The 70,272-nt window shown below is 45.1% G+C and overlaps 3 protein-coding genes and 1 long non-coding RNA gene across 8 annotated transcripts; 3 read left to right on the forward strand and 1 right to left on the reverse strand.

The window, feature by feature from the left end:
* Positions 1 to 364: 364 nt before the first annotated feature.
* Positions 365 to 14,099, forward strand: TWF1 (twinfilin actin binding protein 1). 2 transcript variants are annotated; one of them, XM_081878093.1, is made up of 9 exons: positions 365 to 492; positions 3,325 to 3,402; positions 4,686 to 4,864; positions 6,450 to 6,545; positions 8,969 to 9,073; positions 9,826 to 9,951; positions 11,120 to 11,270; positions 11,818 to 11,939; positions 13,119 to 14,099. In XM_081878093.1, the coding sequence occupies exons 1-9, from the start codon at positions 468 to 470 to the stop codon at positions 13,287 to 13,289; spliced, it is 1,053 nt and encodes a 350-aa protein (XP_081734219.1). In that variant the 5' UTR covers positions 365 to 467; the 3' UTR covers positions 13,290 to 14,099. The 2 variants fall into 2 exon arrangements, with proteins under 2 accessions (XP_081734219.1, XP_081734220.1); XM_081878094.1 differs by having other exon boundaries at positions 477 to 492; positions 4,691 to 4,864.
* Positions 14,100 to 16,094: 1,995 nt separating this feature from the next.
* IRAK4 (interleukin 1 receptor associated kinase 4) lies at positions 16,095 to 30,956 on the reverse strand. Of its 2 annotated transcripts, XM_081878029.1 has the most exons (12): positions 30,874 to 30,956; positions 29,587 to 29,759; positions 28,428 to 28,573; positions 27,446 to 27,616; positions 25,172 to 25,332; positions 24,170 to 24,234; positions 23,240 to 23,354; positions 21,712 to 21,821; positions 21,107 to 21,290; positions 20,762 to 20,824; positions 19,656 to 19,814; positions 16,095 to 19,559 (listed from the first exon to the last, which is right to left on the reverse strand). In XM_081878029.1, exons 2-12 carry the CDS (start codon positions 29,748 to 29,750, stop codon positions 19,524 to 19,526), a joined length of 1,374 nt encoding a protein of 457 aa, XP_081734155.1. In that variant the 5' UTR covers positions 29,751 to 29,759; positions 30,874 to 30,956; the 3' UTR covers positions 16,095 to 19,523. The 2 variants fall into 2 exon arrangements, with proteins under 2 accessions (XP_081734155.1, XP_081734154.1); XM_081878028.1 differs by having other exon boundaries at positions 16,095 to 19,814.
* Positions 30,957 to 31,001: 45 nt separating this feature from the next.
* PUS7L (pseudouridine synthase 7 like) lies at positions 31,002 to 49,612 on the forward strand. Of its 3 annotated transcripts, none has more exons than XM_081877932.1 (9): positions 31,002 to 31,079; positions 34,399 to 35,321; positions 37,417 to 37,576; positions 39,385 to 39,580; positions 41,247 to 41,345; positions 41,849 to 41,930; positions 45,332 to 45,609; positions 47,842 to 47,895; positions 48,681 to 49,612. In XM_081877932.1, exons 2-9 carry the CDS (start codon positions 34,415 to 34,417, stop codon positions 49,005 to 49,007), a joined length of 2,103 nt encoding a protein of 700 aa, XP_081734058.1. In that variant the 5' UTR covers positions 31,002 to 31,079; positions 34,399 to 34,414; the 3' UTR covers positions 49,008 to 49,612. The 3 variants fall into 3 exon arrangements, with proteins under 3 accessions (XP_081734058.1, XP_081734057.1, XP_081734059.1); XM_081877931.1 differs by lacking the exon at positions 31,002 to 31,079 and adding an exon at positions 31,375 to 31,510; XM_081877933.1 differs by lacking the exon at positions 31,002 to 31,079 and adding an exon at positions 31,631 to 31,651.
* Positions 49,613 to 49,817: 205 nt separating this feature from the next.
* LOC309350909 lies at positions 49,818 to 56,002 on the forward strand. The gene is made up of 2 exons (XR_014160588.1): positions 49,818 to 50,149; positions 53,783 to 56,002. It is a non-coding gene; the product is annotated as an uncharacterized lncRNA (long non-coding RNA).
* The last annotated feature ends 14,270 nt before the right edge of the window (positions 56,003 to 70,272 follow it).

Raw genomic sequence — 70,272 nt, forward strand, 5'->3', positions numbered from 1 at the left:
TATTTTCATCGGAGAAAAGTTGGAGGAGCTAGGGCTGCCATAATTCAAAAAGTGAAGGGGGGGCAAAGTTGTGGAGCTTGTTAATGCAAAATCTAAAGTTTTCGAGCTACTTTTAGGGAAATCCGCCAAAATCTAGACATCCGACGTGGGTTTCTATACGTCAGCTGGCGGTGCAACTTGCACAGGGAGCGGGGGCTGCCGGTTTCCAGCCGCGCCGGGGCGTAGGAAGAGCACATGGCGGCGGCGGCGACTCCGCCGCTTCCCCGGCGCCTCCAGCCCGAGTCCCGGCGCTGCCGCCTCGCCGGAAGGAGCCTCCGTCGGGGCCCAGGCGAGCTGGGCGCTGAGTGGCGGCGGCGCGTCACGTGCGCGTCCCGGGCCGGTCTGCTGGCTCTCTTTCCCCGGCGCCGCCTCCTGCCTTTGCCCCCGGCCCGAGAGGCGGCGGTTCCCGGCGGCGGCTGCTCGGCGTCATGTCCCACCAGACCGGCATCCAAGGTACCGACCCCCTTCTCGGGCAGCAGCCCCCGCGGCTTCCCCCGGCGCCCCTCCCTTGGCGCTGGATCCTTCCCAATGAATGGCTCCCCGCCTCTCCCTCTCCCCTGCGCGGAGATCGGGCCAAACTTCCGGCGTCTGAATGCAAAAGTAACTTGGAAGGAGCCGGTTCTCCCTTTCCACTCTCAGCTTCATGGCATCCTAAAGCCGGTTCCGAAAGGGGAAGGGCGGCGGCGACTCAGCCTCTGAGCGCGCGCAGAGTGCCTTTCACCGTCTCCAGAATTGTAGTGCGGCAAGAGGGTCCGAGGGTCATCTAGCCCAACCCCCAGCACTGCAGGAATCTTGTTCAACGTGGGATTCGAACCCGCGACCCTGAGACTACAGACTGAGCCACAGCCGTGATTCACCCTCCACCCACCCACTAGGGGAAGAGGGTCCAAGTCAGTGGGTGTGGATTTCAGACAGTCAAATTTGAACCCCGGCTTGTGCATGCGCACGTTCCCTCTTTTAAGATACTCACCGTATGGGAGCAACTCCTGGGGCCGGTGTCGCTTTGCCTGCCCCCCCCATAAAATATTTGAAGGGGCTGCCCCCCCCCCAAGTGCATGGGCATTGCCATTCAAATGCGCCGCGTCTTGTGATGCATTACGCAGCCCACCCAATTTATCAGATTTAAGTTGGCATCCCTGATTCACCTTAGATATTTTTTTTTTTAAATTGTTTGTTTGCTGCGGACTCAAGTCCAAGGTCCGGGCGACTGAGTCTGATAGTTTGATCCAAATCAACACACACAAGCCATTCTGCAAAGCGGAGTTTTTGCCCAGTGCAACGTGCTCAGTTGCCCCCGGGGCGATGCTGGGGCGAGGGCGCGCGGGCGACGTGAGCAGATGTCCTCTTCCCGTTAAAGCCGGAGGGGGCGGAGCAGGCTGCCGCTGGCCTCCTCCGACCTGCACCTGCCCGCACAGTTAGCGACTGGCGTTGCAAGAGCCTGTGCTGCAAAGCGAGGAGCGACGGGGCTGCAAAGTTCTTCAACTCTCGCCTGCTTGCTTTGCGCTCCATAATACCATATACAGAATAGGAATATATAACAGCCTGGTCCAGCGCACAGTATATGCATGTGTCAAACTGGAAGGAAAACCCACTGTGGGACTTAACTTCCCCCTAAGAGGAGCCTGATGCAAATCCCCTTGAAATCCCGTAATTCCTAACAGGATCAGGGTGTTCCCAGGTGGTGGTGGTGAGATCAAAGCATAGCTGGGTGAGGTGGAGTTTGGATGCACAGGCAGAAAAATTCAGCAACTGCTGGTTGTTAATTGCTGTGTATTGTCTTGCATCGTGGAGAGAAGCTTTGCCAGTTAAATTGCTCCTTTTTTAGATAGGAAAATTAAATAGTGCCGGGGAAAATTAATGCCGTATAAACGTGCAAAAGAGACTAGTTGCATCTTTTGAAAGGCTATTGTGTATCGGTGTTCAGATTAAGACGTGTCATTTGGGCTGCGTGATTAGGATTAGGCATGGTTTTTAATGGGTCTTCTGAAAAATTCCTTTTTCTTCTTAGAATTTTCCTGAAAACATTCAAAAGGGGAGGACTTATCCCTGCCCAAAGTGGCTTTGTGGAGCTGACACAATTCAGTGCTTTTGCTTTCCTTAGCCTAAGGAGGCAAAAAATCAATTTACAGTGGTTGTAGCTCAGGTTCACGTGACTCTTTTTGTATGTTAGTTCCTGTAGGAAAATGTTTTTACGTTGCTATGCATGACTCATCTATTGATTGTCATAGCTGGGCAGTTAAAGACACACACACACACAAAAACCCCTAGGAAATTTGAAGTGATGGGTTGTGGCATCAGTAATTGAGACTGTAATCCTAACCCTATTTATCTGGGAATTTACTTCTGAATAGACATGGTTAAGATAGTGTTCGTCAGCTGCAATTCTGTGCTTGCTTACCTGGACACAATCCACAGCACACTAGAGAATAGAAGATAGTAGGGTTTACTTCTGAGTAAGCATGCAAAGGATTGTACTGTAAGTATAATGTTGCATTGTTCGAAGTTCAGATGAACACTTTAAGGCAGATACCACTTAGTTTGTTGATCAAAAGCATGCTTATTTTAAAAAATGCACAATATATTTTATTGGTTAAACCACTTGGTGTTAAAAATAAATGCAACCTTTTAATTACATGGAGCTTTTCATCAGGAAAGTTAGTTTACTTGCAGGGATCTCTGTCACAAAACCATCCTGGGGATATCGGTAAAAATTGCTCATATTTGTGCAGGTCCCCTTGTGACCTTTGTTGATTTGTCTGTTTGATAGAAAGCATTCACCTGTCACCAATCTGCTGTGAATTGTAGATTTACCAGTGTCCACAGCCAATACGCTAAAAAAAAATCCTCCAGAAAAACATCGTCCAAACACATCAGATATTGTGGTTAAAGCTTTAGGCTGAGAGTAACATCATATGAAACAATGTAACTTTGTTGCATGGCAGCAAAATAAATTTAGTAACACCAAAGGTAATTTAGGTGGCACAATTCCTTGCCTGAACCACTATCTTGATGAACACCTAATGAAGTCTACATTTCTTTGACTTGTATACCACTTTATCTCCTCCTAAGAGGTTTACATATCTCGAGAAAAAAGTCAATATTTATGATAACCCCCTCTTCTGTACATAGAACAGCTGAGAGCATTTCCTTTCAAACGTCTGCCAAAAAAAGAGTAATATAGATGATGCCCTTACTTTAACATTTCATAATGTTCAACTGTGCTCTATTGTACCACTTTGTACAAAGCGAATGGGGTCAATCTTCTTTCCTTTTGTATTTTTGCAGCTAGCGGCGAAGTCCAAGAAACCTTTGCTAGAGCCAGAAACGGACAATACAGGTTTTTGAAAATAGTTATCGAAAATGGTAAGTGGTTACTTTCCTTAACTTCGGTTTCCATTTACAAAGAAGCATCGCTTCCCATCTTGAATATACCATTTCTTGAACCAAGGGCTGCTTGTCAATAAGATTTGCTTAAATGTTCGCCACCTTAATATTAATTTTGTGGTTAAATAAAATCATAAACATAATTAACAGTGTAAACCAATACATGTCTACTCGGAAGCAATTCCTCCTGCGTTCAGTACGGCTTACTCCAAAGTAAGCGAGCATCAGACTTCAGGCTTAGAGTACTTTTTTACAATGGTTCACGTAAGATTCATTGTTCTCTAGTAGGACCTTCCCGCCAGAGTCAAGGAAAACCAGCATTGACCAATATCTCCCGGTATACTGGTTGCTTTGGGTTGTATCCAGTGCAGGTTCTACTCAGAGTAGATCCACTGAAATTAAGGACCACTTACTCCTCTAACTGAAAGAGGAGGGTCTGTAGCTTAGTGGTAGTCATCTGCTCTGCATGAAGAAGATCTCAAGTTCAGGCCCCCCCCCCCAAATATCTCTAGGTCCAAGGCAGGGAAAGAACCCTACCTGAAATTCTGCAGAGCTGCTCAGGTCAATACCACATAATAAATAATCTATAGCCATATTAATAATAATAATAATAATAATAATAATAATAATAATAATAATAATAATTCATTTATACCCCACCCTCCCCGGCCAGAGCCGGGCTCAGGGCAGCTAACACCAGTAAGATTACAGTAAAAACATAATAGGAAAAAAACAACCAATTTAAAATACAGGTTAAAATGCAATTTAAAATATTATTGAGACCTTATAGGCATGTGTTTTCCTCAGCTGTCAATCTGAAGTTTGTTTCTTTGATGGGTAACCCTGGTTCAGAATTTAAATTATGATTATTATTTAAAAGTTTTATAATGTATCTCCAAGGATAAATGCTCAATTTCTTCTTCAATCCCTTGTATCAGTTCTCAATTTCTAGATGCAAAATTGCATTTCAAATACCCCCTTTTTAAAAAAATGCTGAATATTCATATCTATTAGAGAAATATACAATCCTGGCCTTCTGTCTTTAGACACCTAACATTCCAGAGCAAAACGAGCCCTAGTAATTTTTTTATGAAAAGATTAAACGTCTGCCTCCCTACCATTCTGTTAATCAAGTGAATTACTCCTTGTACTACTTCTTTACCCTCTTGTACTTAAGCATTTACTTAGTGTACATTCAGCAGATTTCAAAACAAAGTACAGTATCCGTTTTTGCCTGCCATGTACCAACTCTGTCTTCACAGAACAGCTGACTGTGGGATCAGCAAGACAAGCTGTTGGATCCTGGGAAGCGGATTACGATTCCTTTGTTCTCCCACTCCTTGAAGAAAAGCAGCCATGTTATATTCTTTATAGATTAGATTCTCAAAATGCACAAGGATATGAGTGGATCTTTATTGCATGGTCACCAGACCATTCTCCTGTAAGTAATGGAATGAAATATCAAGTGACTTATGAACACAAGTTGAACTTCCAAGCCATGATTGACTGGTTTTGTGTTTTGTTTTTAAAGCGAACTATTGACTTCCTTTTAGTCCAGGGGTGGGCAACTTTAAAAATCCAACTGGTATCAAAGGTCAGCCAGCAATGTTGACCAAACTCTGTACAGCTGTACCTTGGTTCGCGAACAGCCTAGTTCCCGAACAAATCGGCTCCTGAACGTCGCAAACCTGGAAGTGACTGTTCCAGTTTGTGAACTATTTTTGGAATGTCTGACGGGGCTTCCGCAGCTTCTGATTGGCTGCAGGAGCTTCCTGCAGCCAATCAGAAGCCACAATTTGGTTTTCAAACATTTTGTAAGTCGAATGGACTTCCAGAACAGATTCTGTTCAACTTCCAAGGTATGACTATATTATATTAATAGAGAGCTGGGCAATGTGTGCCCCTCCAGATATTGTTAGACTTCCATCTCCCATCAGCCCCAGCCATTATGATAAATGGTTAGGGATGGTGGGAGTTGTATCCTGGCAACATCTGTAACAGTTATTTGCTGTCACAACAAGTGTTTGAACCTTTCCTTCCCCTACACACCCATGTAGCCCCATAGTGCTCTCTCACATGGCTGTGGCCAGTATGGAAATATTTTAACCATATGGATGAAGCCAGACTTAGGAGTCCTGGCTAAGAGACAACCAATTAGGTTGGAGAACACAGTTGATCTCTTGAATGTGATTGTGGCAGCCACAACTCTTGCATGGAATAACATCCCGGTACCAAGCTACAGGGAACCAGGCAGAGGGCCTTCTCGGTAGTGGCGCCTGCCCTGTGGAACGCCCTCCCACCAGATCTCAAAGAGAAGAACAACTACCAGACTTTTAGAAGACATCTAAAGGCAGCCCTGTTTAGGGAAGCTTTTAATGTTTGATGCACTACTGTATTTTAATATTTTGTTGGAAGCCGCCCAGATTGGCTGGGGAAGCCCAGCCAGATGGGCGGGGTATAAATAATACATCATCATTATTATTATTATTATTATTATTATTATTATTATTATTATTACCACCATGACTTCTTCTATGCCACTATGTGGGGCTGCTGTATTGAGCTAGTGGTTGATGGAATGAGATCTTAAAGCACAACAAATACATTTAGGGGATGAAGCTGGTAACATTTGCTGTATGGTTCCTCCAATAATACAGGGCTCGGTGTTCGTAGAGCTTTTATGAGCAGTAAGATGGCCAGTACTTCGGTCACAAATGGTGAAGTGAGCTTGTTGGGGAAGGTTCACTGGGTTGTACCCAGAGCCAGCTTAGCAGTGTCTGCAGTGCACTGGCAGGCAGTAGTTTTCCAGGGTTTCAGGTGGAGCAGTCCCAGCTATACCTGGAGATGCCAGGGATTGAACCTGCAACCTTCTACATGCAAAGCAGATCCTCTATCTCTGAGCTGTGGCTGCAGCTTGTCATAGCAGAAAGCAAGGCCCAATGGTTTTATGCCTTTGGGGAGTCACCTTTGCCTGAAACATCCATTTATCTGGCTTCAAAGGCAAAAACTCAATCTTCTCTTGGCAGGTTCGTCAGAAAATGTTGTATGCAGCTACCCGGGCAACCCTGAAGAAAGAATTCGGAGGCGGGCATATTAAAGACGAAGTGTTTGGAACTAACAAGGTGTGTATTCTGCAGAGGGATTTGCTTCTGAGCAACACTTCGGAAGCAATATCTCTTCCATTTCTATGTGGCAACTGAAGTCCACTAAGTCCTGTGCAGGCGTTATAGGCCCCTTGTTGGTTTAACAAGGGAGTAAGAAGCAGGGCGGGACGTGGGTGCCGCTGTGGGTTAAACCACAGCGCCTAGGACTTGCTGATCAGAAGGCTGGCAGTTCAAATCCCCGCAATGGGTTCAGCTCCCTTTGCTCAGTCCCTGCTCCTGCCAACCTAGCAGTTCGAAAGCACCTCAAAGTGGTACTGCTTTGGCGGGAAGGTAAACGGTGTTTCCGTGCGCTGCTCTGGTTTGCCAGAAGCGGCTTAGTCATGCTGGCCACATGACCCGGAAGCTGTACGCCAGCTCCCTCGGCCAATAAAGCGAGATGAGCACTGCAACCCCAGAGTCGGCCACGACTGGACCTAGTGGTCAGGGGTCCTTTTACCTTTAAGAATCAGGACTGTGCTGCAGAACTCTGCTCTCAGCATCATGCGCCCCCCTGACATAGATCATAGAATTGTAGCATTGGAAGTGACCCTGAGGATCATCCAGTCCAACCCACTGCAAGGCAGGAATATGCAGCTGCCCCATACTGGGATCGAACCTGCAACCTTGGCGTTATCAGCACTATGATTTAACCAACTGAGCTATCGGTGTGTGCAGCATGGACGTCTTTGCATCTCTAGCTGTACATACAGCTGGTTGCACCAAAGCCTTCTCCTTGCAGATGTCTGTGCTGCGTGCATGGACATCAGGAAAATACAGTGGTGCCTTGCAAGACGAAATTAATCCGTTCCGTGAGGCTCTTCGTGTAGCGGTTTTTTCGTCTTGCGAAGCAAGCCCATTGACAGCTTAGCGGATTAGCGCTATTAGCGGTTTAGCGGCTTTTAGCGGATCAGCTGATAAGCGGCTTAGGGCTTAGGAAAAGGGGGGGAAAGGGAAAACCCCCACAGGAACTCGCAAGACATTTTCGTCTTGCGAAGCAAGCCCATAGGGAAATTCGTTTTGTGAAGCGCCTCCAAAACGGAAATCCCTTTCGTCTAGCGGGTTTTCCGTCTTGCGAAGCGTTCGTCTTGCGGGGCATCACTGTAGTCTGTTGTGTTGGGACTACTCCGTAGCAGTGCCACTCCTACGTTCACCACAGGATAGCTTTAAAAGAGCATTAGATAAATTCATCGAGATCAAGGTTATCAATAGCCATGATGACTATGTTCTGCCTCCACAGTCAGATGTATTATGCGTCAGAATGCCAGGTGCATTATGTGTCGGAACCGCAGGTGGGCAAAATGCTGCTCCACTCAGGTCCAGCCTTTAAGCTTCCTGCGGGCATCTGGTTGCCCATTGTGAAAACATAATAATAATAATAATAATAATAATAATAATAATAATAATAATAATATTTTATACACCGCCCTCCCAGCCAGGGCCGGGCTCAGGGCAGCTAACACCGAATATAAATTACAATAAAATGTAATAGAAAAAAAGGGGGGGGGGAACAGTTAATTAAAATACAGCTTAAAATGCAGCCTCATTTTAGTAGTAGCCCATAAATCAAGACCATAAAGGAAGGAAACATCAGATATTCACCGGGGCCAACTATCCATGCTGGTCCTACATGGGCCAGCAAAAAAAGCCAAGGGAAAATTTATATACCAAATCCCATATAAGGGGTCAGAGTGAGTCCAAGCTGAAGGCCTGGCGGAACAGCTGCGTCTTGCAGGCCCTGTGGAAAGATGTCAAATCCCGCAGGGCCCTGGTCTCCTGTGACAGAGCATTCCACCAAGTCAGGGCCAGTGCTGAAAAGGCCCTGGCCCTAGTTAAGACCAATCTAACCTCCTTGAGGCTCAGGACCTCCAAAGTGTTGTTATTTGTGGACCTTAAGGTCCTCCGCGGGGCATACAAGGAGAGGCGGTCCTGTAGGTACAAGGGTCCTAGGCCACATAGGGCTTTAAAGGTCAAAACCAGCACCTTAAACCTGACCCTGTACTCCACCGGGAGCCAGTGCAGCTGGTAAAGCACTGGATGAATGAGATCCCGCGGCAAGGACCCCATAAGGAGTCTCGCCGCAGCATTCTGCACCCGCTGGAGTGTCTGGGTCCGCTTCAAGGGCAGCCCCACGTACAGCGAGTTACAATAATCAAGCATGGAGGTGACCTTCACATGGATCACTGTGGCCAGATCAGGGCAAGAAAGGTAAGGGAGTAACTGTTGTACTCAATGGGTCCTTGGTCTGATCCAGCAGGCTTATCTCACATTCTTAACACGGGGGCCAAAAGGCCCACATAGCACTGTCATAAAGCTGTTCTTATAGCCAGAAGATCCCAAGTTGGGAAGCTTCAGAGGAGAATTTGGAAACTTGGGGGAAACGGCTGGGTGTTTTGTGTTTGCAGGACGATGTTTCGCTGAATGGTTACCGAAAGTACTTGGTAACTCAGTCCTCGCCTGCCCCTCTGACCGCAGCCGAAGAAGAACTTCGACAGATCAAGATTAACGAGGTATTGCACTTAGGCTTGGGAGCCAGGCATTTCTGCAACGCTGAAGGAAAGACAGGAGTGTATCGTAGGCCAAATTGTGAAATAGCTTCCGAGAGCCTGCCAGGGTGGGTGGGGGCTGCTTCTAGTCCTAATTACCTTGTGCATAAACATCAGCACAAAGAATGCATCTCCCAGGTTTGGTTTTGAATATCCGTGACTGCTTATGCTTTGAGGGGAAGAATTCCAAGGCCCGCTATAAAACAGCAGCCCCGAGCACTAATTTCACGAATTAAAATTTGCCACACTATCTCCTGCATACATTTGTTTAGTTGGTGAAGAAAGCAAAATGAGGATCTTACAGTAGCTCTGAAATCTCTCCTCCAAAAGTTTTTTTAAAAAAATGTTTTTCTGGTGTCTACCAGCCCATCCACTCATTATTCCACATAAATTCTTTGCATTGAAACAAATCCCCTGTTTTTCTGTCTGACTCTCACACAGAAAGAGAGACAAACTTTCCACTCTCCTGTGTGAGCCCTATTTGGCATGCTGCTGTTTCCTTTTTGTGAAGAAAACCCTCTTAAAGACTCATTAAGAAATAAAGGTTTTGATGAGTACGGAACAGTTTAAAGTTCAAGATTTGAAATTCTACCATGAGGATCCTCCTCTTTTGCATATGAATTTTCCACATGGCTCTACTTTGTGTGGAGCACAAACAGGATTCTCTAAGCCGTCACCTTTTTCAAGCTGCGTTGCTCTCTTGTTTTTCTTTTCAGGTACAAACTGACGTCAGTGTTGACACTAAGCACCAGACTCTACAAGGTGTAGCATTCCCTATAGCTAAAGAAGCCCTTCAGGCACTGGAAAAACTGAAAAACAAGCAGCTTAACTATGTGCAATTGGTGAGTACGCAGTTTCATCCTTTGAAGGTAATCCTGAACATTATGAGCGTACAGGTTTCTCGTTGTTTTTGTGGAAATAGAAAAAGGACTCTGTTCTTAAAATTCCACATCTTATTACAAACCGGATTTCTTATTACAAGTCTGGGTGGCGAACAGTTTGCCTTAATGGGCCAGATCCTTAACAGGATCAAATTTCACCAGTGAGTGTCATTTTGCCACCACATAATTGGCAGGTGGGCGGGGCTGCCCACCTGCCACAATTCCTCTTTGTGCGATTCCTGCTTGGGAATCACATCGTGAGACCTATTGTCAACTCAATGCTGGCACTTTGGGAAGATCTGAGCATCAAGCTAGCAAATTTCTTCTCTCCTCCCTCCCATGGAAATGGAGGGGGTGGGGAAACAAGGCTGGAGTTTGCAAGTGACAGCAGGGAGCTGGGCTCTTCCATTTTGCTGCTTTTGCATGCAAAATGTAGCTTTATTTCTCTCCTCTGCACCGTGTGACAGGGGTGAGAGAAAAAGCTGCGTCTTGCAAGCAAAAGCAACAAAGCAGTGAAGCCCCACTACAGTGGTACCTCAGGTTAAGTACTTAATTCGTTCCAGAGGTCCGTACTTAACCTGAAACTGTTCTTAACCTGAGGTACCACTTTAGCTAATGGGGCCTCCTGCTGCTGCCGCGTCGCCGGAGCACGATTTCTGTTCTCATCCTGAAGCAAAGTTCTTAACCTGAAGCACTATTTCTGGGTTAGCGGAGGCTGTAACCTGAAGCGTATGTAACCTGAAGCGTATGTAACCTGAGGTACCACTGTATTGCTGTCACTTGTAAACAGCCACACCAAGCAGGTTCAGCCTCTCTTTTCATCAGCTGATTGTGGGGTGGAGGAAGGTGGGCAATCCTGCTTAGTGCTGACTTCAGTTGTGCAAGAAAGCTCTCCCTTCTTATCTGCTGAAGCCGGGGGTAGAATCCCGCCTAGCTGTGGATTCCAAAAGCGCTATTTAAGGCATTCCCCTTACTTCTTTCAGTGAAAGAGGTGGGTTGCTTCAGAGAATCGTTGGGCCAAGATCGGCCCACAAGATTTCCCCCGCTCCTGCTCTAGTAGTATTTTGCGCGAATCAGAACGGCTTTTGCTACGCATCTTAATTCCAACCAATATTATGTGTGCTAACAGCAAATTGATATGAAAAATGAAACGATCGAACTGGCTAGTACACTCCCAACGGAGCTGAAGGACTTGCCGAAAAGAATTCCAAAGGACTCGGCACGGTACCATTTTTTCCTCTACAAACATTCCCACGAAGGAGACTACTTGGAATCAATAGGTATGCAAGTATTTCTGTGTATGAACTTGAGAAGGTCTTTATAGCAGCAAGATTGATTTAGGGTTTTTTTCCAGCTTAGTATCCCATACACACACACACACATATTTTATATATATATATATATATATATATATATATATATATATATATATAAACATACATACACATACACACATACACACAGTGGTACCTACTTACGGTAATTCGTTCCGGAGGTCCGTTCTTTACCTGAAACTGTCCTTAACCTGAAGCACCACTTTAGCTAATGGGGCCTCCTGCTGCCGCCACGCCGCTGCATGATTTCTGATCTCATCCTGAAGCAAAGTTCTTAACCCAAGGTACTATTTCTGGGTTAGCAGAGTCTGTAACCTGAAGCGTATGTAACCCAAGGTACCATTGTGTGTGTGTGTGTGTGTGTGTGTGTATGTGTGTATGTGTATGGTCTTCCAGTCTTAGAAAGGAAGTGCTTAATCATTCAACCTTTGCAACAAGTCATATTAAAGGATTATATTTGGAATAATCTCTCACCGCTTGAAACATTCTGCAGTTTTTATCTACTCCATGCCTGGCTATATGTGCAGTATACGAGAACGGATGCTCTACTCTAGCTGCAAGAGTCCTCTTCTAGAAATTGTAGAAAGACAACTGTGGATGCAGATCATCAGAAAGGTAAGGGGGTTGCATAATTTTTGTGCTGCGCCATCCCACAGATGTAGGTCCCTGTATGCTTGTTCTTTTCATTTATTTTTACCTGAGAGATGGATGGAACAGACAGTGCTGAGCGCTGTTGCACAAAGACTGTGCACATATAGAAGTGCAGGGGTTTGGAACGCAAATTTGGATGGCCTGCCAAATCTTGGGTTCCCCCATTTTTAGCATACCATTTCACCAGCAGACTGGGCCTCCTTAGCTGCCAATGAGCTGCCATCACTATGATGCAAGGCGATCCATTTTTCCTATGGATAACTAGGTGGACCTATGTCCATTGATTTCATTATGCTTAGGTGTACCTAACCCTGCAGAGTATTGGACTGCATTTTTTTTTAATATTATCCTTTCTATTCTGTTAGCCAAGTTTAACCAATATAAAATAACCACTAGTTAACTCTGATCCACCAACAGATGGTTCTGCATGCTATATCATACAGCACCATCAGAGTGCGTGGTGCTTTATAGCCATGCAGGGGAAAAAAACGATTATATTTTATTAAATTTCAACATTTTAAACATATACAGTCAAAACACACATTTGTATTTTCTCTCATTTTTGTTGACTTCCCACCTCTTTCCCCATGGAGTTGTTGTTTCTCTACTTCTGCTGCACCCTATCTTCTATCTATCAAATAATAACCATAATACAGTGGTTCCTCAGGTTAAGTACTTAATTCGTTCCAGAGGTCCGTACTTAACCTGAAACTGTTCTTAACCTGAGGTACCACTTTAGCTAATGGGGCCTCCTGCTGCTGCTGCGCCGCCAGAGCACGATTTCTGTTCTCACCCAGAAGCAAAGTTCTTAACCTGAAGCACTATTTCTGGATTAGCAGAGTCTGTAACCTGAAACGTATGTAACCTGAAGCGTATGTAACCCGAGGTACCACTGGATTATAATCTAAGTACTTTGGTTGCTCATAGCTCAAATCTTGCTTGCCAGTTCATCATACTATAATATTTCTTTAAATAGTCTGGAAAAAGCAACCATTCTTCATAAAACACTCAGCCAAGATGTTACACTGATGCTGACTCTCATGTGTTTCTTTGGATGAGAGTCATAAGGCGTATGTAACTGTCAGCAGTGCAGGAACCATATCCTTCGCATTTATCGTTACGCTTCTTCTCCAAATCACTTAGATTGAAATTGGCGATGGGGAAGAGTTAACTGCCGACTTCCTTTATGAAGAAGTTCATCCCAAGCAACATGCACACAAACAGAGTTTTGCTAAGCCGAAAGGACCCGCAGGCAAAAGGGGAATCCGAAGGCTGATCAGGGGCCCGGCAGAAACAGAAACACCTACTGACTAAATGCAGCGCCGGGAACAGAAGCGTTACGGTGGGGGTTAGGGAACCCACCCTAGCCTTTAGAAATGAACTGAAAGCATTCCACACCCCTTTTTTTCCAGGAGAATAAGGTGACCTGTGATTTTTCGCTGCACTTGAGACGCCACCTTAGATGTTACATGGTCCACAGCCTGTGGTTGTAATGAATTGGGTTAAACTAAAACTAGAAGCTTGTATAAGGTTAATTCTAATATGAATTAATATCATAGCCTTACAGTTCAACACTACTCTATATGTAACATATATAGGTCTGAAGTCAGTTTAGTGACAACACAAAATGGATTATTAGCTAGATATTGAATTTTTCTCTCTTGCATTATCTACTTTTTAGGGGGCTGCTGCTTTAGAATAAAAATTGGCAGGACTGGGCCCTGTTTTTCTCCATTGTACTTCCCATGGCCTTCTACAAACTAACAGTGCAATATTTTATTCCACTGTTTTCATACCATGATCCTAAACATTTATTTGGAAGCAAATTCCGTGGAGATCCATGGGCCTTTATTCCAACTAGATGTTTAAGATCTGGCTGCCGCAAGACTGAAACCTGACTCATTTGATACAGGGACCCAAAATTATATTCTTTGTAGCCTTCTAACAAGACATTTCTGGTCTTCTGAGAGAATAACACTATTATTTTTTACATAAATCATGTTTGGCAATAAAGTTAAGCACTACATGTTTGAAAAATGTGATTCTGTAAGCAACACCAAGTGCTATGAAATAAGAGTTTTCACCATCCAAATCATTCTGATCTAATTAAATTATGAAAACTGCTGTGATGTGATTGACTCTCAGTTCTGGCCCGGTTCATGAGCAAACCATTAAGCGTATCCTCATGTGTTTCTTGTATCTAAGTAAAGATGTTCTCCAGGCAGCAGGTATGAAATAATAAAATGGTTGTAGTTTGAGACTTTCCCAGCTCATTTAATGCAATCGGATTAAGCAAAAACTATCTGTTTCTGTTGAACAACAGCCACAGCTGATGCAAACCATGAACAACTGCTTCCCAGTAAGTGAACAGTTAAGGTACACATATGGTCACCATCCCAGCTTTCTATGTTAAATAATCTGTGCTTCTCACTGAGGTCCCCAAATGTTTATCTCCTAGCCATTTTTAGCAGTTTGTTTTGGAAGTAAATTCTATTGAATTCACTAGGGCTTTATGTAACCGACATTCCCTGCCTTAGTTGGTCTTTCTTAACCTTCAGATCACTAAACTGCTTCCGTGGCTTTTTGTCTCTCCCTCCCAGTATAAATGGCAGGCGAGAGCTTGTTTTAAAGGAAACAATTTGTTTAAATTCAAAAGGTTGCTGAAAAGAAAGCGTTTCACCTTTCCATGGAACTTTCGCAGATCACTGTTAATCACAAACGTTTGGCTCTCTTGTAATGTCAGCATATTAATGCCGCTCTACTGTGATCATGGCTAAACACTTCATTGGAATAACAAAAGGACTGAGTTGTAAGCTAATTTGGATGGCAACCTGCCATCACTGCTGTAGATCAAGAATGGTGCTGCTGGGGTATCCCTGACCTATAGCCAAGAATGGTATCCCTGACCTATAGCCAAGCTGTATGGGGCTGAAGGGCGTTGGAATCCAATGAAATCTAGAGGACCACAGATTCCCCATCCCTGTTGTAGGTTGTTCCAGGTTCAGTGCAGGAATAGCCCACCAGATGTTGGGACTCCAACTTCTACCAGCCCCAGCCAACCTGACCAATAGTGAGAGATGATGGGAACTGTACTCCAACAACACATGGAGCATGCCATGTTGGTTACTCCCTGAAATGAAGACACTGCATTTTACTTCGGTTCTGCTAGGGGAATAGTTCCCTCTTTACAGTAGCAGCATAGCTTGCTTCTTCCAAAACGCTCCAATAAATTTGAACCCAGGGGAGCTGGTGGAAGGACTTCAGAACTTCACTTCCTGTCCTAAAATGGCATTGGCTGGAACGATGAGATTGCGGCTATGCTCTTTCGGCAACATGGAACTGCCGCAAATGAAAAACGGCATAGGCCCCTTGGTTTAAAACAGAATGGGAAAAACCCCGAAATGTGCCTTCTATTGCATATTTTAACACATGCATCACTAGACAGTTTTGCATAGTGAATTGCTGCAGATTAAGCAGACATATTTTAACTGCATAACTATTGCTAATCTTTTCCATGGAACAAATGGTGTACAAAGGAGATGATTTGTAACTGAGCGTCCCACATCGAACCCTAATACTTTTGTCTTTTGCAGCCCATGACAAATAGCACATTGTTCTTAGTTCTTATCTTCTCAAGATAAGCAGGCGTTGGCATCCGTGCACCAAGAAAACTGCTGTAGAAGGGTAATTCAAGGAATCTAAGAGGCTGTTTTAGCAGGAGCATGGAGTGCATGAAATGTGACTGCAGTTAACCATTAGGGATACATTATTCTGAAAATAGCCAAGTGTCTTATCACTGGGTTGGGCCAGACTGCAATGGGCAGGGCCAGGTGACTGCACGATATGACAGGGGTCGGGTGAGGGCCTTTCCTCTTTCCTGTCACTGTGACAGTGGAACAAAGAACTGCTTTCCAAGCACAACATTTCAGTGGATCCTGACTACTGAAAAGGATCATCTCTTTGCCCTCGCCCCAAAAATCCACACCAGCGCCACTTCATGCAGGACTTCTGCCAGGTCTAAATGGGCCCAGATTCCCCACTGCTGCGCTACCCCTTGTGACGTGTGTTCTAGGCTAGTCCAGTGATGAAAAAAAACTCACCTTCATCTCTGGCCCCAAATACATTATCATCATTTATTAAACTTGTATACCACCCTTCATCTGTAGATCCCAGGGCAGTGCACAGCACAGAAATACAAGACAAAAATACACAACAAGAATAAGAAAAAAACAAAACAATAGCTCTCCAATCTTCCCTCCCCCAAGCATATTTAAAAGGATAGAGGATGTTAGTTGGCCAAAGACCTGGATAAAAAGGAATGTTTCTGCCTGGCATCTAAAGGTGTATAACAAAGGCAACAGGCAAACCTCCTTGGGGAGATCATTCCACAAACAGGAAGCCACTGCAGAGAAGCCAGTTCTTGTGTTGCCACCCGCTGGACCTTGTGAAGGAGGCACGTGAAGAAGGGCCTCAGAAGATGATCTCAGGGTCCAGGTAGGTTCATATGGAGAGTGTCGTTCCTTGAGGTCTTGCAGTTCTGTTTATGAGGCTTCTGCTCTTCTCTGTGCTGTTTTCCACTGCCCGCATGTATTACCTGGCCGCACAAAGGCACGGTAAGTGCATCATTTCACCCACTGCAATGTTGAGTTTGTGCCCTGTAATTTCTCACCTGATGTATCTTCAGAAGTAGGGTTATAGGCAGACACATCATCATGCTATGATCAATGAGTCGCCAGACCAAAATAAAATCTATAGGAAAGCATGCCAGGGATGAAATTTATTCTACACTGATCAACCCTGAGTGTCTGTTAATTAAATATTAACATACTAGGAGATGGGCAGTGAATATCTTAGAAAATTTTTGCAAAATAATTTATGGAAAAAACTTGCTTTGAAAAACAGATATATGCAGTTAGACTAAAGGACTGAATAAACTGATTTTGATTATAGGTACTTATGTTCATCTTTTAGATGTTATCTTCTGGCTGAATAAATGAATTCTTTCATCACCTACTTTGAATTTATAAAGGCTCTCGAGTCATTGTCTCATGAATATACTGTATCTCAGAGTCATCATATGCATTAAGTAGAAACAAGAACTGAAAAAGAAGATACAACGTCCATTGTGCGTATGGTGTCTTCCATCTTAGAAAAGGGTAGCAGCACAAAATGGCTGTTTGATAGTCCAAGTTGATGTGCCATCATAAGCAGGGTTGATTCTCTAGCACTCTTCAGAAGGCACAATGATGCAGGAAAACAAAAAACGGCAATTCACATACTCTATGGTTATCTTTGTATGCCTATGTGGCTTTATGCTGACAAAAATACAATGGCGGAACAGGTTCAGAGTTTCATGGTTCCCATGAGAACTGCGAAATATACTTCTTGAAAAAGATTGGCTTTGGCTTCATGAGCAAACAGAGCCATTTAGGTCACAGCTAGAGCACATAATTTGGCACGGAGCTTAGCATTTCCTGAATATTAGCATAGCCTTTTCAAAAACATCTTTGAGACCATGAATTCGGTATAGCCTGCACACTTGCAAGCCTGGTAAAAATCCCCGAACCAAAAGCACAGGTATATACAAATCTGGATTGTATCATTGCCACTTCCTCCACTTAACAAGGTTGGCAAAGGCTCAAGCACATTTATGCAGCTGACAAAATGGATTTTTCACCTGGCACAGGATGCCAAGTGTGTTGGACCATGCAGTCCTAGCTCTCTTCTAAACTGTTGCTCTAGGCACCCCCGTTTCACTTGCTTTTACGTGGCTTGAGCTATGCGAATGGCAGCCTCATTAGCTGCTGCTTTTTTCCACAGAACAGCTTAGAGATCTACTTGCTACAGGCAGCTTTTGCTTATTCTGTTTCATCTCACCAAGTTTGCTTTGCTCCCTTTTTAAAAGTCAGACTGCAACTGATAAAAACGGCCTCATTTCTGCATCTGGCACAATTAAAACCATCAGCAATTATTTTTATATACCAGTAGTTTGAAAGTGGGGACGGGGAAGCTACAGTACCATCCCAGCATTGAGCTGTTTGACCATCCCAGCTGTTCATTTTTATTATTATTAGTTGCTTGCATGTGTTAGCTATTATTTCAGAAATCAATTACAGAAGCAGCAAGTATACCCAATTCCTCTTTGATTCCATTTACTTTTGATTAGACACATTGGCAAGTCTGGAAGATGGGCTCCAGCAGCTATAGTTTTCAAGAGGGGGGAAAAATCAAGATTGACAAGTCGGCTGCAGACAACTTTCTTAAGCAGTTTTAGTCAAATAGATCTCAACAGGAAACCAGGAAACTGCTAGCGTGGATTTGCACATAATAATGCAGCTCTTGCACCTTCTTGTTATCGGAGTGTCACACACAGGCTTAGAACAAGGTGGATCATGAAGCTGCTCAGACAGAAACATTTCAGATTTGTAGCAGAGATGCTTAAGGAATATATCAACACCTGGATTTCTGCTAAAAGGAGCCAAACCTACAGTGGTGTTCTCCAAGCTGCAGGCAGGAAGAATTGAGGGCGATAAGTTTGCAAGGACAACAGCATACGCATAAGGTTGTCAGAAAGGTGTCCCTCTTGTACAGTCCAAGATCCATGACAAAGTAACCGGGCCTCAAAATAACATTCCCTTTTTAAAGAAGTCTATGAAATTGTAAGCAACGGCACAGGAAAACAAATGTAAAATTAGCATCTAAGTCCATTTGCCCCCTTATCAGGTGGGCAGCTTTGCAGGCAGGCCCTGGAAAACTGGCCTATCGCAGGCCAGATTGTATCCCTGCCAAATGGACCAATGGCGGTAGGTGTTAATGGGCGTTCCCCTGAGCATGGGACCAACCGACCAATCGTGGCCCTTTGTGCTGTGCTCAGGGGAAGTTTAAATGTCTGGCTGGTGGGGCCTTTCAGCCTTTCTCTTGCCGTGCCAGTCCTTCCACCCACTCTCCCTCAGATTAGGGTTTTTCAGGGATGGTTTGAGCTTGCTATGGACAATATCAGTGGCCTAATTTTCAAAGGCCGGGCAGGAATTTCCCCCACTTAGCTAATTGGCACCCCCATTTGGGTTTTTGCCTACCTCATAGGAAGTGTAACAACTTCCTAAGGCAGATAGGCATTGGGTAAACCTAGTATTCGTTGGAGGGGAGGCTGTAGCCTCTACCTACCCCTCCACAGGTAAGGGTATCCTGTTACAAGGATCCAGGAAGAGTGGCTCCTGTCCAATGCCTAGGCGGGGGTGAGGGTGATACCACTCCTCCAATGGGAACTACTTGGGGGACACCCCAATTTGTCATAGGTCCTACGGCATTCCACACCCCCCCCCGGCTTCACCCTTAGAAACACTCCCAGCGAGTGGGAGTGACGTGCAGTTGCTTATCCCAATGCCTATGGACAAACCTCACATCTGTAACCAATAAAGTTGTGGCCTTATTTGATCCCAAACCAATATCCTGTGTTGCATCTAGTTTTGTACACCTTAGGGAACAGAGTGGTCACAAGGCCTCAGTACGTCAATAGACTTGCTTTTAAGTCACAGCACAGGAGAGACCTTACTCAGCCAGCATGTCTTGCAAGTGTTGTCTGACCTGCAAGGGAAGCAGAAATACAAATTCACACTCGCCAAATGTAAACACACTCTCAAAAGCCATACAAAGGACAAGAGCATAAAAATATCCTGGTACCGTCTTACTATCTGGCCTCCTGTTCTTTTTTTCGTGCAGACACTGGCATGCAACTGAATAAATCTGTTCAATTGATGCAATATTCCAGCTGCTCATCTTTTCATCAACGTAATCTTGAATAGTCTTTTCTTCATCTTCAATTTCCTCTTTGATAGACAGCTGTTTGGAAGCAGAAATAGCGTCAGAGGAAGAGCAGGACTATGAAGGCTGGGCGGGAAGATAAGCCCAAGGAGGAGGAACCATAAAGCCCCTAGCCCTGCCACATTCACACAAGCCAAGACAGAAAGAGAGAGTAGTCACTTTTTATTCCCCACCACTCCATATCAATGGTTCCTTTTTATATACTTCTCCTCCCATCAGTTTGATCTGAATGCTGCCCATACTCTGTAACCAACTCTGGCTTGTTGTCCTGTTGCTTAATCCCTCTCCTGGAAAAAACAAGTGTTTTGCCCTAGTGCAACATGACTTTAGTTAAAGAGATCCCAACGTGTAGTCCTTGGCTCTAGTTGCATGCTCATGCAGACGTTATAGTAAAGGTAAAGGGGCCCCTGACCATTAGGTCCAGTCGTGGCCGACTCTGGGGTTACGGCACTCATCTTGCTTTATTGGCCGAGGGAGCCGGCGTACAGCTTCCGGGTCATGTGGCCAGCATGACTAAGCTGCTTCTGGCAAACCAGAGCAGCACACGGAAACGCCGTTTACCTTCCCGCCAGAGCGCTACCTATTTATCTACTTGCACTTTGATGTGCTTTCGAACTGCTAGGTTGGCAGGAGCAGGGACCGAGCAACGGGAGTTCACCCTGTCACGGGAATTCAAACCGCCGACCTTCTGATCGGCAAGTCCTAGGCTCTGTGGTTTAACCCACAGCGCCACCTGTATCCCACAGACATTGTAGTAACACACTTTAATTACAACAAGACAATGATGGTAGATTCACTGACATTCTAGTCAATGTCAACTCCTGCCAGAATTCTTGTTTTAACCTAAGTCATGGTCTTTTGATGCTGTAGACTCTTCAACAGGCTTGACGCAGCAGCTAACTTTTAGTTTTCTGAAAAATGCAATGTGTATTTATTCTAAACTTATTTCTAGAAGAAGAAATTACCAATAATTGGGGGTCCCGGTTTTCGTCCACAGGAGTAAGTCCAGTTATTATTTCAAGTAACACCTAAAAGAAAGATAATCAGAATACAAGAACAAAAAAAAGTGGAATGCATGTCATGAACTACTATCAGAAACCAGTGCACAGAACCACTCAATGAAAAACCTTGTGTAAGGAAAGCTTTTAAAGAAAGGGTTGTTATGCCTTCCTTCAACAATTGATCCCAAGGCAGCTGATACTCCCTTTGCTGAACCTGCCTATTATCAGACTACTAGCCTTGAACATATTAATAGCACTACTCTCATATATATAAGCTTCCAAATAACTTTTCGGTGTTTTTCCACTCACCACACCAAAGCTGAAGATATCAGATTTCGGGGTTATCTCCCCACGCAAAGCTTCTGGTGCCATGTAGGCTGCTGTTCCCACTATTCTCTCCGTTAGGATAGTGTGAGTCAACCTTACTGAAGCCCTTGCAAGTCCGAAGTCAGACAGTTTTGCCACAAAGTTCTCAGTAAGTAAGATATTTGCACTGAAAAACATAAACCAAAAAAGGGGACTGAATTCTGTTAGGTTCTACAAAACTCCTTCTCAAGGAGATGGTGCTGAAATAATCAAATGAAAAGTAAGGTGGGAGCTGTGTTTTTAGCTAATGCTGCTGGTTTCATTGTTATTCCATGCTTGTAGTTTGTGGGATAAAAGAGAATTATGGCCACATCCAAAACTCTTTTCTCTACTAAACAATCACACACCCAGCAACAATTATCTTTACACTGTAGCCTTCTTCTATTCAGTGTCAAGAAAAACGTAGAACATAAATATTGCCCTGTCCGCAAATCACCATAAATGTATTTGTGTTTTTTTAAAATTTAAAAAGCATGTTTGAAGAATACTGACAAAACAAAGATGGAACTATCTGTCCTTAGTGCAATAATTAGTTTTTTAGATTTTACCTTTTAACATCCCGGTGAATGTGGTTATTTTCATGTAAAAAACAGATTCCATTGGATGCCCCATAAGCAATCTTACATCTTGTTTCCCAAGGAATTGGTGCCGTGTTATCCTTAAAAACAAGTGGAGAGTGGAAGTGAATCAATATTTCTAGGCAGAGAGGCCTAGAATATTGAAGTGTTGAAGCAATGATTCTTCAGCTTCACTGGACTGGTCATGTTATGTTATGTGGATTATCGCCTTCCAAAGCAACTACTCTATTCTGAACTTAAAAATGGCAAGCTTAATGCTGGTGGTCAACAAAAGAGGTTCAAAGACTCTCTCAAGGCAAATCTTTAAAAATGTAGTATAAACACCAACAATTGGGAAATGCTGGCCTACAAGTGCTCCAATTGGAGAACAGCCTTTACCAAAGGTGACATGGGTTTTGAAGACATTCAAACTCAGGCTGAAAGGGAGAAACGTGCTACGAGGAAGGCACATTGGGCAAACCCTCACCGCAAAATGACTCCCACCCAGAAACCTATGTCCCCATTGTGGAAGGACATGTGGATCCAGAATTGCCTTTCACAGTCACTTACAGACTCACTGTTAAGACTGTGTTCATGGAAGGCAATCTTACTCTGCTATGAGTGATCGACAAAGAAGGAGAATATCACATTCATCTCCAGGGCCTTTGCATTCATCTATCACATGAAAGAGCTCCCATGCCCCTCTCTCTCATCCTTGTTCAGTATTGCTAGAAGGAAATTGGACGCTTTCAAGGTTTGTGTTAAATTAACTAGAATTGTGACTAGACTAGTTAGCACTATGGTTCACTGAGCCATGGCTTTGGTCAACAAACCATGGTTTGAATTAACCAGAGCTCTCCTTAGTTTGGGCACAACCATAAATTCTGGGTTAGTTTAAAACAGGAAGTCAAAGCTTCTGACCTGCTCGCTATGGCCATCTCAGATGAAAAGGAGGTGCATAAGCCCAAGCAGGCTCATTCGCATAACCCTGAACCCAATGCAGTATAAAACTATCCAAACCAGACCAAAACACAGAAGTTTTCCTCTTTAAAACTAACACCATAGCCTTCTTAAGAAAATGAAGCTGATCGCCCCTCAAAATGGAATAAAATTGTGCCAGAGTAAACAATGAAAAGATCGATTGACATCATACCAGTGATATACACAGTGATAAGAGGAAAACCAATCAATGCCACCTAATAATATTTGCCTGATGTTCTTGTTTCAAGTAACCAGCTTTGCAAAATGTGAAATATCATGTGCTCCAGTTTATACTGTCTACAAAGCTTCTGTCTACAAAGGCTGCCCTTGCCACTGTATTAAAAGGTAGCTCTGTACACACATATCTTTGCACATTCAGAGCTATCCTACATCACAATCAATAGGAGAGGCCTGCAAGGAAAAGAGGTCCTTGTGATCAGACACTTCACATCTACAATAGATTCCAGATATTTCAGTTTTCCCCTCTCAGTTTAGCAGTTTCAAAGAGGCATCGACAATAAGCAAGTATTTCACTTACCAGGCAAGCTAGTCTGTCGAGCAATGAGCCATTAGGCATATAATCATAAACTAGGCAAGGCTGATCAGAGTCATTTGAGAATCCAAGCAATTCCACTAGGTTCTCATGCTGACATCTGTGACAAAAACAAACAAACGGCCTTGTTAGTCTGGGTTTTTCGTATTTACTGTTCTGAAAGGTTAGGAATTAGAGGGCTCCAATGAACCTAGATATAATCTTGATCAATGATCTCAGTAACACAAACTACATAAGTTTATTTGATGCCAATAGTTTGCTTTCATGCACAATTCAGTGGTAAAGCACACGCATGCAAAAGCTTCTGGGTTTGATCCTTGGAATTTCCATGCAGGGATGGGAAAAATTCCTTTCCAAAATCCTGGAGGGCCACGGCCAAGCAGTGCTCAAAATAGGGAGGATCAAAGTGCACAAGGTGCTATGCACATCTTTAACCCCAGCATGCATTATTCTTTTTCTGTAAAATAAGCAGTCGGAACTGGGGAATGGTGGGGAGCTGGATCTTGTGCTAAGATTTTGGTTGTGGTTGTATAAAGGGACCCCTGACCATTAGGTCCAGTCATGTCCGACTCTGGGGTTGTGGCGCTCATCTCGCTTTATTGGCCAAGGGAGCCGGCGTACAGCTTCTGGGTCATGTGGCCAGCATGACTAAGCTGCTTTGGCGAACCAGAGCAGCACACGGAAACGCTGTTTACCTTCTCGCCGGAGTGGTACCTATTTATCTACTTGCATTTTGACGTGCTTTCGAACTGCTAGGTTGGCAGGAGCAGGGACCGAGCAACGGGAGTTCACCCTGTCATGGAGATTTGAATCGCCGACCTTATGATCAGCAAGTCCTAGGCTCTGTGGTTTAACCCACAGCGCCACCCGCATCCCAGTGGTTGTATAGAGGGGGGGAAACTGCTCACGACTTACTCTGCCATAATGCTGATTTCTTGTTCGAACTGCTTTTTCAGGTCTTCGATACTTACATCGGTCACCTATAATGACATTTAAAATAAATAAATTAATGGGACACTCAGAAGCTGAAGGGAGGGAGGTTAATGGGAAGCAGACCGGTTCCAGGCAACCACATAATGAAAGGTTTGTATTTAACAGTAGCAAATAGGGTGGCTTCCAGAGTCAGGCCCTCAAGGTTTTCTGTATTTTCCAGGTATTGCTCAGAGATATTCAATGATGTGCATCAACAGAAACACAGCAGTAGGGAAAGCTAGCTCTGAGATTTTGAAACCCAATTGCAAGTGAACTCATTAGCATCTTTGGTAACAAGCAGCCTAGAAGCTAACTGACCGGTGGGACAATTCCACAAGCAAGGAGCCACAATGGGGGGGGGGGGAATACACAAGCAATCTCCCTACCCTCAAGGATCTAGAGTTTGCTGGAAGCTGTTCCACCATCACTTTTATGCAATATTTATATATTATTATATTTCTATTTCACACCTTCCTCCGAAATGAACCCAGGGCACCAAGGGGCCAAAAAAGAAAAGAAAAATACTCTAGGGTGCAAGGGATAACAACAAGTTTACCCAAAGGGGCATGTTTAGACTGCATATGAGTAAGCCCCACTGAATTCAATAGGGCTTGCTTGTGAGCAGGATTTCACAGTAAAATATTATTCTTTATCGGATTTATTACAAAAATGCATAATATTAGAAGCCCCAAAATTTGAAATACTTCCTCTGCTCTGCTCTTAAATGTTATATGATAGATGTGTGTCCATTCTGGCTGTCACTTGTGGCATACCATTTCCCCAAACTATAGGTTGGTACAACTGGTCATTTTCATGCCTCAACTTTGCTTACACTTTGAGAGACGGGGGGGGGGGGGGGGGAGAGAGAGAGGGAGAGAGAGAGAGAGAGAGAGAGAAGATAATTCCCGGTGCAAATGATGATATACATAGTAACAGGAAACCTACAGAAGTAAGTTTTTTCACTGCCACTGTTCTGCCATTAATGCATCCTTTGTACACCACTCCAAAACCTCCTTCGCCAATCTTGTTGCCACCAGCCGACACAGTTCGATCATCAAAGTTATTTGTAAGACTTTTCAGTTTAGCAAACGAAAAGCTCTGCAATACTGAAAGAGAAGAAGAGTGAGTGGAGACCTCAAATTCAATTTTTTATGGGGGTGGGGACCCAGCAAGGTTTTTTATTTAAAAAAAAAATCAAATCCCAGCACTACAAATCTTGCCATAATTTATTTACCTTACAGAGATTTGCCTTTCCTTTTCAGGAGATGCCAGCAAAAGGTGGAGAGAAAGCAAGATGAAGATCAGTTAGCTATTCTTATGCAAGGCTAGATAAGTCAAAGGAGAGCAATCTGTGACTCAGGGCTTTATGAAACGCTCAGCCTGGTTTCATGCAGGTAGGAACAAGGGAGAAATATGGGGCAAAGAAAGTAGCAGAGAGACCACAGGTGCCCCACTTGCTATCAGCCTGCAGCCCCAAACAGAATAGCCGCAGGGATATGTGCTCCTCAATAGAAAAACAGTTTTCCACCCCTGAAAAAGTTTGCAACTTTCTAGCTACAAGCAGTGACCAGGGTTTTCTGGAAGTTTTTTTTTTTTAAAAAATCAGAAACTCTTCTGCTCACTTGGAACAATTTCTGATGCCCCAGAGAGTGATCTAGTTTAATGTGTTTATTTTCCTTGTATTTAGTAAACAAAAGATAAACACCTGAAAACCGCCATGCTTGCCAAATACTGAATTTGCAACTCGCTTCTGCTTGCTGCTTCTAATTTGCTTCTGAAACAAAAACTTTCCATGGGGGGGGGAGGGGGGAGCGATTTGCCACCCAACCTCACTGGCCATGAGTAAAGATATCTTTAAGCAAATAGGCTGGTTAGCAAAGGAAGGTGGGGAAAAAACATCCCAACATTTTATTTCAGAACGGAAATTTGGCATATTTTGACAGCAGGTTGCTTAAAACAATGCTATAGTAGTTGTTGTAACGTTAAGATCCAGGAGGTAAAGAGACCACTTGCCCCTGCCCCCTGAAACTGCCTAGGAGGCAATTATCTTGAGTTAACAACTCTGGATTTATATAACCTGCCTAGTCTGTTAGGGTTGCCATATTTACTTACTTCACCAAACCTTTTGTTTGGTTTATATAGGCCACCATAAAACGTTCATACATAAAATTTTATATACAAAAACAGCCATGTAAAATATGCAATAACGAGGATTTTCATTGGAGTTTCTTTCTGCTAAATAGTGCCATTCACCACTCTAAGAAATACTATTGACAAAAACTCAGCCACCCTTGCAGTTACTTCCGGGTTAACATCAGACAGATAGAATCTGATATTTTCATTGTCCTGTGATATTAAGTCTACCCAAAAAGGGGGATGGCATGTGTTTGCATAGCTGGTTGTACAATGGACAGTAGTAAAGAATGTTCTACAGTTTCTGGCACATTCAAAGAACTTCCACAATGTCTGTTGTTTCTGGGGATGTTTAAATATCTATCCTTGACAAAAGATGAGGAAAAAACATTCAGTCGGGCTAACAAAGTCCCTGCGTGGGACTGGAATTATTAATTTTGAAATATAAATGACCCTGATATCTGTTGTATTTTAACCATAGAACTTGGGGGAGCAAATTTTATTTACAGCTAACTTGTTGTTTTATTCTTCAATGTCCCTTAATCTGGTTTAAATATTGGTTGCAATATTTCAAAAAGTGAAAATCTGCACACAAAAGTTGCTGTGCTTTATTTTGAAGGGTTTTTTGGAGCTATTTTTAAGGAAATTCACCAAAATCTACATTTCCGACATGGGTTGCCATACACCCGGATTTTCCTGAACATTCCAGTGACTTCTGCTAGGACACTGTTTCCGGCCAAATCCCGGCTATGTTGGGGAAATTCTGGTCATATGGCAACCCTAATCTCCACCTCAGATTTGCATGTGGTTGATATTCCGTCCCCTAATATCATGTTCAGGGATGTGGGTGGCACTGTGGGTTAAAACACAGAGCCTAGGACTTGCCGATCAGAAGGTCGGCGGTTCGAATCCCTGCAACGGGGTGAGCTACCATTGCTCGGTCCCTGCTCCTGCCAGCCTAGCAGTTCGAAAGCACATCAAGTGCAAGTAGATAAATAGGTACCACTCTTTAATATCATGTTCTACAATACATAATGGACTGGACTGAAAGACAGGAGGGGAGTGATAGAAGGAATAATTGTCTACCTGAATCATTAGGAGGCAAGCAACTCTCTTTTGTACTTGGGCTGCAAGAAACTGAAGTTAGGCACCCTTTATCTGGAACCAATACAGGTGCCACTTGATTTTCTTTTTCATTCAGACACGTAGTTTCTTGTAAAGATAAGGGCACTGTAGTGTCTGTTGTCCTCATGGAATCTGCCATAAAATACAAAACAGTCAAAACAGGTTTTAGGTGGGAAACAGGTTGCTGAAAGCTGTTCTGTACCAACAAACAGAACAGTCATAGCTTAATAGTGCACTGGACTCTATCTTCACAATGTCTTAAGGGTGCATCTAATCACACTTTGGGGCATAGAGACATTACCAAAAACAACACAGAATCCAATTTCTGTATCAGTTTTGTACCAATTAGGAGGGCAATACACAATGTGCCAGCTTCACCTGCAGCAATAATGTTGTGCATCAATATAAAGTGCCTTCCCTTGTGGTGGTTGCTCGTGTGAAACAATCTAGGGTTATGCTAATATGTAAAAAGTTGCAATATTCTAGAAAAACCTTGCATTTCGGGAGTACAAGGAGACCAAGTTTTGTGGCATGATTCAACGTATTTTAGAAGGCCTTTCAGGGCCAAGTCATCACAACGTAGCTTGCATGATATAAATACGTGGAATATACGTTTGTCAGGTTTTAAACATGAGTTTTCTGGTGGTGCTACATATCCATAGCTCCAACTCTGTTTCTGGTGTGGCTACAGGCCTACTTGGATTTCTACCATAGTTCCTCCTGACCATTGCTCTAACACGAGTTGATGATCCTTTTCAGAAAAAAGAAGTGCTTTATACGTCTTTCTCAGCTATTAACCAAATTAAGGATTTCACAAATAGCTACATGAAAAGATGCTCACCTGAAAAGATAATTATTAAAAGCCACCATCTAAAAGAAATAAGAACACCACCATAACTCCCCTTTGAATGTGTGCCAGAGACACCATGAAGACCAAAATTACCTGGAAGCAAAAGTTTGGCTGGTGCGAAGAAGTGATTCCTGATTAGCAAGTCTACTAGATCACTAACAGTGCAATTTTGTGTCCCCCAGTCAAAAAGCAATTCACAAGTGGGGCTCTTTCCTACTTGTTTTAATGCTTCAAAACGCCTTTAAAAAAAAAAGAAGAAAAATCAAATTAATTTTGAAAAAAAGATTGCAAAAAAAAAAAGATACACAGAATATAATTTTTAGCCACAAAGTTCAAAAGCTAATATGTCAACAGCAATGTTGCTTGCATAATATATTCCACTTCAAATATGGCTTTGGTGCAAGCTTATGATAGATAGCTGGATAGCTCAGTTGATAGAGCATCCAGCTTTTAATGCATTAATGTGTCTAACATCCAAAATGATGTCTGACAGTATATGGGATGAACAGGGCCACCACATTAAGAACTCAGCTGTGACTGCAACGAAAACCTCTAACTACAGTGAGGGTGCCGCCCTTAAAAGATGATGGTTACATGCTCAATCAAGTAAGCTGTCAAAGTTATTGGGTTAAAGCTATACAAATAACATATACCAAGTATCAGTTTAAGAAGTGATGCAATGATGATGCTAAATTGTAGCAAAAGATATATGAAACAAAGAATGCAAAAACTTGATGGGAAATATTCCAACAGCAGCTAGAATTGTTATTCTTCAATGCCAGAAGCATCTATCAATCTTAACTACCAGAGAATGGTTCCTTAAAGTATTAGATATTGTATACATGGACAGATTAATATAGTTGTTTTCTGTAGCTATATTTATCTGTCTTTATTTGGCATACCTAATATTTTTTTAAGGAGTTGGAACAAGCTACACAAATGGAGCTTTCCCTCCCTAAAATGGCCCTCTTGGTAGACACTTGAATCAATTTCTGGTGGGTTAGAAAATCTAAATATGTCAACAGCGAAGTGTGCAATATCACATATTAAAACTTTCTATGTCAAAAGACAACAGCCATACATCACATAACTTGTAGAGAACTTGTAGAGTTGGAAGGAACCTCAGGGATCATCTAGTCCAACCCCCTGCAATGCAGGAATCTCAATACACGGTCCCCCATCCAACCCTCCTTAGCATTGCAAGATAAGGATAAAAAAGCACACACACACACCCTTGTCACCAGTACACTACCTTATGTGCAATTGGCTGTATATGTTTGCGCCAGAGGGATCTTTTATATCTGCTGCCAATTTTTTCCATCCATCCTGCGGATCAATAAAATCAGCCAGTTGCCTCATCATGCCGTAGCCAAGGCAGCGCACACACATTGAAGGCGTTATAGGGCAGTCGCTCATCTCCGATTCCTAACAAATGTGAAAGAGATTGCTTTCAAATACGACTTATTTGAAGATGTAAAGCTGGCAGCATGGTAGAGTCTTCATGGGGGTTAAAAACCCACCTGTCATATTTGTGTCCAACTTCGGTGGGCACCTATGACAATGAAATCACACTCTTTTCCCTCTCAGCTACCTTTTAAAAAAGACTCACAAAACTACCATTTTCAGCACTCTTAAATTACAGTTCCTGGGATTCTTTTGTGGGAAAGTGACATGCTTTCCTTTGGCATTTCCCAAAGTTGGGGTTCTCCAGCTGTTGTTTCCCCCCAGACTGCAATTCCCATCATCCCTGACCACTGGTCTTGCTAGCTAGGGATGATGGGAGTTGTAGTCCAGAAACAGCTGGAGGCCCACGTTTTGGAGACACCGCTTTAGATGTGCACATATCCATAATAAACTAGCCTGTGGAAGTGTGCAATTGGGGCAGAGGTGGTAGAATGCAGGCATTACCAAATTGTGGTGCATTATGAGAAAATATTTCCTGTGCGCAAGTTGTGAAGGGAGGACAGAACGAAGAAGGTTCCTATTTTTATTTTATGTTTCCGGATCAGTGTTTTTAGGTGGGAGTTCGTAGCTGGCAGAGACCCAAACAGTGGTAGTTACCCTGCATTGCACCTGACTCAAATAAACCCAGCACATAAAAACAACAGAGACTTTAAAAAAGACTGGGAACCGTATTTGATGTATATACAGAAACACTGTAAAGTAGTAGACTCGCTTGCAGGGTTTGACTAAACACTTACAATTAAGAAAACAAGTATAAAGGTTAAGAGGTAACAATTGGGTAAACAAGAAAATGTAGGATGTTATTTGGAAAATAAGGTATAAAAATGATATAAATGCAATAATAAACGATTACAAATTAAGGTAGAATAAAATAAGCAGAAGGAGGAAGTTGAGGGAAGTCGGGGGGGGGTAGCGAGGGATTTGTTTTTTTCTCTCTTTTTTTTCTGTGATAAGGATGATTGTATTGAATATTAAAATGTAAAACTCAATAAAAACTATTTAAAAAAATAAAAAACAAGCCCAGCATCGCTTCAGAAGAAAGAAAGAGAAGAGCGAGAAACAAGCTAGCTCTCACCCGCCGAGCGAGGACTCTCCTTCTGAGCCCAGAGATGCAGACACGCTCCTTCACTCGCCCCGCCCATCGACGTCACCCGGGAACTTCCACCGCTCCCGCTTCCTTTGAAGCAAGCCCCGCCCATCTCGCCTTCGGAGTTGTGCGCATGCGCTCTATCAAACAGACTCGGCCCCCATCGAGAAAGGATCTACAAACCTATGCGGGAGGTACCAAGGAGGCGGTGGGCAGGGGGGGTGGCGTTTCGCCACGCTTTATCGCTTCTCCGACCCAAATGTTTTAATCCGCTACCCTGCGCGGGGTTTTGTTCTATCTTTGGTGAGACAATGATACAATCCTATCTCCTCCTCCTCCTCTACTCTTTCTCCTTCCTTGCCGCTGGCTCCACCCCTACTTTGATGAAAGTGGTATGCTCTCACTTCCTTGGCTCCGCCTCTTTATTCCCCCCCCCCCCACTAGATGGAAGATTCCTTCCAGTCGCTCCAGCGCTATTGCCGCCAGGGGTCCTCCTGCGCCGCGCGGATCGTGCTAAGTGTTCGCAGGGGGATTTCCGGGCAATTGGATACAATTGCAATTGGAGCGTTGCGCCGGCGGTGGGGAGTCGGCGTTGTGCGAGCGCGCAAAAGAGCCTTGACAGCAGGTCAGAGACCGCTGGTCTGCCTACCTCAGTGTTGCCGACTCGGACTGGCAGCGGCTCCCCAAGGGGGTCAGAAAGCGGGGGGGGGGGGAGAGAGCATTCCCAGCCCTACCTGGATTGAACCTGGGAGCTTCTGCCTGCAAGGTAGAGAGACCTTAAGATCAAGGAGACACGTGGTCCTCCAGATGTTCCCCTGCTGCAAATCCCAGTGTGGCTAATGCCCAGGGGTGATGCGACTTGCCCTCCAGTAGCATTTGGAGGTCTACGCATTAGTCCACAACTGAAGTAGAGCCTGGCTAGCAATAGGAAGCAACAAGCAGCAGCTTCCTGCAACCGTAGGGAATGGGGCTGCTCTCGCAAGGATCGCTGAGCCCCCTTCTCTCTCTCTTTCTCAGAGAAAGAGAAGTAATGTGGGTGTGGCTTGATCACTGTGAGATCATTTGTTGTTGTTTAGTCGTTTAGTCGTGTCCGACTCTTTGTGACCCCACGAACCAGAGCACGCCACACACTGCTGTCTTCCGCAGTTTAGTCAAACTCATGCTGGTAGCTTTGAGAACACTGTCCAACCATCTCGTCTTCTGTCGTCCACTTCTCCTTGTGCCCTCCATCTTTCCCAGCATCAGGGTCTTTTCCAGGGAGTCTTCTCTTCTCATGAGGTGGCCAAAGTATTGGAGTCTCAGCTTCACCATCTGTCCTTCCAGTGAGCACTCAGGGCTGATTTCCTTCAGAATGGAGAGGTTTGATCTTCTTGCAGTCCATGGGACTCTCAAGAGTCTCCTCCAGCACCATAATTCAAAAGCATCAATTCTTCGGCGATCAGCCGTCTTTATGGTCCAGCTCTCACTTCCATACATCACTACTGGGAAAACAGAGAATCATAGATTTGGAAGGCACCACAAGGATATTGTTGTTGTTGTTGTGGATTGAATTTATACACTACCCTATACCCAGAGGTCTCAGGGCGGTTCACAGAACAAAATCAAAATATAAAACCACAACATATGTAATCAAAATAAAAATAACAACCCAATAACACTTCCTTCCCCACGTAAAATAAAGAGCCACATTTTAAAAGGGCATAGGATATGCAATGCAGGAATATTTTGCCCAATGTGGGGCTTGAACCCATGGCCCTGACATTATCAGTCTCATGCTCTACCAACTGAGCTGCATGAAAGGTAGCAACCTGGATGCTGGGGATTTTGGCTTCATGGTGGGTAAAATACAGCTCCCAGGATTCTTTGGGAGAAGCAGTGTGCTTTAAATATCTAAAGGGAGCAAAGGAGTGGGATGAGTACAGTGGTACCTCGGGTTACAGACACTTCAGGTTACAGACGCTTCAGGTTACAGACTCCGCTAACCCAAAAATAATGCTTCAGGTTAAGAACTTTGCTTCAGGATGAGAACAGAAATCGTGCTCTGGCGGCGCGGCGGCAGTGGGAGGCCCCATTAGCTAAAGTGGTGCTTCAGGTTAAGAACAGTTTCAGGTTAAGAACGGACCTCCAGAACGGATTAAGTACTTAACCCGAGGTACCACTGTACTGCTCTCTTTCTCTCTGGCCGGTTCTGTGTAGGTCCAGTCCAGCTCTGCTCCCCAGCATTTCACCCAAAGAGAGAAGGCAAGTGGAAAGGGGAGGCAGAAGCTTCCCCGCCTGTTCACCTCTACTCTCTGGACACAGCGTGATGGACCCAGTCCTTCCCACAATAGCAAGTGAGCAACCAGAGACAGTGGTAGCTGTTCCATGCAATTGCAACTCATTTATGTCTCCTTTTGCAGGCATGGTATGGCCCACAGAGGACCTTACAGTCTTCAAACAAAAACATCCTGAAGGTCCCAGGCTACAGAGAGGTTAGGCTGGCCTCAACTAGAGCCAGGGCTTTTTCGGCTGTGGCTCCAATCTGGTGGAACGCTCTGCCACAAGAGACTAGGGTCCTGCAGTACTTGACATCTTTCCGCAGGGCCTGCAAGATGGAGCTGTTCCGCCAGGCCTTTGGTCGGGGTTCAGTCTGACTCCCTCTCCCCTTTCAGAAGAACTTGCATGAAAGTGGCCTCCCAATTTTTCTCACAGGCCCATCTAAGTTCAGCACAAACAGTTGGGCCTGGTGAGCATTTAAGGTCCCCAACCCTAATCTGTGGGTTGCCATCTGATTGGATTTTATTCTGATCCTGATCTGATTTGAGGATGTATTTTAATTGATTGTCTGATTTTATGTTAATGTGTTATACATTTGAGCCTGGCTTCGGCTGGGGAGGGTGGGCTATAAATAACATTTATTATTATTATTAGTAGTAGTAGTAGTAGTAGTAGTATCTGCTCTGGGGGATCTGCTGTCTAAGGAGGAGGTGATACTGCTACAGAACTAATGGGTCCTACTGAGATACTGGCCCATCAGCAGCTGCCCCAAGGTGTTGACCCCTGATGTCAGCCTTGCTCAAAGCACTTCCTTCTATCCATTCATTATATACTCACTCAATTATGGGTATGTTGCAGCAGAGGGCAACAGTGAGCACGAATACTAAGTCTTCAGTGCTAAGGAAAAGATCCTGTTTAATCGACCATCCTTTGAAATGTTATGTGCTTAAGATTTTGGCCTTTGTACAGTATACAGATCTTAAAATTGCGCTGATTTGTGTAAAGAAAGAAAAGGAATATAAGCTACTTCCTCCAAATTTAACTTAACAAAGAGTCAAAACAAAATAAAAAAATTCCTTCCAGTAGCACCTTAAAGACTTTAAGGTGCTACTGGTCTTTAAGGTGCTACTGGAAGGAATTTTTTTTATTTTGTTTTGACTATGGCAGACCAACACGGCTACCCATCTGTAACCTTAACAAAGAGTGATTGTGTATGATTTTCTAAGACTTGGCTCCATCTTTTCTTCATTTTTCCAGGCTGTATAATATTGTAATGGAAGAAGATTCTGACAGGGCAGTGGCATTCCACTCTTACACTTACGTGAATGATCACGTTGGCTTCTGCGGCAGCTTAAAAATGTTCCCAAAGGACTTTGTAGTAACAGAAATTAATGCATTTGGGCAGTTAGTTAATGAGATCATAGCAGATTCTTCTAAGAAATCCTGTGAGAGCCTGTCAGAACAAGCTGGGTTCTGTCAACAGGATCCCAAAAGGCTGAGACTGAGTCGTCCAGAACTGTGCACAGATGAGGAATATTGCAACATTCGGGATGATGATGATGTTCACTGTTCCCCAGAATGTCCTTCTTTCTCTGCTGGAGAAAGTGAAGAATATAAATCTGATAATGTACCTGAAAACCACCTTGCCAAAGCTGTTACCCTGGACTCCTTATTAGATAAGCCCTTAAGGGAGCAACTCGGTCAGTTTGCTTGCCGTGTGAAAGACATGTGGGAATCTAAATCTGAACTAGAGGTTCCTCCAGATGAATTTTCTCTTGGTCGAGACCTTGACAAGAAGAATCGAGCCAGCTTGCATGGTGCCATCAGACAGGAATACCCTTACTTAGCCACGGTGACAAAATGTGGCGAGATTATTGTAAAGGCAAATCAGGACTACCAAGATCTTTGCCAGCTGGTGTCTGAAGAGGAAGCATGTGGCTTTATGAAATTTTTAGATGCCAAACTAGAACGATCAAAGTTTGCTTTCAGACCGGATGGAGATAAGGAACACCGGAAGATGGTTCACCACTTTATCAGTAAAAAATTTGGGAAGCTTGTGGAAACCAAGTCTTTCACTGATGCTCAACAAAAGGTGGTCATTATAGTAAGGTTTCGTGAGAAAAGTGGTTCAAGGAAAAGGGCTGCTGTTGACAGTGGGATGAGAAAAGAAATTTACACAGGTCAGTATGCAAAAACAATTTTGTCACTTCCTTGGAAGGGTTTATATGTCCTTTGAAAACCCACCAGCCTATAATAGACTAACGAATCACTGTCTTATGGGACGCGGGTGGTGCTGTGGGTTAAACCACAGACCCTAGGACTTGCCGATCAGAAGGTCGGCAGTTCGAATCCAACAGGGTGAGCTCCCGTTGCTCGGTCCGTGCTCCTGCCAACCTAGCAGTTTGAAAGCACCTCAAAGTGCAAGTAGATAAATAGGAACCGCTCCGGTGGGAAGGTAAACGGCATTTCCATGTGCTGCTCGGGTTCGCCAGAAGCGGCTTAGTCATGCTGGCCACATGACCCGGAAGCTGTACGCTGGCTCCCTCGGCCTATAAAGCGAGATGAGTGCCGCAACCCCAGAGTCAGTCACGACTGGACCTAATAGTCGGGGTCCCTTTACCCTTTACCCTTTACCCTTTACCTTTATCACTGTCTTAATGAAATCTACATGAATGAAGTCACACACAGCTTTATTGCGGTCCATAGACCCAAAATACACAGTACAACAATAGTAAATGTCAATAGTTATTAAGGTGTAAGATCAGCCTTGCTTGAATGAAGTCAGCACTTGTTAAAAAGAGCCACATCACAATAAGATGGTTCACTCTTAAGGTTAAACCATTGTTTAAAATAAACTATAGTTTAAGAAGTACTTTGCTCCCCTGCGCCTGACTGCTGCATTGGGGAGGACACAAGCCAGAGTTTGGTTTGTTGTGATGTCTACAACCAGGAATCGAGTAGGCTCATGCTTGCCTCAAACGTCTCGGCTTCCGCTTGTAGGTTTGTTTGGAGGAAAACAAACGATGAGCCAAGGTTCACATGCCACAAGAAATCAAACCTGCTTGTTCCTGGCTTGCTTCTGCCCCCCCTAGTGGCAAAGTCATGAACTGGGAGAGGAGTAAAGTATGGTTAAAACTATGGTTTGTTTTAAACTATGGTTGAACGTTGCATGTGAGCCAGGCTGGAACTGATGAGAGTTGTAGTCTAGCAGAATTGGGGGGGGGGCACTAGGTACAACCAGTGACGCACAGGCAAGAATATCATTTCTGCAAGTAATTGCTGTGTAGCATAGAGTAAAATATATTACTAGTTTATATGAGAGCTATGCTTACCTACAGGGTGGATTTGATTTAAATCAAATCAATTTAAATTACTAGTCAGTAAGACTTGATTTAAATCTTTCTCTTTTTTTACAGAAAGACTCATTCTTTCTGGTATAATCTTAATATTTACAACCAGATGAAGGTTTCATTTTAGGAATAATAAATTTTCAGAGTAGTTTTTACAATTATATCAGAAATTACTGATTTGGATATACTATTAGATATACAGGTAATTATGAAATTATTGTGAGGTTTAATAAGTTACCTATTTATATTTGGACAGCATTTCTGCTGTACTTTATTGGAAGGAGAAATATCATTTCCTTAATAACCATTTAAACAATGTATTTAACTAAAACAATAACACTATGTACCCATGTATCCATATGTATCCATGTTTGTTAACTGAGGTGGTTAAATAATTTTTTTTTTAAAAAAAAACAACAGACTGAGTTTTAGCAAACATGAAAAACTTAAAACAAATCCTTATTTCCTGATGAATAGCCTTTGGAATATAATGTAGCTTAAAAAGAAAACTAACTTTAGAAAGAATTTTCCTCCAAAAGCATTTTATTTTCAAAATCCAATTTAAATTTAAAAAGTGATTTAAATTTAAAAAATCATTTTAAAAAAAAGTTTTAAAAATTGATTTTTATCCACCCTGGTTACCTAACAGACAGCAGCAATAACTTTGATACTGCATTTGCTAACATTTAGAAACTGCTTAAAACAAGGTATTTCTACTCCAGCTTAGTTTTAGTTTTACTGATTTCCGTAGAACAAGGATTAATCAGTAAAAAAACCCCCATTTTTCTCAATTGCTTAGTTGATGCCTACACTATCCTATCAACAGATCTTCCATTAGCTCAGTTATTTGGGGAGGACACCATTCATGTTTTCTGAGCAACGCCATCCACTTGGGTGCACTGACTCTGCAATAATGTGGTTTCAGCTTTTACTCTCCGGAAAGAGAACCTGGAGACGCTTGAAGCAATTAGCTTCTTGTCTGCTGAACTTGGCGTGCTCCCTTCAGACTTCAGTTACACAGGCATTAAAGACAAGAAGGCTATTACGTACCAAGCTATGGTTGTGAAGAAGGTGACGCCTGAAAGGTAATGAGAGATTTGTGGTCGCACTTTAACATCATGGTTTGAATTAGACTCTAGCTCTCTTTTTAAATTCAGATCTAGTATTTAATTTGGCTGGTTAGAAAGGAGTTCCATTTTGTTTTGAGTTCTTAACACTTGAAGCAGTACGGAAAGTTAAAAGTCCTTTGGTATGCTTCGCATCTAGAGCAGAGGTAGGAACCCGGGAGCCAAATGTGATCCTCCCAGCTTTTCTGTCCGGCTCTCTGGACTCTTGATTAATAAGCTGTGTTCTTGAGTACCATTAAGATAGAAATAATTTCCTTTCTTTTCAAAGCATTGCTCATTTAGTACATGAGAAACATGTTGATTTGGGTGTTTATTTCTACAGCTGCATATGTAGCAAAATGGTGTAATGTTACTTGTCTTAAAGCAATTTTCACGGTTAATCGGCTGAACCTTTCACTTGCGTTCTCATCGTTCTGATCCCCAAGAATCTGTTGTTCATCAAAGGGAAACTTTGTCTGCAACGCTCTCTAAAGCATAATGACTCTTTCCTTGTCGGCCTTACAAAAATAAACTCGCAGGGCCATTTCTCTCCTTGGGTGTGTAATGTACATGCTTGTAATTGAAAACACAGCTGACAGTTCAAATATCTGACCTTGAAGTGTTCATTTAATCTTTTACTTCTAACACACATGAAATCCCCATTCAAGCCAAGGAAATGTTTTTCCAAGTAAAACTGCCACAGAATTGTGTGTGAGATTGGGGCAACACATTGAAAATGCAATGTCGATTAAGTCCCTTTTTTCCTCTCTCTCGCAAAAGTATTTTTTAGAGTCTGTTACTAGTTAGCCCTCCCTTTTAAAGCCATTTCTGCTTATACTTTTTTACTGAGTACTACGCTGTTCTCACTCCCCAACTTTGCCCTGCCAGTCTTGGTTAAATTCTTATTCCTCGGCGCAAGGATACCTTTCTATGTATCAGTTGCACTACTTTTATTTAGTCATCATGCATATTGCTTATAATGCATGTCCCTATATAGTGAACAAATAAACAAACAGAACTTGGATACAGTGTCTTCTTTAGCTTGTCTTCCACAGCTTGAGAAAGTCTTATTCTCTCATTTCCAATAATCTGCACACTGGTTGTTTTTACTTCTTTGTGGTTGTTAGTTGTCCAGGACATTTTGCAAAAATTAAAAATGGGAAAGTAGGATACGACTCTGCAAATATACAACCACAATTAAAAACACAGTTTGAGCTGAGAGACAAAAATAGGTAGTAGAATCAGCCCAAAGAGCAAAAAAAGGAATATTTTCAAGCGGCATAGGAATGACAACAGGGAGAGAAACCAAATGGAGTTCTGTAGTTTCGACCACTGCACACAGCCTGCTCCCTGACTACAGCCATGCTTAGCCTACTCCTATGCACTTATCATGAGCTGGGTAATACATGTACAACATTAGCACTCTAAAAATTGATTGTCTGGGTGGTCTTCATATGGACACATATGGTATGCACATTAAAAAGTGGCAAGGTTTGTGTGCAATGCTTTTATCAATAAGTACATTTTGTTTAGCCTTCCTCCTGCAAAAATCAGGCCACAATCTTAGCACATTGTGGGGCTGAGAGCACATTATTGCAGAATTTCTGCTAATGCGTATTTTTCAGCAGTGTTAAGTGGTAGCAACGAAATATCAAAATTTGGAAGGTCCAATCAAGGGCGTGCTTTCCCCTTCCCCCAGCAAAACCATTGCCAAGAAAACTGCTTCCTTGTTAAAATATTCAGTGTCTAGAAAGTGACATGGCATTTCCAACGTTTCCTTTCTGCAGATTGAAAGAACTTGGAAACACCATTGGGAAAAAAGGAATTGGTGTGTCTAATGTACACTCTGCCAGTCAGCCGCTGAGACTTGGTCAATTGCAAGGAAACCATTTTGATATAATTGTAAGAGATTTAAAACTTAAAAGCAATGACTGTTCTGCGAGCCTAAAGGAGAGAGTATATGAAGCAACTGAGAACGTCAAGGTAAAGCAGTAGTACATTTCAAAAGATGCTGCCTCTAGCTTTCCATGCCTCTGTGATTTTAAAATACTATATAGTGTCCAGATCAGCATTGCAAGCTAAAGATGCCCTTGCCTTAGCTTTGGGCACCTGAGGTGTGTAATTTTGGATCCACCTTATTTTTGTAAGTCTAAACTGTGTTTAATACTGTGTAACATTGTATATTGGGATGCGGGTGGTGACGTGGGTTAAACCACAGAGCCTAGGACTTGCCGATCAGAAGGTCAGCGGTTTGAATCCCCACAACGGGGTGAGCTCCCATTGCTCGGTCCCTGCTCCTGCCAACCTAGCAGTTCAAAAGCACGCCAAAAAGTGCAAGTAGATAAATAGGTACCTCTTCAGCAGGAAGGTAAACGGCATTTCCATGCGCTGCTCTGGTTCGCCCGGAAGCTGTACGCCGGCTCCCTCAGCCAATAAAGCGAGATGAGCGCCGCAACCCTAGAGTCGGCCATGACTTGACCTAATGGTCAGGGGTCCCTTTACCTTTACCTTTAACGTTGTATATAAATATTAATGTTGTGTTTTAATATTTGTAATCTGCCCCGGAACCTTAGGATGAAGGGTGGAAAATAAACTACTGTAGTAGTAGTAGTAGTAGTAGTAATAGTAACAACAACAACACAAGAAGTAATATCTCCATGCTATTCTGCATCTGGGGAACACTGCGTACAGTTCTGGGTGCTACATTTGAAGAAGGATATTGATAAATTGGAGTATATCCAGAGAGGGGTAGCCAAGTGGTCTAGAGAACAAGCCCTATGAGGAATGGTTGAAGGCTGGAGAAGGTTAAAGGGAGCCATGATTCGTTTTCTTCAGATATCTGAAGGGCTGCCTCAGGGTAATTGCCAGAAGGCACATGGGGCCACCATCTGGCTGAAGCTAAGCAGCAATGGATCTGGTCAGTGCTTGGGTGGGAAACCACCTGGGAACTGTATATATTGAAGGAAGAGGTGATATATAAATGTAAGAAAATGAATAGTAATAAATAGGATGGAGCAGACTTCTTCTCTGTTGCTCCAGATGGCAGGACCTAAGAAATTGCAGGGAAGCAGATTCTAGCGAAACCTTAGCAGAAACTTCCTAACAGTAAAAGCCAATGGGTCTCCTTCACTGGAGGTATTCAAGCCGATGCAGAATGGTCAAGCGTAGTTGCAAGATTCTTGTATTGAAAATGGGGGTGGGCTACACAGCCACCTAGGTAAAGGTAAAGGGACCCCTGACCATTAGGTCCAGTCATGGCCAGCTCTGGGGTTGCGGCGCTCATCTCTCTTTACTGGCCGAGGGAGCAGGTGTACAGCTTCCGGGTCATGTGGCCAGCATGACTAAGCCGCTTCTGGCGAACCTGAGCAGCGCATGGAAATGCCGTTTACCTTCCCGCCAGAGCGGTACCTATTTATCTACTTGTACTTTGATGTGCTTTCGAACTGCTAGGTTGGCAAGAGCAGGGACCGAGCAATGGGAGCTCACCCTGTTGCGGGGATTCGAACCGCCTACCTTCTGATTGCCAAGTCCTAGGCTCTGTGGTTTAACCCACAGTGCCACCCGTGTCCCATACAGCCACCTAGGTCCCTTCTAACTCTAAAATGCTATGATTCTTCATATGTTTAACTTTTCCTCTTCTGCTTTGCAGAAAAATGGTTTTATAAATTTCTATGGAGCTCAGCGATTTGGACAAAGGCAGACTATACAGACAGATCAAATCGGATTGGCTTTGCTGAATGAAGAACTGGTAAACACACAGAGATATAATTTTATACTTCCCTTCCTCCTAAGAGCTATTGGGGTGGGCTGGGGTTACACTAAGTTCTCCTTCCCTATTCTAACATTGCAACAGTTTTGTGAGCTAGGTTAGTCTGAAAGAGATGCACTGGCCCACGATCACTCAGTGAGCTTTATGGCAGTGTGTGTGAGAATAGGCTCTTTTTCAAAAATCAGATTATCATTCCCTCAATTTCCATTGTTTACACTGTGAGTGTTGCTCCTTATGTAGCCAAAAGAGCACCCACCGTGCAGAGTTAGGGGGACTCCCAAGGTTTGCAGAAGTACATAAAAATCTTTAGAAAATGCAAAGTGGGAGGGGAAGAAACCACAAACAGCCCATGAGGACTTTGTGTGTTGCCACATTTGGACGTAGATTGCCCTTGTAAAAGTCAAATCATTCGGAATCAAAGCTGGTGCTAACTTTTAAGAACACATAAAGCAACATGGCATTTGTGTTTACTTGCCTTAAAGGTCAAAGCGGTGAAATTGTTTCTCACGCCAGAAGATTCAGATGATCCTGTAAATAAAGCAAAGAAATACTTCCTTCAGACTGGTAAATATACCATCTCCTATGAAACGTATCGCAGGAAGAAAACCTTGCTGCGTAGTGAAGAAAAAACGTTTGGGTTTATTAACAGAAGCAATATTACAATCAGTGGAAGTGGGTAAATAGTTATGCGTTCGCGTGTGTATGTGTATCTTAAAAGGTTCTCAGAATTTGCTTCTTTAAAGATATTGATATACTGCTTAATATTCAGAATTTCATAACGTATATATAAAAATACATAAAACATATACAGTCGTACCTTGGAAGTCAAACAGAATCTGTTCCGGAAGTCTGATCGACTTACAAAACGTTTGAAAACCAAATCGCGGCTTCTGATTGGCTGCAGCCAATAGGAAGCCGCGGAAGCCCTGTTGGACATTCAGGTTCCTAAAGAACGTTCGCAAACCAGAACAGTCACTTCCGGGTTTGCGACGTTCAGGAGCCAAAATGTATGAGTTCCAGGGCATTTGACAAGCAAGGTATGACGGTATTTAAAGAGTAGAAGGAATAAGAACAATTCAATTCATTTATTTAAAGGCGGAAAACTCCCTCAGGATGCCTGTTGAAATAGGAAAGCCTTTGTTAGATGCCTGAAGTTCCTTGGAGGGCAGTGTGTTTGTGTGTCTTTTTCTGCTCTCCATTGTGAACAATGGGTTAAATCACACAGTACTTGGCCCATGTCTTGAGTTAGCACATCTCACACGTCTGTCTCCACCAGACCTTATTTATTTATTAAAAAATACAAGTAGTAGAGCTACAATGACAAGATGTGACTTAGTTGCTTTGACAATCTATTATATGGGCCTGGTGCCCTTTTACATGACTGCTGCAATTATTGTCACCTTACAGTGACCCACCTTAGGTCTTTGCCCACGAAAATCTCTCCTGCAATTTTAAACACTCTTGCTTTCATTTCTGAATGTTTGCTGCAAAGTTTCCTTTCCATATTGCCCTTTCCTCCACAGGGCTTTTCTTTACCACTTCCAGTGTAACTGGAGCTCCCTAGAGAGTTGGCTGCTTCAGTGATGTAACTAACCTTTTCTTCAGACTGCTAGGAATTAATTGCTTTCCCATGCCCTGAAGAGCTGCATAGAAAAAGGGAAGTAATCATCACCTAATTGAGCAGCGAGCTGCAGAATATATACCACAGCATTACATCATTTTCAGCACCTTTTTAGTGGGGGGGCACTATTTGCAGAAAGGACCCCCCTCTCCTCACAAGATTATACATTTGCCCATGTTAGGAGGTTAGCAGAAAGGAAGTGAGTAACTGAGGGGAATGTACATGTCTGATAGGATCTGCAGGTGCGAGTGTTGCTTTTTTTTCTGGGAAAGGGGTTTTCTGAAAATGTCGTTTCAGATTCTGCTGTAAAGATGCTGTTCTTCAGCGATGAAAATCAAGCAAAATAAGGAAAAACTTTCTTTATTTTTTGATACATCATTTTCCCCTTTGAGCTGAGTTGATGGACACATTTAGTATTCCCCTTGCCTCTAACACATTCAGAAGAGTGGACTCTCTCAGCATTACTTACTTGAAGCAAAAGCACATTTACCTAACATTCCTTGGTTAGAGGCATTAAGGGATGTGTGTGGGTGACGAACTGGAAACAGAAATATTAGTTTTCTCTAAGTTCAAAATCTGAAATACTCCCTCTTTTCCCACAAATGTTACCACCCACGCCAAAAAGAGCACTTCTTTTTCTTAATGATTTTCCTGCTTTCCTTATGGAAATGCAGTTCTTTTCATTCTCATTGCCTTCTCTGGTTCTCACTTTCCATTGACTTCACTTGTCCTGAACGATGCTGTGATGTAGTCAAATCACATGGGCTGCATAGCGCCAAGATGATACCCCATTCCCTGTGTGATCCCAGATCACCTGAAATTGCCAAGGTGGCTAATAGGATAAGAAGAAAGAAGTAGCAGGAAGAAATAGTGCAGAAAGTGGAAAGGAAACAGTGAGCCAGTTTGCACGTGACACTAAGCCAAACCATGGCTAAACTAATGCATCTGCATGCAGGTAGCCGCAGCAGAAATCATGGCCGCTTTGCTTCTCACCTGGGTCTCTTGAAGCTAAGTCATGGTTTGTGTTAGTATTGTGTCCAAACCCAGGCTCATAGTTTGTCTTCCCCAGACAACCAGGAACAGCAAGCCAGGAACAAACCTTGGCTACAACTTATGGTTTGTCTAGAGCAAGGCAGCTAGACTGGTGACTGGGAGTGGCCGCCGAGACCACATAACACCGGTCCTGAAAGACCTACATTGGCTTGCAATACATTTCAAAGCACAATTCAAAGTGTTGGTGCTGACCTTTAAAGCCAGGCATAGGCAAACTCGGTCCTCCAGATGTTTTGGGACTACAACTCCCATCATCCCTGACCAGCCTCGGTCCGAGTTTGGCTATGCCTGGCTTTAAAGGTCCCTGTTAGCTAGGGATGATGAGAGTTGTACTCACAAAACATCTGGAGGGCTGAGTTTGCCTTTGCCTGTTTAAAGCCCTAAACAGCCTCGGCCCAGTATACTTGAAGAAGCATCTCCACCCCCACCGCTCAGCCCGGACACTGAGGTCCAGCTCTGAGGGTCTTCTGGCAGTTCCCTCACTGTGAGAAGTGAGGTTACAGGGAACCAGGCAGAGGGCCTTCTTGGTAGTGGCGCCCGCCCTGTGGAACGCCCTTCCATCAGATGTCAAGGAAATAAACAACTACCTGACTTTTAGAAGACACCTGAAGGCAGCCCTGTTTAGGGAAGTTTTTAATGTTTGATGTATTTATCGTGTTTTTAATAATCTGTTGGGAGCCTGCCAGAGTGGCTGGGGAAACCCATCCAGATGGGTGGGGTAGAAATAACAAATTGTTGTTGTTGTTGTTGTTGTTGTTGGTGGTGGTGGTGGTGGTGGTGGTGTTGTTGTTGTTGTTGTTGTTGTTAAGTAAACTGGGCCGGGGGGGGGGGGAGGGAGGAGGAAATGAAACAAGTAAAAAATCATCATCATAGTAGTTGAGATAAATATTTATCCACCCCAAAGTGCTATTTTTGACATTGAAAAGTGGAGAGCAAATCTGCACATTAGTCTCCTTTGCTTTTAAAAGGGATCCTTTCAGTTTTTAAAAACCAATAAATGAATAAATCCAACATCTTAGAGTTGGGACTCCTTGAGTCTTGGAAGTCTAAGCATCTTTGTGAAGCCAAGAGGGCACAATCTCAACCGGGAACAAACAGAGCATAATGGACGAGGTGGAGAGGACTCAAAAGGGGGGGGGGGGAATCAGTGGGCAAGAGACGCAACCAGCACCTTTCAACCACCCACTGCTTCTCATATGATACGTGGAGGAGAAACAGAAGTTGCGCTACAAAGGTGCACCTTAGAAGCAGAATGTGTGGAAGCTCATGATCAGTTTTCTCTGTTTTTCAGAGGACGCCAAAGGTACCCTCGCAATGCTGCCTGACTTCAAAGTCAGAGAGACGATGCTGCTGCGTGCCTTGAATCGCTACGGTATAAATCACGAGGGATGTGCACGAGGGTGGCTCAGTATTCCTCACTCCATGCGTATTTTTTACGTCCATGCATATTGCAGTAAGATTTGGAACGAAGCCGCTTCCTATCGGATTAAGATCTACGGTACAAGAGTTGTGGCTGGCGACCTCATCTTTTCGGGAACACGTTCTGAAAGCTGTTCACTGAATGACAAGGTAAACAGGAGCTTGAAAGGCACGGATAGCAAATCTGATCCTCTCTGGGTCTGTTAAATTTCATTAAAATTCGAACAAGGCCTTTCATCTTCCTGGTACTCCATAAATAAACATGCTGTATTTACAAAAGGTGCAGTCTGGTTTGGCAGAACCAGTCAGATATAGATTATTTTGCTATGCATGTTTATGAGAACCAAGCCTTTTTTTGTGTGAACTATAATGTGGTCCAGGATGTCGCATGCGTGAAATGGGATAGATTTCTTTTTGGAATAAGATGAATGGATGTCAATTCACTGTGTTCAAGGAAATTAATTGGTGCAAGTTCAAGTAACATACCCCCTTATAAATCAGAACATCCTATAATTATATATATATATATTTGCAAAAAAATAATAATAAACCAATAAAAACCTTTACCCATGTGTTTTTGTAGATACTACCAGCTTGCTTTCAAACTCATCACTATCATGAGGACTAGAACTGTGTATTTGGTTTGGTTTTGTTGTTGTTGTTTTTGCTTAGTTTAATTGGATCTTCTGAAAAATAATGGCTAGGGAGCCAATGAAATTGTATGTGGATGGCATCTCAGAAGAATCAGCACTGCCCAGTTGACACAGCTATATTTCACCAGGGCTGAAAGGCAGGGCAGAGATATTTAGAGAGGTTAAAAACATAAAATAAACTCTGGATTATTCAAAATGCTATTTCAGAAAAATAAAAATCAGAAGACGTCATCCAGTTGGAAGCCCATGTAGTCTTTAATCACGAAGTTATTTCAGCATGGCTAACATTAATTTCACATTCTTTACCATTTAAAGTGGTGTATTCTGTGATTACACAGCCAAGTCAAACAGTTGTTTCTAATTTTGTGTTGGTTGAAGCCAACCATTTGCCTTTGCAATAAATAACTTGGAAATGTTTTCTCTTAAAGGATGGTGAGGGTTGCAGTCTTATACCAGTTCACCTGAAAGTAAGCTCCATTGAATCAATGGAATTGAATTCTGAGTAAGCGTGCATAGAACTGCATTGTAGGCATACAGTAGGTATATGATTGCTTCGCATTCTACAGAAATTCCACTGCCTTTGACCAGTGGCAATGTCCAAGTAGTGAAGTTCCACTCAAGAGAAGCTCAAGAGAAGGGTAAACCACTGTGCCGCTTGGGCTTGCCGATTGAAAGGTCGGCGGTTCAAATTCCCGCAATGGGGTGAGCTCCTGTTGTTCGGTTCCAGCTCCTGCCAACCTAACAGTTCAAAAGCACACCAGTGCAAGTAAATAAATAGGTACCACTCCGGTGGGAAGGTAAACGGTTTCCATGCGCTGCTCTGGTTTCACCAGAAGCGGCTTAGTCATGCTGGCCACATGACCTGGAAAAACTGTCTGCGGAAGCGGACAAACACCGGCTCCCTCGGCCTGTAAAGCAAGATGAGCACCGGAACCCCAGAGTCATTCGCAACTGGACTTAATTGTGAGGGGTCCCTTTACCTTTACCTTAGTATGGAAACACCGTTTTGAATGCATTATAAACATGCAACACCAGGTGGCGACAGAGGGTAAAATAAATTCTGTGCAATTTTCTGTAGTGATCCCCCTTTTGTTATAACGATGTAATTTCTGACTTATTTATAGCATTTTTCCTTTGTGTAGATCCATCCTTAGTCTGTTTATAGACTGCATTTTTCACACATTGTGCTGAAAGCAGTTTATAAGAAGCAACCCTATGAATACAATAATGCAACAACTATTATGCATAATCAAAATTGCCATCAACATGATAGCATCGCTGCAGTACTAACAGTCCAACAATTCATTTTTCTTTTGAAATATATCACAAAAAATGAAGCGAGCATGCCAGTTAATATCCCAAAATAGCCCTAAAACTAATATAAGATCAAAAGACCAGACACAGTTTTTTGGGCAGCTGTTCCCTCTTGGGGAACAGGTAGGTAGAAGCAGCTATACTTTGATGGCTAACCCAGCCTCTTCCCTCCCTTTACTAGTTGAGCTCTAACAGTACAAGCCTAGCCTAGCCACGTCTACTGTGAGCAAGACCCGCTGGGGCTTACTGCCTGGTAACTGGGGTTAGGATTGCAGCCTGAATCCTTGCATTTATGTTTTTAACCTTCAATACTGCATTGCAAACTGTCCTGGGAATTATTTGAAGGATGGTACTAGAAATCTCTGGAATAAGTAAATAAAAACATGTTACATACTTTCCCCCATTTTTATACTAGGTCCACGTAGTAACAGCTGCAGAAGAAGAGGCCAATGAATATGCAATAAATCAGGTACGTTTGGGGAAAATGCATTTCTTTAAAATATTAAAGGATCACTAGGCTTATAACATACACTTTAAGTTATAGGCATAGCTTGATCACTGGAAAATGTAAGTACAGTTGTACCTTGGAAGTTGAAAGGAATCTGTTCCAGAAGTCCGTTTGAAAACCAGAACACTCACTTCCAGGTTTTGATCGTTCGGGAGCTGATTTGTTTGGGAGCCAAGGCATTTGGGATGCAAGGTACGACTTGCAGGGTTCTCTCGCTACCAACCTTCCTCCATTCCCCCCCCCCCCCGTAACCAACAATTCCTCTGTGTTCCTTTGTTCTGACATCTCCTGGGCATGCATAAAGGTAAAGGTGAAGGGATCCCTGACCATTAGGTCCAGTCGTGACCGACTCTGGGGTTTGTGCACTCATCTCGCTCTATAGGCCGAGGGAGCAGGCGTTTGTCCGCAGACAACTTCCGGGTCATGTGGCCAGCATGACTAAGCCACTTCTGGCAAACCAGAGCAGCGCACGGAAATGCTGTTTACCTTCCCACCGGAGTAGTACCTAATTATCTACTTGCACTTTGACATGCTTTCGAACTGCTAGGTGGGCAGGAGCAGGGACCGAGCAATGGGAGCCTACCCCGTCACAGGGATTCGAACCGCCGACCTTCTGATCGGCAAGTCCTAGGCTCTGTGGTTTAACCCACAGCGCCACCCGTGTCCCTGGGCATGTATACATGTGCTTTTATGCAAGCCTGCTTCCCTTCCACAGATACGCTCACCTTACTTTTTTCTTCCCAAAGGTGATTATCCCAATGGCTGGCTACAACGTCCGCTATCCCACTAACAAAGTCGGGGAGTGGTATCACAAAAGACTTGCCCGTGATGGACTGCAGATGCACCAGTTTAGGCTTCCTTCGTTACAGCTGAACGTGCCCGGATGCTACCGACATCTCCTGAAGTATCCGCGCGATCTGTCGTACAGTTTTTTAAAAAGCAGCGAAGAACCAATGGGAACTGGGGACTATTCCCCCAAAGATCCCGAAACTTCTCTTTCGGTGTCGTTTTGGCTCGATCCTTCGTGTTACGCAACTGTTTGTTTGGGGGAAATAATGAAGTGCAATCTTTAAAAGAAAAAGAAAAGGCAGAGCTTCGCTGTGTAGAAATACGGCACGCTCAATAAAAATGTCATGGGGCTATGTAAAAAAAAAAAAAAGTTGTGCTGTACCTTGGCTTGGAGGAGGTGGGGGCTGCTCCTCAGGCGGCAAAATGTATTGGACCAGATCATCCCACCTTGGATCTACTGTAACAAGACAGTGCAGGGGTACAGCCATGCTGCCAGCCTTATGCTTCCCGAACAGGTAAACCCAACATCCCTGTGCTCCTAAATTGGACCAGCGTCTAATTCTTTGCCTCATCCACACATTAAGTTATTGCTCACCTAGCCTGCATCGAGGTATTCGTACCACAGGCCCTGCATTTCATGCAACTCTCTGGAGCTCTCCAGTTTCTCTTTGGCACTGGGTGAAAACTGTACGTGCCTGATTTTCGAAATCTGGCTTTCAGTGTTCTTTTAACTCTCTCCCCCCGCCCCCCACTCTGCTTTCAAATAGCTTTGTTTTTATTGGTCATTATGGCAGTCTGGTCTTGGGATTTGTTTGGGGCCGAAGAACAGGGTGAAAGTGCAGATAATGAAATGGAATGAAAAACAGAACCAGGGCTTAAGCATATGTGGCACCGGGGTGCAAAGATCCGCCCAGTGCCCCCCCCCCCAGGTTGCCCAGTCCCAGGTGCGCAGGAGGACGGAGCCAGTCAGCCGCCTCAGCATCTCGCTGGCTCGGTCGCCCCCCAACTTGCGGAAGAAGAGCCACAGCAGAAGAGCCCACTGCGCCGCTCCGACCATGGACTCTTCCCCGAACTCAACTCTCAGGCCTGAGTACAGCGCCCAGGTGCTCCACACCCCTAGCACCTATGGGTAGGATGGCCCTGAGCAGAACTGTTTGTGTCACCTGCAAGTTGATGATACTAACTCTGAACTTATTCTGTCCCAGCCATTGCATCGTAGTGCTAGGAAAAATATTTGAAGTGCCCTAGACAAATCCCGCATGGTAAATAATAATAATAATAAGAAGAAGAATTTATTATTTATACCCCACCCATCTGACTGAGTTTCCCCAGCCACCCTGGGCAGCTCCCAACAGAATATTAAAAACACAATAAAATATCAAACATTAAAAACTTCCCTAAACAGGGCTTCAGATGCCTTCTAAAAGTCAGATAGTTGTTGTCAGGGGTTCAGAAGGAGAGACACAGGAGGGGGAGCAAATGGAGAGTGAGGAGGAGGAGTCCGAGGGGGGCGCAGGCAGTGACAGTGGAAAGAGTTATTCCACAAGCCTCTCCAGCGAATCGGAGGACTCACAGAAGGGAGCGCCGATGGCCAGAGCGAGGGGGGTTCCAGGGGGGAAGCCCCAGGAGGAAGGGGCCAGCGGGGAGTCCCTGAGCAGCACTTGGAAATCAGGACCAGCTTCCCCACCAGAGCGCAGTGGGGAGGGGGAGTCCCAGGAATCGGGACCAGTGCTCTCACCACCAGCGGGAGGAGAGGAGTCAGGTTTGGTCACGCCCACATCAGGAAGCGGGGGAACGGTCAGGAGGAAGGCTACCGGCTGGGCGCGCACGCCAAGTTCAAATGTACAGGCGAGCGGCACAGCAGGGAGCCCGGGTAGGGAGCCAGGTCCTAAAGCCCGCCGGAAGGAAGGGGAAGACCAAGGGGGGTCAGCGTCAGAGGAGTCCAGGAAGGAGGAAACCCCAGAGGGCAGAAGGACCCAGCGAAGGAAAGAACAGCGTAGGAGGTGGAGCCGGGCTAGGATCTTAAACTGGTGTGGGAGGAGCAGTGAGTCAGAGGGGACTTAGCCGGTCTAGCGTCGAGACGTGGGTCTGCGCGCCCAGAGCTTTGAAATGGAAACTAAACTTCAATAAAGACTTTTGTATATTATATCCACCGGGCGTTGGTCCTCTGTGAGCTGGGATCTAGAGGCAGACCTGACAGTAAGTCCCCTCCCCCCTTTCACCAAGAACCTCGCAACGTGAGTGGATGCAGCGAGGGGCGAAGATTGGTGCTTAACGAGCTCACAAAAGCAAGGCAAGATGACTACCGAACAGCAAATGGTAGCCCTGCAAAATGCAGTGACGCGACTCAACGAGGAGATACTCGCATCTAGGAGGAGGGAAGACGAAGCAGCTGCTGCCTGCAAGGATCTACAAGCCAGGTTGGAAGCGCTTACAAAGCAGGGGCACCCCCCCCCAAAGCCAGAGGGGATTGGGCTGGGGAAGAGAGGGGGCAGCCTTGTGTCTCATTTCGATGGGAATTTGCAGCAGTACCCTAACTTCCGAGCAGACGTGCTGTTTGCGCTGCAATTGCTGGATAAAGACTTTAGAGACGAGCAGGAGAGGGTGGGATTTATATTATCTCATTTGCATGGAGAAGCTAAAGCGTGGCTGCTCAATCTGTGGAGAGATAAGGATCCGGCGCTCCGAAGTGCGGATGCCTTCATTAAAGCGATGGATTCGTGTTTTTTATCAACAATAGACATTGATATCGCCAGAAAAGAGATACATGGGCTGAAACAAGGGAGAGCCACTGTGAGGCAGTATCATTCCCACTTTTTTGCATTGGTGAATGCGCTGGGATGGGAAAAAGATTCGGCTGCAGTCAGAGACCTTTTCTGGGAAGGGCTGAATGGAGCTGTAAAAGACGAAATTGCAAGGGGAGAGAGACCCCATACCACCAAAGACGTTGTGGAGAGGGCGCCAGTTCATATCCAACTTCTGGCAAAAGCTGATGGGTTTCCTGAACGTCAAGGTCAGCCTGGCGTCGGCGCGACACCCGCAGACCAACGGGCAGGCGGAGAGAGTCAACGCCATTATGCAGCAGTACCTGAGATGCTACGCGAACCAGCAGCCCTCGACCTGGGTGGACTATCTACCATTGGCCGAGTTTGCCTACAACAACACGAAGCACGCGTCCACGGGGGTGATGCCGTTTTTCGCCAACAATGGGCGGCATCCCAGAACCTTCCCGGGTTTGGAGACAGTGAAGGCAGGGGAGCCGCAGGGAGCAGAGGCCGTAGCAGCGGAGTTGCAGGAGATCCACGAGCAGCTCAGGAGGCAGTTAGAGGTGGCGAAACAGGCTTACAAAGTGCAGGCAGACCGACACAGGAGAGTGGGGGAAGACATCCGGGTAGGAGACTGGGTGTGGTTAGCAGCCCAGGCAGTTCCAGCCAGATCGCTGGCCAAGAAGAAGCTAGGGCACAAGCAGCTAGGGCCGTACCAAGTAGAGGCGCAGATCAACCCAGTGGCCTTCCGGTTGACACTCCCGGAGGGGTCCAGAATGCACCCGGTCTTTCATAGATCAGTGCTCACACCCTACAGAGAGCCCCACAGGTTTCAGGCACCAGGGACGGCGCCAGACCAGCTCAGGGAAGCGCCCAAAAAGGGGGGGTCGCCGAGAGGGGAGCCACTCAATGAAGCCACAGAGATTTTAGACTCAAGGTGGGGGGAGGACGGGATCGAATATCTTCTCGCCACAGAGGACACCCCGGCCAGCGCCAACAGATGGGTGCAGGATTACGCATTGGAGGAGCAGTGGCTCAAGGAAGAATTCCATACACTTTTCCCGCACAAGCCCATGCCGGCGGGCTTTTTTGACGACTGTCTGTTCACACCCACACTCTCAGCCAGCACTTTCCGGGGTTTCTCTTCAGCTGAGGAATCGACTCCGGGAGGCAGTTCCCCAGAGGGATCACTCTCAGGGTTTGGCACGGGGGGATCTTATTGGTGGGAGGACCAACCCGAAGTGGGCTGGCGCAGAGACATGCCGAAGGGACCCTGGGAAGTGGAGTCACCTCAGGCGACAGAGGGAGAGGGGGTCTTGGGTGATTTGGGGGCGGCTTCAGATTTCGAACACACAGCCCAGGAGATGGAAGCGGAGGAAATCGCCGTTGACGAGCCCATGGAGGACTTCCAGGACTTATCCCGCTGGTTGCACGCCTCGGGGGACGAACTGTATCCTGAAATTACCCCCACAACACTGGAGCACCCGGAACCCGCACCTGAAGAGGGGGAGGGGGGAAGGGGGGCTTCGAGGGGGGGATGGATGTCAGGGGTTCAGAAGGAGAGACACAGGAGGGGGAGCAAATGGAGAGTGAGGAGGAGGAGTCCGAGGGGGGCGCAGGCAGTGACAGTGGAAAGAGTTATTCCACAAGCCTCTCCAGCGAATCGGAGGACTCACAGAAGGGAGCGCCGATGGCCAGAGCGAGGGGGGTTCCAGGGGGGAAGCCCCAGGAGGAAGGGGCCAGCGGGGAGTCCCTGAGCAGCACTTGGAAATCAGGACCAGCTTCCCCACCAGAGCGCAGTGGGGAGGGGGAGTCCCAGGAATCGGGACCAGTGCTCTCACCACCAGCGGGAGGAGAGGAGTCAGGTTTGGTCACGCCCACATCAGGAAGCGGGGAAACGGTCAGGAGGAAGGCTACCGGCTGGGCGCGCGCGCCAAGTTCAAATGTACCGGCGAGCGGCACAGCAGGGAGCCCGGGTAGGGAGCCAGGTCCTAAAGCCCGCCAGAAGGAAGGGGAAGACCAAGGGGGGTCAGCGTCAGAGGAGTCCAGGAAGGAGGAAACCCCAGAGGGCAGAAGGACCCAGCGAAGGAAAGAACAGCGTAGGAGGTGGAGCCGGGCTAGGATCTTAAACTGGTGTGGGAGGAGCAGTGAGTCAGAGGGGACTTAGCCGGTCTAGCGTCGAGACGTGGGTCTGCGCGCCCAGAGCTTTGAAATGGAAACTAAACTTCAATAAAGACTTTTGTATATTATATCCACCGGGCGTTGGTCCTCTGTGAGCTGGGATCTAGAGGCAGACCTGACAGTTGTTTATTTCCTTGACATCTGATGAGAGAGCGTTCCACAGGGTGGGCGCCACCACCGAGAAGGCCTTCTTGCCTGGTTCCCTGTAACTTGGCTTCTCGCAGTGAGGGAACCGCCAGAAGGCCCTCAGAGCTGGACCTCAGTGTCCTGGCAGAACAATGGAGGTGGAAATGCAGTGGTCACTCAGCGCTACCTTCTGATATAGCATCATTAGGTAGGAGCATATTATCCTCCTGACCCTCTGCCTTTTTTGGACTTAAGTTCCCTAGTCTTTCCTGCTGCTGCATCCTGTCAAAACTAACTATCCTTCATATACCAAGCCCCCTCTTTCCTGTCAAAACCACACTCTCCTTCCTGCCCCCAGCCCCCTTTCTTTTGACTCCTCTTTTCCTCAGCTGCTTGTTTCTCTCCTCTTTCTCTTTTTTAGGTCCTTGGTTCTTCCATTCATATGTAAGGTCTTTGCTCCCCTCACTCCATTGCCTGTTCTGCCCTTCCTTTATACTTGCAGTTCAATACCACCTTCTGCAAGTCAGGAAAATGGAGCCATTGGGTTTGACCCCAGATCACCTAGCTCTCTTTGCATAAGGTGCAGGGAACACATGTGGGGTTGTTGGGTTCGAATTGACTACGGTTCAGCATATCGTCCTAAGAGACCTCCTTGTGTTTGTTTTTCCACAAACTGTTGCTATGCCCTGAGATCCTTCTAGTGCGAATAAATGAAGAAGCCCTATATGGACTGGAGTAACAGCTATTAAGATAAGGCTTTGGGGCCTGGCTCCAGAATGACACATCAGAAAATTGCATTGTTCCAAGTGGGCAGTTGTGTTATATTAATAGGCTCTGACGCTTCAACACAGGCTGTGCTGCCATGTTAGCCTATGTGAATACTAAACTGTTGTATAATGGAATGAAAATATAATCTAAACCAGGACTGGGTTTTTGTGTTTAAAGGACTTCTAGGTCAGGTCTGCTACTGAAAATGAAATTTCTGGGTTGAGATGTATTCTGAGGTTCCCTTTCCCCTTATTCTAAGTATATGTTCACCCCTCTTTCAAAGAGCTGGACAGCTCAGTGGGCTAGAGCGTGGTGCTGATAATGCAACGGTTGCAGGTTCGATCCCTGTATGGGACAACTGCATATTCCTGCATTGCAGGGGTTTGCACTAGATGATCCTCAGGGTCCCTTCTAATTATGCAATTCCATGAAAGTCACTGTATTGCACTTGGTTCCAGCTGGTAGGCGTTAGGGCTGTTGTACACAAAAATCAAAATAAAACCTGCTAGCTTGAAATCCACCCACCTCTGATATAAACTATAGTGCAGTAGAGTGAATGGAGTTCACATACTTGCACAACATGATCTCCAGTTACATAATACTGCGTAATTTGCCTTATAGCAATCATTAACTCAACCTACTGCGTCAGCGCCTATATGGGGAGGAGACTGAGTTCCTTCATTCCCACAAGTGGATTCTCCATTACAGTTTAAGAAGCAACAACAACACTGTGGCCCCCTCTGTGAGCTGCCTTACAGTTATCTTAAATCAGCAACCAAAAAGATGAGCCTTTTAAACGACTACTCACTGCGAACCTTTTCTTTTATAAAAAATGGGAATACACAACCTGTTCTTAAAAGGCACAACAGTTAGCTGTATTCCCAATGTTTCAGAGCATATCAGAGAGGGGAAGGATGTCATTGTGCAGTGTATGAATCCCTGCAAAAAAATGGGGGGAGATGCAGCCACAAATCACAAGCAGGATGATTTGGAATCTTAACCAGTTGCAAAAAGATTAAAAATATGATGCAAGGAAGCATATAGACATTAGTTGCATGCATTCTGCTTCATCTGCAGGTGGTGCTGTAACTTTGCAGGAACTAACGGGGGAGGGAAGCAACGCCAGCCATTTATTTAAATGACATGTAGAATGCTGTTGGTATTATTTCAGATTTTTCCTGGGTTGATGCATCTTATTCTATGGGGCTCAGCCTCTGATTCTGTTTCTAAAGGCTATAGGATTACCTGAGAGCAAGAAGTGAGTTTTGGAAGCACAGACTTTACCCATTACATCCCCACCAAATTTGAGTTACGGTACTGGACAATGTGTCAGAGGGGTTCTGGATAGAAGATGAATGGAGATGGAGCATTTTGTATTTTAATGGTCCTTCAGAAATGCAGGTTTGTAACTATCAAATTAAAAACCATGGCTGACCATTTGCCTTTGGACAATAACCGTCTATATACAGATGCTGTTTAGATTTTATCATAGGCATTTGTGTTAGGCTAAAAGAGTTGGTATGCCGCTATTTGTATTACATTAAAAAATTATTATTTTTTTTATTCATCATACATCTGCGAATTTAAATTGCCAATCTCTTCAGCCCAATGAAACCAATCTGTGAACTCACAAAGCTTGCATCCTTTTACCAGCAAAAGAAATTGGTCCAGTCAAAGGAATTGCCTTGCAGAAGTTTTTGTTTAATTCTTTGGGAATTACAACATTTTTTGTAGATGAAAAATATATTGCATTAAGTCCTGGAAAATAAATTCTGTTTGTTTTATATACAATCCTAGGCTATTTAATCCTTGACGAGGCAAATCTCCCAGGGCATTGTTACTTGTTTTATTACACCATTCTTGTGCAACTATGAATCCACTCTAAACTTGAATTGTCTTGTTCAGCATATAGTAGTGATATGTGAAAGTTGCAATTCTTGAGCTTCAGATCAGTCATTATTGAGTTTCGGATCAGGAAATACTAATGCTAAAGCTATGCTAGTCTGAGCCAAAGCTCAATGGGCGCTGGTACATGTTCTGGAGTCTACAAGCTTCTCCATTCCCCATTGTCTGCTCACAACCACAGCTGTGTGGACAGATTGCATGTACGCATGAGCAAAACATAACTGTATTCCGGAAACCACTTCACTTAGTCATTCTAAAAATCAGCTTCGATACACTTTTTCTTAGGAAGAGTTCAGCATATGTACAGATAACGTGTGAACAATCTCATTGCCCAATAGTGGCTTCACTTGCGTGAAGTGGGAATCACACAGAAATCTCCATGTAAATGATGTTCTTCCTTGCATGGAGTATAAAATTGCTCACAGCAGGAGATATGTGCAGCTCCCTTCTGCACAACAGCCTGAAGAATGGATGCATGTGTGAGGCTCTCCCAATTCTTCTGAATCCTCTGTCCAAGAATCTTTCCAGGTTGTGGTGTCGAAGGTGACCATGGGTGATCTAGTCCAACCGCCTGAAATGCAGGAATCTTTTGCCCATGTGGGGATCAAACCAATGACCCTGAGATTAAGAGTCTCATGCTCTACTGACTGAGCTACCCCAGCAGGGTTGGTTATAAATCCACCTAGTGGGTTAAGTTCAGCTTGGCCCATTGCAAGTTGAACATAACCCACCAAGGAAATGCACCTGATGAGATGTCTTTAAGCCATTGATTTGATACTCCAGGCTAACCCTGCTTCAATCTCTGCCTGCTTTTTCACTTATGGCCCAGTACTGTTTTCACAAACTGACTATATAGACCATTCCTTGCTGTGAATGTAACCTCTGTTTGGCAACCTCAAGCTTGAAGTTCTGATTACTCCTGCACATGTTGATAGATTTAGTTCAATTTGGCTGTTCCCTGCTCTTCCTATTCCTCTGATCGTGACATATGGTATACATTACAGATTTTCAGAGGCTAAGGGTATATGTAATTTACAGCTAGATCCTAAATTAGTGTAACTACATTGCAGTCAGCTTGCATCTAGTAAACCTTTTCTATACAGATTGCAAATCCAGACTTGCACATGCAGCTAATGATTATCTCCTTGATGAAATAAATATAACATTAGTAATATTAACAAGTAAATGTTATTGGTGTGTAGCCTCCGGGTATAGGGCAGGATATAAATTCAAATAATAATAATAATAATAATAAAACAGGTTCATATCAGGTGCACTTCCATCATCTTTAAAACAGATACTTTATGCCCATTTAAATATGGAGCACAACTGCCCTGTGGTACTATTTGACTATAATATTCATTGCATATGAAATATTTATTTCTAGCAAGTGACTTTGTTCTTAAATAATAGCAAAGGCATGAATTATGCCTTTACTCCTTATTTCCTTAATGGCCATTTTTAAAAAAATGCACTCAAAAATAAAGACAGCAAATAACTCTTTCCCACCCCTACCCTGGCCTCTTTCCTCAGTTCTTTTTGCTGTAGAAACCATTAATAACTTGTGACTTCAAGTTCATAGGTCATATCTGAGAAATTCAGAGCAACCTAGGAAAACTTAATTTGGAATGACATACGTGCCAACCCTCCCCTTCAAAAATGGCAAGAGGAATTCACATCTGAGTATCCATTTTTTAATATATATATATTTTTAAGAGATGCTTCTATTGACTGTATTGTATTTTAGTCTGAGCCTGGAATGTGAGTTAATACAAGCTCTTCCTCCGGTGATTTAGCATAGTGTAAGCATATTGAAAATGCAGACATTTTTTAAAGATCCAAAAATAGAGAAGAAAACAGAATGGAAGTGGAACTTGGGGAGGTTATGTCAGTATAATTTAAAGCAGGCATGGCCATTGGTCGCCTCTGGGCCACTGCCAGTAGTCTGGTCCTCCACACACACACACACACACACACACACACACACACTGTGCCGGATTTACATATAAGCTAAACAAGCTATAGCTTAGGGCCCCACTCTCTTGGGGCCCCCCAAAAAATTTAAAGGGGAAAAAACCTGGATGTACATTTCCAAAATATAAGATAAAAAACAAATAAAATAAAACCTACATACAGCAACAGTGTTTTGTGTTGTGTAGGCTCCTATGATGTAAGTAATGGGCCCCACCTGCTCCCTAAAATATCACTGGTTTGCCCCTTTCTATATATAGGGTGCCTACATTCTGCATGGACTGATTGCATGGCAACACGTGCAAATGGCTTTAGATACCTATTACCGGTAGGTCCATAAATTACCATATAGCATATATTCAATACAAAAAACAGCAACAATTTGTTGTTGACAAAGGACAGCTGGAAATATAAAGGGCCCCATTACCTTCAGTAGCTTAGGGCCTCCTCAAACCTAAATCTGGCCACACACACACACACACACACACACACACTGTGCTATGAGAGGTGTCACTTCTCAGGTTGGTGTCAAGGAATGAAAGGTAGTTTCTAATTCCCAATACAAAGGGGGGGGGGAGGACTAGCGGAATACATTTTGGCACTTGAGACGGGTCCCAAAAGAGCACACACACACACACCCATTCCCCTTCAGTGAAGAAGGTGTCAGGGAAGTTCTACATCAGGAATGGGGTGTCATGGGTCAGGAGTCAGCTTTGCCTGTTGAACAGCAGCCTGAAGGGGGAGTGACTCCATCTGCAGCTGATCAGGCTCCAAGGACACAGAGGAGAAGGTGCTGATGAGAACTAGCTGGCTCTCAGCAGCAATTAAGAAACTAATGAAATTGAATTAGGGACGAGCCGACGCAAGTTGAGTTGCACAACTCAAATTGATTAGTTTTGTTGTTGTTGTTGTTGTTGTATAATATATGTCAACGATCCCAAAGTTTAAGAGACAGTAGCACAGATGTTGTAAAGGGTGTTGTGAACAAGCCCATTGAAGAAGATAACTGTGGCTACCCAGACCTCATTGCTGGTTGTGAAGGGCCCCTCACAACTCTTCAGTCTTCAGGGCCCCCAAATGTAGGTCTGCCAGTGACAGAACTCATTCAACTACATATTACGCTGCACTTTTTGAATTACTGTTGCTCTAGTGTGAGAGAGAAATGGCAAATACGTTTTCTTGACTTCACTGTCTTCATCCTTTTATTTGCATAGGAATTACAAAAAAGGCCATTTAAGTGAAAGGGGCCTCTGTGACAAGTAAGATTTCCACTGTTGTGCAAGATTTCGTAAGTCGCCTACTCAGTTAAATTTCCCCACAAAGTATCTCTTTCTCTTCATTAGTTAAATGTTGTTTAGGAGGAAAAGGGCCTTGACTTAGGAAAAGGCCTCTAAAACCATTCTAGTATTTTATTTGATTTTCAGGATGCATTTCTGCAGAAATTGGGGTTGGTTTCAGCTTGTGATATTTCATAAAAAGGTAAAGGACCCCTGACAGTGAAGTCCAGTTGCAGACAACTCTGGGGTTGTGGTGCTCATCTCGCTTTACAGGCCAAGGGAGTCCTCAGACAGTTTTTCCGGGTCATGTGGCCAGCATGACTAAGCTGCTTCTGGCAAAACCAGAGCAGCACACAGAAACGCCGTTTACCTTCCCGCTGCTGCGGTACCTATTTATCTAACAGTGGAACTAGAGCTGTACCATAGCCTCCAACATTTCTCTGATGAAAATAGTGACATCCCTTTGCATAATGATAATTTTACTACTTATACCCACACATCTTATTGGGTTGCCCCAGCACTCTGGGCAGCTTCCAACATATACAAAAACATCATAAAACATTAAACACTTTTAAAAAACCAAAAAGCTTCCCTATATAAAATTACTTTCAGACAGCTTGGGGGGTCGGAGAACTCCATCCCCTCCAACATTTTTCCAATGAAAATAGGGACATCCTAAGGGAAAGTGGGACATTCTGGGATCAAATCAGAAACCAGGATGGCTTCTCTAAATCAGGGGTGTCCCTGGAAAATACAAATCTGCTTTAAAAACCAAAAAACCAGACTTTTGTGGTTATGGGACTCACATAGAATTGCATTGGAAAAGTGGGGGGGGGGAATTAATGGGAATTCTTAAAACACTCGGTAAGCAAACCAGGATGAATGCCCATTGTCATATAGCGTCTCCATAAACAAATTGGAACAAAGGCTCAGTAAAGACTGGTCTAACCTCTCCGTCGTCTAACCATAAGCTTTGTGCAAGCAAATCAGGACAATGCTCGATAAATGGGTCACGTGGAGGAGCCCCTAGAAAAAGCTGCCACGAGAGGAAAAGCAAGTGTGGTAGTGAGAGAAGAAGAAAAAAGGGGAGGAGAGAATGACCCCAACTCTTTGGCTTGTTACTGCAAGACCATCTTGTGGTGGCATGTCATTCTGGCCTTTATATCATGGATTTTCAGTTCATACTCTATAAAGAGGAAGGTGTTGGCTTTTTTCCTCCCCTTTGGCCTCTTTCAGCCAAACAAGTTTGTCTGAATGAAGCATTAGTTTTTCCTTCTGTTTTGTTTAACTCCAGCTTTGCTCCTTTCCCTCAAAGCCATCTCCTTATACACCCTTCAGTGCCCTCACCTTAGGAGCCTGTAAATAGTACTGTAGTTGCTAGGCAAAAAATGTGACCTTTAATGTCGGCCATCCTGCTTCGCGTTCCCTGTCACACTCCTCCATACTGCAGCCGTCTCTGGTTTCAGTGTGAACTTCCCCTGAGTTCTCCTTGCATCTATTAAGCTGTATAGCTCAGGTTGGGGTTCTTTGGCAAAGTATCCCCATAAACAAGGGGTGTGTGTGTGACTTTGTGTTTCCTCTCACAGTGGCCAAAGGACCTATACAGTGGTACCTCGGGTTATATACGCTTCAGGTTACATACACTTCTGGTTACAGACTCCGCTAACCCAGAAATAGTACCTCAGGTTAAGAACTTTGCTTCAGGATGAGAATAGAAATCGTGCTCTGGTGGCACGGCAGCAGCAGGAGGCCCCATTAGCTAAAGTGGTGCTTCAGGTTAAGAACAGTTTCAGGTTAAGAAGGGACTCTGGAACGAATTAAGTACTTAACCCGAGGTACCACTGTACAGCCATGTAGACAAGAACAGCTTTCACTTTGAGACAGAGCGTTACGTTTCCTGAGGTCAGTTCTGCAAGCACACCCAGTGTGCTGGTCCCGGGGGAAGGTACCGTGGGTGTAAGCAGAGTCCACACGAAGAGGGGCGAGGTCCAAGACGGGGAGCCGGGCAGGGAACAGGTACGCTGGAACAGGAGGCCGAGCTGGGAACTGGAACACCGGATAGTCAGGAACAGGAGGCCAAGCAGGGATCAGGAACACAGGAAGGTCCAAAGCCAACAACGACGTTGCTCCCGCAACCTGGGGCCAGGCTGACTGGGCTTTTATCCTCTTCTAAGGCCGGGGGCGGTCCCGGCCCCCAGGAGCCCCGCCTCCTCTGGCCTTAAGGCGAGCACTCCTCCTGGGGGCAACCAGTTCCCTTCGCCTCTCTGCCCTAAGCCTCTGCAGATCAGGAGAGGCCGAAGGGTTACTGGGCCCTGGAGGAGGCTCACCTGTGGCCACTGAGTCGTCAAGCCCCTCTGGGGCCAGAAGGGCTTCACCTGGGGCCAGCTCCTGATGCTCTGTCACAGGTGCAGGCTCTTCAGCATCTAGGCCTTGCCCCAGTTCAGCCGGCCCTGGAGGCGGGGACTCCTGTGCAGGCTGGGATTCCTCTGGTTCATCCTCTGAATCGGAATCCCAGGCCATCACACCATCCCCCCTCCCAGGCCCCCCCCTCAACCGAGGGTCCGGACCCGGCTTGCCGGGGTACGTCGCATGGAACTCTCGGAGGCAGGCAGGTGCGTGGACGTTGGCCGCTGGTTCCCAGGAACGGTCCTCCGGTCCATACCCCTTCCAGTCAATGAGATACTGCAGCTTTCCCCTGCGGTATCGGGAGTCCAGGATGCGTTCCACCTCATACTCAGGCTCTCCCTGAACCAACACTGGCTGCGGACGGGGACGGTTCGGGTGGAACTCGTCGGGTGGGGCCACCGGACTCAGCAGGGACCTGTGGAAGACCGGGTGAACCTTCAGGGTTGCGGGTAACCGGAGACGGAATGCTATAGGAGAGACTTGGTCCACGATAGGGAACGGGCCGGTGAAGCGGGCGTCCAACTTCCGTGAAGGTCGAGAGGGGTGGAGGTGGCGAGTGGAGAGCCAAACCAGGTCACCGACGCGAAGTTCCGGCCCCACCTGGCGGTGGCGGTCGGCCTGGGCCTTGTACGCTTCCTTGGCCTGGTGCAGTTGCTCCACCAAAAGCTGTTGCTGGGACTGGAGCTCTTGAAGCCACTCCGTCACCGCCGGGACCGCGGATGCCGGCAGCACATCTGGAAACAGCCGTGGATGATAACCGTAACTGGCCTGGAACGGGGTCTGCTGGGTGGACGCATTCACCGCGTTGTTGTAGGCGAACTCCGCCAATGCCAGGTGGTCAACCCAGTCATCCTGCTGGTAGCTGCAGTAACACCGGAGGTACTGCTCCAGCACCGCGTTCGCCCGTTCCGTCTGGCCATCGGTCTGTGGGTGGTAGGCTGACGAGAGGCAGACCTCTGTCCCGAGGGTCTGGTGTAATGCTCGCCAGAACCGGGATGTGAACTGAACGCCCCGGTCGGACACCACGCGCTCTGGTAGGCCATGCAGGCGGAAGACATGCTGAAGGTACAGCTGAGCGGTTTCCTTGGCTGTGGGTACAGATGGGCAGGGGGTGCAGTGCACCATCTTGGTGAAATGGTCGGAGAACACTAGAAGGCAGGTACAGCCACGAGACGGGGGTAAGTCCACTACAAAGTCCAACGAAACCGTGTGCCAAGGGCGCGGTGGAACTGGCAATGGTGATTTTGTTCAGGGCTCGGTAATCATGGCAAGGACGGAGTTCCCCACATTTCTTCTTAACAAAGAGCACTGGTGCCGCAGTAGGCGAGGTGGAAGGCCTAATGAACCCACGCTCCAGGTTCTTGCGCAAGAAGTCCTGCAAAGCCTCGCGCTCTGGCTCTGTTAGAGAGTATAAGCGACTCACCGGTAGGGGCGCTCCGGGCTGGAGGTCTATACCGCAGTCAAAAGACCGATGCGGCGGCAGCTGGTCTGCCCCCCGTTCCTCGAACACGTCTTGGTAGTCCCGGTACACGGCTGGGAGCGTGGGTGCTGCCTCCTCCGTGGGTGCGGCCGCTAGCATCTGCGACTGAGCATGGGAACATGGATCTGGGAAGTGCACGGTCCGTTTGACCCAGTCAATCTGAACGTTGTGAGCCTCTAGCCAGTCCATTCCGAGCACCAGGGGGAACCGGGGCATGGAGGCAATGTCCAAGGTTCGCACCTCCCGGTGCTGCTGGAGACACAGGACCAAGGGCTGGGTCTCCCGAGTGACGGCACCCGAACGCAGGAGCCGTCCGTCAATTGCCTCCACCTGTACCGGTTCTGGCTTGTTCTGAAGTGGCACCTGATGATGAGCGGCAAAGGCAGCGTCCATATAGGAGCGGGTTGCCCCCGAATCTACCAAAGCGTGGGTAAGAATCCAGGACCCACCTGGAGGGTAGAGACGCACCGGTACCATGAGATGTCGCAATTCTACTGGTGAGGGCCCTTCTTGCATGGTTTGGGACCCCACGTTGCTAGGGCCTTCGGCTACCGAGGTTGGCGGTTTCCCTGCGACTGGTAGCTTCTCGGGACAGGAACAGGCGTAATGTCCACCCCCACCGCAGTAAAGGCACAGGTTCCCCTCCCGACGCCGCGACTTCTCCGAGGGGGAGAGCCGAGGTCGCGCAGCCCCCAGCGGCGTTGGCTCGACTGGCAACTCGGCTGTGGGCGTGGACCTGCTGGGAAGGACTGGCGCCAGGAGTCGGGAGTGCTGGCGGTCCCGGGTCTGGCGACGGTCCTCCAACCGATCGTCTATCTGCAGGCTCCGCTGAATGAGGGTATCCAGTGTGGTGGGACGATCCATCATGGCCAACTGGTCCAGTATCTCGTCCGACAGTCCCTCAAGATACTGGTCCCGTAGTGCAGAGTCATTCCAAGACAAGTCTTGTGCCAACAGCCGAAATTCTGTGGCGTAGGCGGCGGCTGTGGACTTGTCCTGTCTCAACCGACGAATCGCCCGATTGGCTTGGCTCTCCTTCAGTGGGTTACCAAACGCAGTCTCTAAGTGGTTACAAAACCCCACATAGTCCGTTAGCAAAGGAGAGTCTTGCCGGAGCAGTGGCAAAGCCCACTTGGCCGCCTGGTCCTTTAACAAACTGATTAAAAAATGCACCTTGGTGCGGTCGTCAGGGAAGTTCCGGGCTCGCCCCTGAATGTACAACTTGGCCTGGGCGAGGAACATGGGAAAACTGGCCTGGGTCCCATCAAATTTCTCTGGCAAGGCCACTGGGTACTTGCCTGGAGCTAGGGCGTCGGCCCCAGGATCTGGAAAGGCTTCCAACCGCTGCTGAAGCGCCGCAACCACATCGCTTAGCTGCTGAACGGTGTGGGTCAAGGCCTGGTTTTCCTGGGCCAATGCCACCAGCGCAGCCGCCTGGTCAGCCATGGCCTCTGGCTCTTCCCGAACGCACCCCAACGAAGGGGGAGTGCGGGTGTGGCGGGAGCAAACTGTGCTGGTCCCGGGGGAAGGTACCGTGGGTGTAAGCAGAGTCCACACGAAGAGGGGCGAGGTCCAAGACGGGGAGCCGGGCAGGGAACAGGTACGCTGGAACAGGAGGCCGAGCTGGGAACTGGAACACCGGATAGTCAGGAACAGGAGGCCAAGCAGGGATCAGGAACACAGGAAGGTCCAAAGCCAACAACGACGTTGCTCCCGCAACCTGGGGCCAGGCTGACTGGGCTTTTATCCTCTTCTAAGGCCGGGGGCGGTCCCGGCCCCCAGGAGCCCCGCCTCCTCTGGCCTTAAGGCGAGCACTCCTCCTGGGGGCAACCAGTTCCCTTCGCCTCTCTGCCCTAAGCCTCTGCAGATCAGGAGAGGCCGAAGGGTTACTGGGCCCTGGAGGAGGCTCACCTGTGGCCACTGAGTCGTCAAGCCCCTCTGGGGCCAGAAGGGCTTCACCTGGGGCCAGCTCCTGATGCTCTGTCACAGGTGCAGGCTCTTCAGCATCTAGGCCTTGCCCCAGTTCAGCCGGCCCTGGAGGCGGGGACTCCTGTGCAGGCTGGGATTCCTCTGGTTCATCCTCTGAATCGGAATCCCAGGCCATCACACCCAGCATTTGAGGCTTCTTGCTGGTCTGCAAGAAGGTCTGCTGTAGAGTTTACACAGGTCTTGACAATGATAGGAATTGGCAGCTGTGCTGAAAAACCTGTTGAGTATTTGACTGGGGCAAGTCAGCTGGTCTACAGATGAGACTTAAGGGTGGCTGTTTTTTATTTTGGTTCCAATCCCTCTTCCATATTCTAGACCTGTGTACACAGGGAAAGTGGAGTGGATGTGTCCGATGTCTGCAATTTCACCCACATGACATTGTCCTCGTCCACTTGGCCATCTGCATGCCCCGTCCCCAATTTAATCCAGATTTTCCCAATCCATGAATAACACAGTAAATCTGCATTCACATGGTAGTTCATTCCATTTAAATCTGACATTTCAGCAACTGCTAATCTCTGCGTTCTGTTTTAGCTTTCACGTGCCATAAAAGCCACTTGTGGAAATATAGTAGAATGTTTAGTGCTCATTTCCATGTTAATCGCTTCCAGGAAAACCCCATTGAGTTCAACAAGGTTTGTTCCCGGGAAAGTGGATATAAGGTTGGAACCATAAGTGTTCAAGGTACCCTGTTAATGAACACTGGAATTAAATGTCACAGCAGTGCCATCCCTGTCTATTGTTTCACAGCAGATACAGTGGTACCGCGGGTAAAGTACTTAATTTGTTCCGGAGGTCCGTTCTTAACCTGAAAATGTTCTTAACCTGAAGCACCACTTTAGCTAATGGGGCCTCCTGTTGCCGCTGCGCAGCTGGAGCACGATTTCTGTTCTCATCCTGAAGCAAAGTTCTTAACCCGAGGTACTATTTCTGGGTTAGCGGAGTCTATAACCTGAAGTGTATGTAACCTGAAGCGTATGTAACCCGAGGTACCACTGTACTTGGGACAAGTTAGAGCATCTGCTAGATTAATGTTCTGAAACCGGACATGAGAAGGGGGCAAAATGGTATTGAAAAACACTGGAGTTTTCTTTTTCATAGCTTGTATTTTGTCTAATAGGTTTCTACCCATCCTGCTCTATCTCTCATTTTTATCAAATTCAGGTGAGATAGTGGCCTGAATCCATGTCTGGACATGGTAATGATCTGGTCTGGAAGTGGGCCAATAAACTCAGTCTCAATCTAGGTAAGACAGAGCTCCTACTATTAGTGTTTTGTCTACCTAGCTGTTATTCAACCTGTTCTGGAGGAGGCTGCATTCCCCATAAAGGACCAGGTTCATCGTTTGGAGGTGTTTTTTGAATTCACCCCGGAAGCACAGGTGGCCTCAGTAGCTCAGAGTGCCTTTTATCAGCTTAGGCTGATAAAGTGTGACCCTGTCTGGACAGAGATAGCATTGCTACAGTTATCCATGTTCTGTAGTAACCTCTCATTTGGATTACTGCAAAAGGTTATGCATATGGCCGGAAAATTAAACTGGTCAGCTCTGGGACCAATTCAAGTGCTGTTGTTAATCTTTAAAACCCTAAACAACTTAGATCCAGTTACCGGAAGGTAAGATCAGGTTCTGAAGCCCTTCTTTGAGTTCCCTGACAAATGGGAAGGTGACCACTAGACAGGGCCTTCTCAACGATGGCACCCTGGCTGTGGAGTGTCCTCCCCAGAGAGGCTTGCCTAACACCTACACTGTAGCATTTTGGCATGAGATGAAGACTGCTTTATTCCCCCAAGATTTTTAATCTTACAATCTTTCTTCATATCATTTTACTGATTTTACTGTTCTCTGATGCTGGCTTTATCTGATTCTAGATTTCATACCTATGTTTTATCATCATATGGCTTTAATTTTTCCCTGTAAGCCACCCAGAGAAACCTTTCTATTTCTATTATCTATTTTCTATTTATTAAATTGGTGTACCACCCTATACCCATAGGTCTCTGGCAGTTCATAACAACAAAAAATTGCAATATATGAAGCACAAATTACATAAGTAGTCAAAGAACAAAATACATAAAAAAATTAAACATAATCAAAACATAATCAAAATAATCAAAATAATTAACAATACTAATGTATATGCGCTAATAAACAATAAACTCCCCAATGAAAGCTCCTAAACAATACTCCAGCCCACAAATACAGAACTCTAAATTAACGTGTAATATTTAACAATTTAAAACAACCCCACCCTCCTTTGTCATTGGGCAGTATATAAATATGGAAATCAAATATCAAAGTAAAATAAAATGCAGACAGCTTGAATGATAAACATGAAACATCTATCTGATACCGTTTGTATAGTGATATAGTTTTGCAGTCATGAGGGAGCTTTGCCCACTGGGCAGTCTCAGATGCGTATTAATAAGAAAGGAAGTACGATACAAAAGACTGGCCTGCACAGCTCTAAGTATTCAACCTCAGGCAGAGAGCTGTCAACCAGGAAATGATCCATGCCTAAAGGTCTTTGACAAATGACTGGTATGATGTCAACACACCAAGGGGAAGGTTCCACCAGAGGTTAAGGAATTCCCCAAGCAGTTTTGAGCGAGAGTGGCGTAAAAGATACAGTATTGGATTTGAAATAGGGAAATTTATATTTAAACCCCTGCTCAGCCATAAAGGTCATGGTGTGACCTCGGTCTACTCACTATCTCTCTACCTAACATAATTCACGGGACTGTCCATTGTTGTGATAATATGAGGGGGGGGGAGGGCATTACACTGCGCTGAAGTTCTTGAAAAGGGAGGGGGGAGAAATGTAAACAATAATGTAATAAATGGCTAACACCCTGTTTTAGGGTCTTGGACCAGCTGATAATACTTGAGGACAAAATCCAAGGATCTTTGTAAAACTGTTAACTCAAATATAAAATACCCCGGCCTTTCCATGGAAATTCCCAAGACAATCAGATGCATCTAATGCTTGTTTACTCCTTTCAGATCATAATACATTCACCTTGGATGGAGAAATGTTGGAGAGTATGGTAGGATGTCCCTGTTTCCATGGGAGAAATGTTGGAGGATATGGAGTTATGCAACCCCTGAGGCAAGAAGATAAGAAAGTATACAACCTTTAGAAGACATCTGAAGGCAGCCTTGTATAGGGAAGGTTTGTTGTTGTTGTTGTTTTGAATTTTTAATGTTTTATTATGTTTTAAATTTGTTGGAAGCCACTCAGAGTGGTTGGGGCAACCCAGTCCAGTGGGCGGGATATAAAAAAATAAAATGATGGTGGTGATGATGTAATAGGACATCCCTATTTCATCAGAGAAATGTTGGAGGGTATGGACCAGGGATGGGTTTTTAAAACCAAGACACATGTTACCTTCGAGGCAAGCTTCCTGGGACCACAAGCTGCTGGAGGGCGGAGACAAAATGTTGTACAGTGCTGGGAATTCCATTCCACCCTTTGCTGCAGATATGTGGATTGTTACATGTCACATGTCTGTTTACATTCCAGCACAGATTGCTGGCGTGAGCGGAACTTCCACTCTGTATTGCTTTTGTTTTCTCTCTCTTTAAGAAGAACAGCAAGGAGAGAAGCTATGTTTTCTTTGTCCTGATTTATGTAGAATAAATGTGTAGTTTAGTATTGTATCCACGCCTCAAGCCTGATCTGTTGTGCAGTTTACACTGCTGAGTAATGTGTGCTCAAGCCTGCACGGCAGCTTGAGTCACAGATGCATGTCAGGGAGGATGACTGATGGATCTCCACAGCAGCAAGTCTGAGAGGGGAGACGCTTCCGCCGGGGCCGAGCCTGTTGGCTTTTCATCCCCCGATTCAAACATACAGTAGGCTAGTTTTACACTTACTCATGCACCCCTCTCTATCTTTCATCCAGGAAAGCAAGAGGCGTGATCAGAGTTCCAGAACATGTTCCAGCCAAGCAAAAACACTCAAAAAGGAGTAGAGTAAATGTAAAAAACAACAACAGTAGACTGGTGAGGGGTGTGACCTGGAGGAAGGGACAGTAGCTAAGGAGGTGGAGCACTGGGGCCGAATGGAGAAAGTCCCAGGTGCCAGACAGAGAGACCTGAGGGCAACAGTTGGCCTTTGACTTGAGGTTCCACACTCTTCATGTGGACAATATTGAGCCAGGTAAACCAATGTTCTGGCTTCGTATAAGGCACTTTCCTCTGTGTAACCACTGAAAATGGATAGCGTCATTTTTCCAGATGCAATCTCCACCTACTACATAGTGCCTGCTTGAAAAGTCCCATGCCCATGTGGAGAAATATACATGGGCTACAGTTGTACAGTGCATCACTTTCACAGAATCGTAGAGCTGTAAAGGGACCTCAAGGGTCATCTAGCCCAACTCCCTGCATTGCACTTTGTCCTTTGCCTACTCAGAATTTGAAATGGTGCAGAACTGGGGAACCTGTGGACCAGATTTCATTGGACTACCATCAGCCTGGCCAGAAAGGCCAATGGTCAGGATGATGAGTCCAGCTGAAGGTCAGACTGCAGATTCCCCACCCTTGGTTTATTGCATTATGGAGTAAGAACCGCCACAGAGGCAGTTTTAAAGCACTGTCCATGTAACGGGTGGTTATATGTATCTTCCATTTCTTGCATATGAAAGCATCCAGCCCACAAGATAGAATGTATATTCCTAT

This window comes from Podarcis erhardii, assembly GCF_964252035.2.
Source record: "Podarcis erhardii genome assembly, chromosome: 10".
NCBI lineage: Eukaryota > Metazoa > Chordata > Lepidosauria > Squamata > Lacertidae > Podarcis > Podarcis erhardii.

Bases quoted from the DNA above. Each gene is read 5' to 3' on its own strand.
- TWF1 (XM_081878093.1), top strand. From the start codon at position 468: ATGTCCCACCAGACCGGCATCCAAG. The intron at 493-3,324 runs GTACCGACCCCC...GTATTTTTGCAG, and splicing joins CCACCAGACCGGCATCCAAG to CTAGCGGCGAAGTCCAAGAA. The intron at 6,546-8,968 runs GTGTGTATTCTG...TTGTGTTTGCAG, and splicing joins AAGTGTTTGGAACTAACAAG to GACGATGTTTCGCTGAATGG.
- IRAK4 (XM_081878028.1), bottom strand. From the start codon at position 29,750: ATGAGCGACTGCCCTATAACGCCTTCAATGTGTGTGCGCTGCCTTGGC. The intron at 27,617-28,427 runs GTAATTTTGGTC...ATTTTATGGCAG, and splicing joins AGCCAAACTTTTGCTTCCAG to ATTCCATGAGGACAACAGAC. The intron at 24,235-25,171 runs GTAGGTTTCCTG...ATGTCATTATAG, and splicing joins CAGTGAAAAAACTTACTTCT to GTGACCGATGTAAGTATCGA.
- PUS7L (XM_081877932.1), top strand. From the start codon at position 34,415: ATGGAAGAAGATTCTGACAGGGCAGTGGCATTCCACTCTTACACTTAC. The intron at 35,322-37,416 runs GTCAGTATGCAA...ATGTGGTTTCAG, and splicing joins GAGAAAAGAAATTTACACAG to CTTTTACTCTCCGGAAAGAG. The intron at 41,931-45,331 runs GTAAATATACCA...TCTGTTTTTCAG, and splicing joins GAAATACTTCCTTCAGACTG to AGGACGCCAAAGGTACCCTC.